Source organism: Phoenix dactylifera, unplaced genomic scaffold, assembly GCF_009389715.1.
Source record: "Phoenix dactylifera cultivar Barhee BC4 unplaced genomic scaffold, palm_55x_up_171113_PBpolish2nd_filt_p 000188F, whole genome shotgun sequence".
NCBI lineage: Eukaryota > Viridiplantae > Streptophyta > Magnoliopsida > Arecales > Arecaceae > Phoenix > Phoenix dactylifera.
In genome coordinates, this window is record NW_024067715.1 from 139,441 (window position 1) to 211,529 (window position 72,089).

Sequence of the window (72,089 nt, forward strand, 5' to 3'; positions counted from 1 at the left end):
TCTTTTCTCATGCGTTGAAGCCAAGAGGAGGACGAAGGGATGTCGCCAAGCTCTTCTTTCCCTTGCACCTTGCTTGCGGTTGAACCAAGGGAGGAGAGGGGAGGGTGGCGGCAGCAAGAGGAGGGCTTCAAGTGCATTAGGGCGCCGGCCCCTTGCCTCCTCTTATATAGCCATCTAGGGCTCCTACAATCTAGGAGCCCTAGAGTTAATTCCACAAGAAGGGGGCGCCGGCCCCTCTCTTCATGCCGCACACAAGGAGAGGAGGAGGGGCGTGATCCCTCCTTCTTGTGATGCCCTAATCCTCCTCTAAGGAGGATTAGGTGTCCCTCTTATGGCTAAGTCCTAATCCTATTAGGCTTTAACCAAATCATGAATCAATTGGGTTCAATCCATGCTAGTCCTAATCCTATTAGAACTTGAATGAACCATGACTCAATTGAACTCTTCAATCCTAATCCAATTAGGAGTCATGTTGATTCATTAGATTAATAATTAATTTAGACTTAAGGAATCCTAATCCAATTAGGATGTATTTAATTTTAGTCCTAATCCAATTAGGACTCTATTTGAATCCGAAGTCCTAATCCAATTAGGATTTCTAGGAATCCTACTCCATGTAGGAATCCAATTTTAATTCAAAATTCCTAATCTCATTAGGGTTGTAGGAATCCTACTCCAAGTAGGAATCCCAGTCCTACTCCAACTAGGATTCCCAGTCCTAATCCAATTAGGACTCTAGGAATCCTACCCGAAGTAGGATTTGTGTTTAAGTCCAATTAATTAATTCCCTTTGTTCCTTCTTCAACCGAATATCAATCGAATTAATTACTCGTGATTCATAATCACTATTCAACCATCGGATCGGTCAATACTTCTAGTGTGTGTGACCCCATAGGTTCTACTCTGACTGGTAGTGAGATATATTATGATCTCTATCACAATATCATTGAAAACTCCTTTCAATGGGTTGGAACGATTCCAACTCAACTCATTAGGGTTTATCGATCATCAAGATAATCCCTATGAGTCCCACCATCCACCAGTGACACCTAGCAGCATGTAGTGGCTACCCAGCAGAATAGAATGATGAACCTCTAGGTGCAGTTAACGTGTGATACAGTCCTACTATCGTGGATCCCTACAGAACGGAGGTCATGGACAACTCGTCAAACCCCATCGTCTGTCATATGTCAAGATTTATTCGACTTGAGTTCGATAGTGGAAAACTCTTTTTCCACTTTATATTACTTCCCTGGCCAAGGTCTTAGAACTCAGTCTAACAAATCACATAGGATCACTCCTCTTCTATCAAGGTCGATAGATTCCTTATAGGTGCATACCCTACTCCTACAGTGAACTTACTGCAGCCAATCTACACTGCATGGACCCATATGGCTAGAGACCATGTATGTGTGCAGTCAAACTACAATAACCTCACTGTGAGTAGCCGAAGCACCGCAGGTCAAAGGACCAGTCACACTACTGCAACATCAAGCAAGTCACTGACGAGTGGATAGACATCCAAGTGACTTCTTGTCTTGGTCACGCTTAGTACCCTTGTTCTCTAACAAGCACCTGCACTATCACTTCAGTGTCCCTACACTGTGGACTCAAGTCTCGTCCATCCAGAAGGAAAGTGATCTGTGTACTGATCGGATCGATCACCGTCCTTGTGATGATCCATTGATCAGGAGCATTTAGAAATTAATCACCAATGATACATGGCTCAAATTCTCAACTCTTGAGAATATGTATCATCATCTTATTAATTCCTTGGACGATTCATAGACACATAAATAATATGAATGAAAAGATGCCTTTTATTTATTCAATAATAAACAGTCAAGTACAAAATTATGTCCCTAGAATCAACAATGTGTCAGCCAAATTGGCTTATAGGGCATACATCTAACAATCTCCCACTTACACTAAAGCCAATTGGTCATATATCTTAGGCCCATCTTCTCAAGGTGGGCTTCAGTCTTTTGCTGACTCAGCTGCTTAGTGAACGGGTCTGCCACGTTATCCGCGGAGTCTACTTTCTGCACCTCTACATATTTCTTCTCAACATAGTCGCGTATGAGATGGAAGTGCCGCTCTATATGCTTAGACTTCTGATGAGACCTTGGCTCCTTAGCAAGGGCTATGGCGCCATTATTATCGCAGTAGAGTGTTATGGCATCTGATGTCATCACGTCCAACTCTGCAATGAATTTCTTGAACCAGAAGCCTTCCTTAGCAACTTCAGAGGTGGCGATGTATTCAGCTTCCATAGTAGAATCAGCAATGATTGGTTGTTTAGAACTTTTCCAATTTACCGTACCACCATTGCACAAGAACACATATCCAGATGTTGACTTTCTGTCATCGACATCAGTCATGAAGTCTGAATTTGTGTACCCTTCTACCTTTAACTCTGATGATCCTCCAAAAACCAAGAATAAATCTTTAGTTCTTCTCAAGTACTTAAGAATATTCTTCACAGCTGTCCAGTGTTCTTCACCTGGATTCGACTGATATCTGCTTGTGACACTCACAGCAAGAGCTATATCAGGTCGTGTACACAGCATGGCATACATGAGGCTTCCTATTGCCGATGCATAGAGAATCTTGCTCATGCGTTGAATCTCTTCAGATGTGTTGGGGCACATCTTCTTGGAGAGATGAATTCCATGCCTAAGGGGTAAGAGACCCCTCTTGGAGTTTTCCATGCTGAACCTCTTCAGCACCTCCTCTATGTACATCTTCTGTGAAAGGCCAAGCATCCTTTTACATCTATCTCTATAGACCTTTATTCCCAAAATATAGGATGCTTCCCCAAGGTCTTTCATAGAGAATTCTTTTGACAACCAGACCTTGACCGAGGTTAGCATGGGAATATCATTCCCTATTAGTAGGATGTCGTCCACGTACAATACGAGAAATACGACAGCGCTCCCACTGTTGCCCAAGGTGACAAGCCAGGAGGGGGGGGGGGTGAATTGGTTTCTTTTAAATTTAACTAACTTAATTAAGTTAAATGAATGATTAGTAAGCTAAAACAAATCACAATACAAACAACACAAAGTATAGTGGTTCGGTGCTCTCCTTAGCACCTACGTCCACTCTCCAAGCGACCCCTTGGAAATTCACTATAATCCCGCGGATTACAGTTGGATTGTTTTCCGGGCTCACAATCCAAAAACCTTTACACTTTGGTTTTCCGGGTTCACCAAAAACCTATGTTGGTTTTACGGGCTCACCAACGAACCTTTCCAATTGGTTTTCCGGATTTACCAATCAACCTATTCCGTTGGTTTTGCGGGCTAACCAACCAACCTTTGCAAGTAGTTTAACAAATAAAGAAGGAAGATTTAAACTCCTAGATGAGCAAATAAAACAATATAATCAACAAAGAAGAGTTTAGAAAGTATTTATCGCTTGTAGTGACTTCTCTCTTCTTTGTCAAGGATGCTTCACTCTTCAAGGGAGGATGGAGCTCTTGATGACTCTTTGAATCTGCTCAACCCCTTTCTTTGATTCTTGAATGAAGCACTTGGATGAAGAAGATTAGGGCACTTTCTCTTTCTTGTGTACTCTTTGATATTCTTTGGAAAGGATGTTCTATCTGATGAATAGTGCCCCTTTAAATAGTTTCCTACCTCCATTGGACAAGCCCCAATGGTTAGAATTCAAAAACTAGCCGTTACTCACTTTTGGAAGGACAAAAAGTACATCTGCAGAACTAGCCGTTATGCTTCTGCCCGTGTTTGGGTTGGCTTAACCTGTCCTTGGGTCGACCTAACTTTCACTTGGGTCGACTCAAACATTCCTTGGGTCGACCCTCTCGAATCCACAGAAACTTGAAATTCAGCCTTCCTTCACTTGGGTCGACCCAACCTTTCTTTGGGTCGACTCAAGGTTCAGTTGGGTCGACTCAACTTCTTCTTGGGTCGACCCTAACAGGGTTTCCAGAGAACTTTTTCTGTCTTCTGTTCTGTCTTGCCTTTGGGTCGACCCTCTCAGGGTTTGGGTCGACTCAAGCTTGGGTCGACTCAACTATATCTTGGGTCGACCCTCTCAGTAAATCCAGAGAACCATTTTCTGTCTTCTGTTTGAGGATCTTAATGTTTGGGTCGACTCATGCTTTCCTTGGGTCGACCCAACTCACTGTTCATTTGTGCCATTTTTGCAGAAGTGTGCCAAATGCTTTCTTGATGTGCCGGGGTCGACCCAATCATCCTTTGGGTCGACTCAATCCACACTTTGCTGCATCTCAAGGTTAGATTCATTCAAATAAACAATAAAATGTATCTATATCAATTTATCCAAATATACTGAGAGTAATAGACTTATAAATGAAGTATCGATTTAACTTATAACATACTCTAGATAATTGCTTGTTAATCATCAAAATAACACTATCATCCTCAATCTCCCCCTTTTTGATGATTACAAAATAAAGAGTATGAAACTTTTGATACTTATTTTAAAATCAGTTTTTGAAAGGGCTTAACTTGCTGAATTTCAGCTTTTCATATATAAGAGTGAAGTCTCCCCCTATATCATTCAAATGTTGACAATTTGACTTTTTGAATTGCTCCCCCTTTCATTTATAATTCATTAAAGATGAAACTCCAAAAATTTGAGATAAAACATGAGTTTCAGGTTATGTATCGAGGTGTGAAAGGTGCGTGCCAAATTCTGAATTTATGTGTGCCAAATTCTGAAATTTGATATTAATTGTTAAGTTGAACATTTTCATTATTGCAAATTGCTCCCCCTTGGATGTATATGCTTTCCTATATGATTTTCAATTTGTTTTACAAATTATTTTACTTTCTTTCTTTACTTTTTCCCTTATTACTCTTTCTTTACTTCTCCCCCCTTTTTGTTACTCTATTTACTTTTATCTTTACTTCTCCCCTATTTACTCTTTCTTTACTTCTCCCCCTTTTTGTTATCATCAAATAGGTACATGGGAAAAGATGCAATGAATAACAACCATTCAAACTTCATTGATCAAAATAGTAACATTTGAGTACATTCATGTCCAAAAACAAAAGCAGATACAATGTTCCTTAATTAAGATTTAAAGATACATGATAAAAGCAAGATACATATGAGAACTAGATATCTAGCCTAGGCTCTAAACAGAAATGCTAATATCAGCCTAGGAAGAATCTAATGGCTGGGATCTAGTCCTCATCCTCCTAGTGTACGTGGCGAGGGGAGGTCGAGTCTGGTGAGACTGTGTCTGGCGTGGAGCACGACGAGCTGGATGACTCTGTGCCGAGATCTCTGACTCAGCAGCCTGTGGCACAGATGGTCCATGGGTCTCTCTCTCTCCGGAGTGCTCCTATCTGCTGCCTCAAATCACTGATCTCAGCAGACATGACGTCCAATCGGACGTCCAATCGGCTCATCAGCCCGTCAGTGATAGTCCTCGCCTGAGCTGACATGAGCTCAGTCATCCTGCTCCAGAACTCATCCGTATCTCTCGGAGGAACGGATGACGATGGTCCAGCCTCTGAAGGTGCAGTAGGATGATCCATATGCTCCTCATCCTCAGCCTCTGGTGCATCTCCCTCTGGTGCCTCACCCTGAATGCCTGCTCCAGTGTTAATCCACTGCCCGTTCACTTTCTCATATCCCATGCGTATAAGTGTCCGTGCAGTGTATGTGTCAGTATGAAGCAGACTCTTGGATGCCTCCCCCTCAACAGATATACCATGCCGCCGAAAAATCAAAGTGAGTATCATACCATAAGGTAGTGATACCCTAGAGTTGCAGATCACTTTCCTCATCTGTCTCAGTATCATGGCCGAAAGATTTAGGGGTATCCCCTGAATCATACACTCCATCACTGCTAGATCTCGCTCTGTGATGAGATCGAATCTCCCGGTCTTTGGAAATAAAATTCTGTTTATTATACTGAGCAGTAATCTCATTTCAGCAGAAAGAGAACTAGCTATTACCTTCTCGGAAAAGTTGAAGTTCTCATTTTCCATGATCAACTGTAGTGCTCTCAGTTTATCTTCTGGCCTTTCCGGAGTGGCTCCTACGCAGGGTAGATGAAGTAGCTCACTCAAGCTCTCCTCGGAAACTCGAACTCGAACCCCTCGAACTTTCGAAACAAGCCCTCCCATACCAGTTTTAAGGAAGGCATAGAACTCTTGAACCAATCCGGGGTAGATCAACACATCTAGGGAGCAAAGATACTCCCAACCTTGCCTTTGGATCCATTCCCTCAACCGAAACCCTTCTTGATCAAAGAACTCGGAATGGATCCTTCTCCCCGTTGTAACCGGTCTCCCCGCAAATCTTGCAAGTATAGCAGAGGGGGAAGGAGGAGGAGGTGGCTCCGCACGTGCCTCACATTGTGGAGACACGGTAGATGGCTCCATAGGTTGCCTTTCCTCACGTTGGATCCGTGTGACTCTTCCGGATCTCTTGGCTACGGCTCTTTTGGGTCCCATTTCTCCAAGATCTTAAGGTAATCTACTGTTTGGAGGAGTTTGGAGGAGTTTGGAGAGTGGGGATTAGAGTATTTAGAAGAGGACAAGGGCAAACAGTGCCCTAACATTGCTCTCGGGTCCCCTTTTAACAGTGGGGTCCCGACGTTGGGTCGACTCAAGAATTTTCTTGGGTCGACTCAACGTTGGGTCGACCCTATTCTGGGTTGGGTCGACCCAAGTGCAGAATTTTTCTTTTCTCTTTCTTTTTGCGTCTAAAAATTCTCCTTGCTTCCAATCCTTATAAATTCTTTCTGAGACAATGATACATGAGTAAGGAATCTATAGTTAACAAGTTTGACTCATGTTTCATGAGTTTTTAGAACTTGGAGGAATGTATCATGAAACTACTAGTTCCCTTTTATATTTCTTCAATAAAAAGGATCACATACGCCTAATTCCCTCCTTAGCATGCAGAATCTATAATCACTCAATGGTTTTGTAAATATGTCGGCTAATTGTTTTTCAGTGCATATATGCTCAATACATATGTTTCCATTTTGCACATGATCCCTAATAAAATGATACCTTATCTCTATATGTTTGGCTTTAGAATGCTGAACTGGATTTTTAGTAAGATTGATGGCACTAGTATTATCACATTTAATAGGAATATTATCTAGCTTAACTCCATAGTCTTCTAGTTGTTGCTTAAGCCATAATACTTGAGCACAACAACTACCAGCAGCTATATATTCAGCTTTAGCTGTGGACAGTGCCACTGAATTCTGCTTTTTGCTAAACCATGATACTAAGTTATTTCCTAAGAATTGACATGTGCCACTTGTGCTCTTCCTATCTAATTTGCATCCGGCAAAATCCGCATCTGAATATGCAAGCAAATCTAGACAGGAGTCTCTTGAGTACCATAATCCTATATTGGTGGTTCCTCTTAAATATCTAAGGATTCTTTTAACAGCACTTAAATGTGACTCCTTAGGATCCGATTGGTATCTAGCACATATTCCTACACTAAATACGATGTCGGGTCTACTAGCAGTAAGGTAGAGCAAGGATCCAATTAGTCCTCTATAGAGCTTAATATCAATACTCTTGCCTTTTTCATCTTTGTCTAGCTTACTAGTAGGATTCATTGGAGTGCCTATTCCTTTATGATTTTCATTCCCAAACTTCTTTAGTATTTCCTTTGTATACTTAGTTTGATGAATGAAAATGCCTTCTTTAGTTTGTTTGATTTGTAATCCTAGAAAGAAGCTTAGCTCTCCCATCAAACTCATTTCAAATTCTCCATGCATTAAATCAGCAAATTCTTTGCAAAGAGTATCATTTGTGGCACCAAAGATTATGTCATCTACATATATTTGTACCACTAATAGATTTTTGTCCTTTCTTTTGAGAAATAGAGTTTTATCTACATTTCCTCTACTAAAGTCATTATTAAGCAGAAATTTGCTTAATCGATCATACCACGCCCTTGGTGCTTGCTTTAATCCATATAAAGCCTTATGTAGTTTAAACACATGATTTGGCAATTCATGATTCTCAAAACCAGGAGGTTGTTCTACATATACTTCTTCCTCAATAAAACCATTTAAGAAAGCACTCTTCACATCCATTTGATATAATTTGAAATCCATGAAACATACAAATGCTAGAAGTAATCTAATAGCCTCTAATCTAGCCACAGGAGCAAATGTTTCATCAAAATCTATTCCTTCTTCTTGATTGTATCCCTTAGCTACAAGTCCAGCCTTATTTCTTATGACTAATCCATTTTCATCTAATTTATTTCTAAATATCCATTTTGTTCCAATTACTGAGCTATGCTTTGGTCTTTCAATTAATATCCATACATTACTTCTTTTAAATTGATTCAATTCTTCTTGCATGGCATTTATCCAATTAGTATCTTTTTCAGCTTCTTCATAAGTCTTAGGTTCTAATTGTGAGACAAAAGCAAGATAATCATTTAAATTTTTAAGAGATGATCGAGTTCTTACCCCTTGAGATGGATCACCAATGATTAAGTCTTTAGGGTGTCCATATGCATACCTCCATTCCTTTGGCAAGTTTTGGGATTGAGGTGGCACGCAATCATCTCCCTTATCTTGATTTGGCACGTCATCAATATTCAACTTTTCAAAGTCGATAATTCCTGTATCATCATCAACAATATTTTCTTTCCTAGCAGACTCACTATCAGACTCATCAAATATAATATTGACTGACTCTTCCACTACTAAAGTTCTTTTATTGAATACTCTGTATGCCCTGCTAGATGTGGAGTATCCTAAGAAGATACCTTCATCTGACTTGGCATCAAATTTACTTAGATCCTCCTTGCCATTGTTTAAGATGAAACATCTACATCCAAAAACTTTAAGATATTTAGCAGTTGGTTTCTTATTCTTCCAAAGTTCATAAGGAGTTTTCTTGGTTATTGGTCGTATTAAAACTCGATTTAGAATATGGCAAGCAGTGCTTATAGCTTCAGCCCAAAAGTACTTTGGAAGATTTGACTCACACAACATTGTGCGTGCCATTTCTGCCAATGTCCTATTTTTTCTTTCAACAACCCCATTTTGTTGAGGCGTTCTAGGTGCTGAAAATTGATGTGAAATACCATTTTTAGTACAAAATTCTTCAAAGTGTTGATTTTCAAATTCAGTACCATGATCACTTCGAATTGCTACTAAGGTGAGTTTCTTTTCATTTATGATATTATTGTATAGTTTCAAGAATTCTGAAAATGCTTCATTCTTATGTGCCAAAAATGAAACCCATGTATATCTTGAAAAATCATCAACAATAACTAGTCCATACTTTTTCCCTCCTAGACTCGCAGTTCTAGTGGGTCCAAATAAATCCATGTGTATAAGTTCAAAAGGCCTAGTTGTTGATACTATATTCTTTGATTTGAAAGATGATCTAGTTTGTTTTCCCAAAGAACATGGTCCACAGATTTTATCCTTTTCAAAAATCAATTTTGGCACATCCTTTATTAATTCCTTCTTGACTAGTTTTGAGATTAATTCCATACTAGCATGTCCTAGTCTACGATGCCAAAGCCAACTTGTTTCATTTTTCTTTTCTTCATTAGTAATTAAGCATAATCCATTTTTCTTGCCTACATCATGAAGATCTACCAAGTAAATATTTCTTTGCCTTTGTCCTACAAGTACAATGCTATTATCTTTAGGATTTGTGATTATGCAAACAGATGCTTCAAATGTGACTTTAAACCCTTTATCACAAAATTGACTTATGCTAAGCAGATTATGCTTCAATCCCTTAACTAATAAGACATTTTCTATAAAAATGGATGGAGTAATGAAAATTTTACCCTTTCCAATGATATGTCCTTTACCATTGTCTCCATAGGTTACTACTCTACCCTTCTTTGATTCCAAGGTGACAAATTGGTCTACATCACCGGTCATGTGTCTTGAACAGCCGCTATCTAGATACCATCGTTTTTCTACTTTATCAGCTGCAAGACACCCCTGCAATCAAGATCAAGAAAGAACTTTAGGTACCCAAGCTATGTTGGGTCCTTTAGGGTTAGTACTTGATGTTCCTTTTGGAATCCAAACTTTCTTGAATTTAATCTTTTGATAAATACTTAATTTGTTTTGACTGGACTTTCTATAGTTACATTCATATGCTTTATGTCCTAATTTGTTGCAGCAATGACAAGTAATATTTTCATTTTTAGCTTTTACAAAAATGTTCTTTAAGAATTTTTGTTTTCTATTTGTTTTATATCCTAATCCAGCCTTATCATATACAGCCTTTTGACTATCAAGAATCATATTTAATTTGGTAGAGCTAAGTGTAAATTTATCTACCAAGGATTTATATTTTTCAGCATCATCTTTTAACTTGATGTTTTCAGCAATTAGAATCTTGGTTTCATTTGTAAGCTTCCTACTTAATGTTTCATAGTTATGAGACAGTTTTAACTTATCTTTGATAAGAGATTGATTTTCTTCTTTTAGAACTTTATTTTTAATGATAAGCTTCTTATGTTCTTCCATGAGTTCTAAGAATGCATTATGTAATTCGTCAACAGTAAAATCACATACAAGTTCAAAATCTACCTCATCGTCATTGGCCATATGATACATTTGGGCCGTCTCTTGATGATCTTCCTCTTCCGAACTTGACTCCTCACTTTCACTCCATTCAGTCATGAAGTTCTTCTTTTTCAGTTTTCTTGCCATCCATTTCAAATCTGGGCAATCTATCTTATAATGCCCAGGTTTGTTACACTCATAGCAAATAGGAGTTTCCTTTTCTTTTTCTTTGTCCTTACCCTTTTCTTTGCTTGAGCTACCTTTGAGGAAGGGTTTCTTTTTATAAACTCTATTCTTACCTCTCATAAATTTTCTGAATTTTCTTCCAAGCACAGCCATCCCTTCTTCATCAAATTCGTCATCATTATCTGAATCTTCTGATTCAGTTTGTTGTTTAGGGGTGGTAGTCTTTAGGGCAATGGGCTTTCTTCTCTTGACCTCTTCTTCCGAATTTTCCCTCATTGTCAACTCATGGGTCATGAGTGTTGGGAACCCGCCCATGCCGCTGATATTTCAAAAATTTTTCAGATGGCAGCGGAATCGGCATGCACGGGTTCGACGTTCATCGCATGAACGTTGTTTCGAGACCTTTCGTAACTAGGTAAGAATTAAAACTTTTAAAACTATTAGGAAGATCAGATCTTCACCTTGCGCGGGTAGATGATCACTGCAAATCTGAATTCGTGGTTTTTGAAAGAGGGTTCGCTTGAAGCCGTTCAAACGTCCGGCCTCTACGGGTATCCACACGAAGCAGGATCCGATCCAAGCTTTCTATCTCACCGGGGTGCTAGCTCCCTTGCAGAGATAACTTTTGATGGCTGATCTCCTCTCTTTCTTTCAACTCATGAATGTACTTGAGAGGAGGAAGAAGAAGGAAGAAGAAGAGGAAGAAGCAAGGCCCCTGCAGCCTACTTTCTTTTCCCTGCGTTGGAAGGAGGAAAGGAGGAAGAGGAGGGCGCCATGGCTTCTTTTTCCCTTCTTCTTGCTGGCGGCTGAACCAAGGGAGGGAGAGGGTGGCCACGTGATGGAGAGGAGGGGGATTCCTATATACATTAGGTCAGCCCCCAAGAGTCCTCCTTTTATAACATCTAGGGCTCCTACAAGTTAGGAGCCCTTGATGTATTACCAAGAGGGGCGCCGGCCCTTCTTGTTGCCGCACCAAGAGATCCAAGGAGGAGGGGCGTGAGCCCCTCCCTCTCATGTTGCCCTAATCCTCATCTAATGAGGATTGGGAGGCCCTAATGTGGTTTAGCCTTAATCCAATTAGGCTTAGCCCAAGGGTGAACCAATTTGGATCCAATCTAGGCTAGTCCTAATCCAATTTGGACTTGAATGAACCATGACTCAATTGAACTCTTCAATCCTAATCCAATTAGGAGTCATGTTGATTCATTAGATTAATAATTAATTTAGACTTAAGGAATCTTAATCCAATTAGGATGTATTTAATTTTAGTTCTAATCCAATTAGGACTCTATTTGAATCCGAAGTCCTAATCCAATTAGGATTTCTAGGAATCCTACTCCAAGTAGGAATCCAATTTTAATTCAAAATTCCTAATCTCATTAGGATTGTAGGAATCCTATTCCAAGTAGGAATCCCAGTCCTACTCCAACTAGGATTCCCAGTCCTAATCCAATTAGGACTCTAGGTATCCTACTCGAAGTAGGACTCTTGTTTCAAGTCCAATTAATTAATTCCCTTTGTTCCTTCTTCAACTTCTTATCAATCAAATTGATTACTTGTGATTCCTAATCACGATTTCAACCATCGGATCGGTCAATACTTCTAGTGTGTGTGACCCCATAGGTTCTATTCTGACTGGTAGTGAGATATATTGTGATCTCTATCTCAATATCATTGAAAACTCCTTTCAATGGGTTGGAACGATTCCAACTCAACTCATTAGGGTTTATCGATCATCAAGATAATCCCTATGAGTCCCACCATCCACCAGTGACACCTAGCAGCATGTAGTGGCTACCCAGCAGAATGGAATGATGAACCTCTAGGTGCAGTTAACGTGTGATACAGTCCTACTATCGTGGATCCCTACAGGGCGGAGGTCATGGACAACTCGTCAAACCCCATCGTCTGTCATATGTCAAGATTTATTCGACTTGAGTTCGCTAATGGAAAACTCTTTTTCCACTTTATATTACTGCCCTGGTCAAGGTCTTAGAACTCAGTCTAACAAATCACATAGGATCACTCCTCTTCTATCAAGGTCGATAGATTCCTTATAGGTGCATACCCTACTCCTACAGTGAACTTACTGCAGCCAATCTACACTGCATGGACCCATATGGCTAGAGACCATGTATGTGTGCAGTCAAACTACAATAACCTCACTGTGAGTAGCCGAAGCACCGCAGGTCAAAGGACCAGTCACACTACTGCAACATCAAGCAAGTCACTGACGAGTGGATAGACATCCAAGTGACTTCTTGTCTTGGTCACGCTCAGTACCCTTGTTCTCTAACAAGCACCTGCACTATCACTTCAGTGTCCCTACACTGTGGACTCAAGTCTCGTCCATCCAGAAGGAAAGTGATCTGTGCACTGATCGGATCAATCACCGTCCTCGTGATGATCCATTGATCAGGAGCATTTAGAAATTAATCACCAATGATACATGCCTTAAATTCTCAACTCTTGAGAATATGTATCATCATCTTATTAATTCCTTGGATGATTCATAGACACATAAATAATATGAATGAAAAGATGCCTTTTATTTATTCAATAATAAATAGTCAAGTACAAAATTATGTCCCTAGAATCAACAATGTGTCAGCCAAATTGGCTTCTAGGGCATACATCTAACAATCTCCCACTTGCACTAAATCCAATTGGTCATATATCTTAGGCCCATCTTCTCAAGGTGGGCTTCAGTCTTTTGCTGACTCAGCTGCTTAGTGAACGGGTCTGCCACGTTATCCGGGGAGTCTACTCTCTGCACCTCTACATCATAGTCGCATATGAAATGGAAGCGCCGCTCTATGTGCTTGGACTTCTGATGAGACCATGGCTCCATAGCTAGTGGTATGGTGCCAATGTTATCGCAGTAAAGTGTTATGGCATCTAATGACATTACACCTAACTCTGCAATTAACTTTTAATCAGAAGGTTTCCACTGCACCCTTAGATACGGCTTAACATTCAGCTTCTAAGGTAGAATCTATAATGATCGGTTGTTTGGAACTCTTCCAATTTACTGAACCACAATTGCACATATTCTGATGTAGACTTTCTATCATCAATATGTGTGCATCCTTCTACCTTCAACTCTGATCTTCTCCTAAAGACCAAGAACATGTCCTTAGTTCTTCTCAAGTACTTAAGACTGTTCTTCACAGCTATCCAGTGCTTCTTGCCTGGATCCGACTGATATCTGCTTGTGACACTCACAGTAAGAGCTATATCAGGTCGTGTACACAGCATGGCATACATGAGGCTTCCTATTGCCGATGCATAGGGAATCTTGCTCATGCGTTGAATCTCTTCAGATGTGTTGGGGCACATCTTCTTGGAGAGATGAATTCCATGTCTTAGGGGTAAGAGACCCCTCTTGGAGTTTTCCATGCTGAACCTCTTCAGCACCTCCTCTATGTACATTTTCTGTGAAAGGCCAAGCATCCTTTTAGATCTATCTCTATAGACCTTTATTCCCAAAATATAGGATGCTTCCCCAAGGTCTTTCATGGAGAATTCTTTTGACAACCAGACCTTGACCGAGGTTAGCATGGGAATATCATTCCCAATCAGGAGAATGTCATCTACGTACAACACGAGAAAAACGACAGAACTCCCACTAACCTTTTTGTAAACACACGGTTCCTCTTCATTTTCGATGAAATCAAACGTTTTGATTGCATCATCGAACCGAGTGTTCCAACTCCGAGATGCTTGTTTTAGTCCGTAGATGGACCTTTGCAGCTTGCAGACCTTGTGATCTCCATCACTGGAAGTGAAACCCAAAGGCTGTTCCATATAGATATCTTCATCAAGATATCCATTCAGAAAAGCAGTTTTCACATCCATCTGCCAGATTTCATAATCATGAAATGCTGCAATGGCAAGCAATGTTCGGATGGATTTTAGCATGGCTACAGGTGAAAAGGTCTCCTGATAGTCAATGCCTTCGCGCTGACTATACCCTTTCGCCACAAGCCTTGCCTTATAGGTCTCTACCTCTCCATCCGAACCTATCTTCCTTTTGTAGATCCATTTGCATCCAATAGGTACAATACCTTCTGGTGGGTCTACTAAGGTCCAGACTTGGTTGGAATGCATGGAGTCTAACTCTGACTTCATAGCTTCCAGACATTTCTCGGAATCGATATCAGATATCGCCTCGTTGTAGGTTTTGGGATCCTGTATGTGATCCCTATCTCCCACTAGAAATATTTCCTCGGTATCCTCTTCTAGTATACCTAGGTATCTATTGGGAGGATGGGAGACCCTACTTGATCTGCGAGGTGGTTGAGGGACATCGTGTACTGGCTCTGTATTAATGGGTTCGATAGGATCCATGACTCGTTGCTTTTCAGAGACTTTCTCTTCAAGCTCAATTTTCCTCCCACTGCCTCTATCAAGGATAAACTGTTTTTCCAAGAAGATGGCATGACGGGTCACAAACACATTGTGATCCTCTGAGACGTAAAAATTGTATCCTAATGACTCTTTAGGATATCATATAAAACGAGCACTTATGATCCTAGCCTCTAGCTTGTCCGCCTGTAGTCTCTTGACGTGGGCCGGACATCCCCAAATCTTGAGATGACCCAGACTTGGTTTCTTACCATGCCATATCTCATACGGTGTGGTAGGAACGGATTTAGAGGAAACTCTATTCAATAAATAAATCGCTGAAAATAGGGCATCTATCTAAAGAGACAAGGGTAAATCAGTGAAGCTCATCATGGATCGGACCATATCCAATAGAGTTCGATTCCTCCTCTCCGACACTCCGTTGAACTGAGGTGTACCAGGAGGAGTCCATTATAAAACTATACCATTCTCCTTGAGATAATCACGGAACTCTCAACTAAGGTATTTACCTCTTCGATCTGATCGAAGAACCTTAGTGAGTTTTTCTATATGTTTTTCTACTTCATATTTAAACTCTTTGAACCTTTCAAAAGTTTCATATTTGTGTCTCATACACATATCCATACCGTGAATAATCATCGGTAAAATGAAGTAAAAAATTACAACCCCTAGCCTGCACATCGAATGGGCCACACACATCAGTGTGTACTAGGGTAAGTATTTCAGTGGACCTCCCTGTGTCCTACAAAGGATAATTTGGCCATCTTTCCTTGAAGGCAGAATTCACAAATCAAATATGACTCGAAAGTCGATGAGCCCAAAAGCTCATGTTTCTCCAATTTGTTTATTCTGTCTTCTCCTATATGGCCAAGCCTGAGGTGCCTTAAATACTTTACATTTATCTCATTTTTGGATCTATTAGATCCTATGGTATTCACTGTTTGCTCAGATATATTCACAGATACATCCATATGTATGTGATAGAGACTGTCAATCTTAAAACCATGTTAAATCAATTTAATTTTTCAAATAAATAAAAATCTTTCTATGCTAAATAAAATACAGAAATCAAATTTCTGCTAGCAATAGGTCACAGTCCCTAAGTATCCTGAGCATATCTGAAAAACCTTCTGAAGGTCTGTCACCCTTCATGTACTTTATGCTTCCCATGTATGTAGGACAGTTCCTCTTCCAATGGCCGTCCATGATGCAATGGAAACACTTTTCCTTGCAATTGGCCTTTTTCTTGGAACTTCCTTACTTGGTGTTTTCTTAGTCTTCTGCTTCTTCGCAGGCTTCTTCTTCTTCCAAATAGACTCTCTCTTGAAAGTAGAAACCAACTTGACAGCGAAAACGATGCCCCTTGAACTTCTTCAAGGTTCCTAAGGTAGTTACCAATTTATTTAACAATTCTATTTTAGTGCATACAACCTTGTTCATATGGTAGTTTACTATAAGCTATTCATATGAAGCTGGAAGAGATTGCGAGATCAAATCCGTTTGCAATTCCTTGTGCATGGTCATGCCAAGCTTCTCAAGCTTCTCTAAGTCCTTTATCATGGTCAAACCATGATCATGGACAGACTGCCCATCGTTCATCTTGGCTTTGAAGAGCCTCTTGGACACTTCAAACCGAACTGCGTGACTCTGATCACCATACAACTTTTGCAGGTGATTTAATATGTCCCTGGCAATCTTTATGTTCTCATGCGGGCATTGTAATGCATTGGACATGGATGCCTTTGTGCAGCACCTAACTTTATTGTTATTGTTCGTCCACTTAACAAGCGTCTTACGCTGATCAGTGATCGGACAGATTGGTAACATGGGGATTCCATGGTCTAGCATATACCCAAATTTCTCACAATTCAAAACTATTTTTGAAATTTGCTGAGCCAATCTTTATAATTGGGTTTGGTCAAACGGTTGTTCTATAGGATATGAGTTAAGAGTCTAGAAGCTGACTTTATAATCCTCAGAGAGTAAAGATTCTAGTTAGACTTTTGTACTTGATCCTAATCTGTTCTAAGGTCTTTTAGAACAAATGTAACTCCCACTATTTTCTCGAATCCCTCACACTCCCCTGGTAGGAAAATGGAAATCCCACACGACTAGGGTTTCTAGTGGGTACTGCGGTCCCACCGATTTACATGCCACCTCACCTAACAGTTATTGGTGACACATAGATGGATGAGTGTACAACTCTTGTACAATGCTTCTCAAGCATGTAGCAGTGTAACTTGGTCTCTAAGCCATGAAAACCTCACCTAACAGTTATTGGTCTCATTTCTTAGTTAAGTCAGACCCACCGTATAACCGTAGGAATAAAGTCGTCATTGGGTCCTCACCTAACAGTTATTAGTGCCCAACCCCACCTTTATCCTACAACATCTCATGTCTATAGAGAGGTCCAGCCCCCCGATGCAACTTGACCACTGTGTCCAGCCGAGACAAATCAACATCAGAAAGGCCTTAGCAGCTCTACTATAGTGGAAGACCTATTGACTTAATATTGGTTAATCAGGTCTTAGTGTTTGCAACTTGAGCCCTTCATAAGAGGTAATCGAACAATTGGCCAGGTAAGCAGGTGGGAGGCTCCCCTTACTCAGAGAGTAAGGTCCTAATTAAGTAACCACCTTTCATGCTTTCCTAGACACCAATTAAATCAATTAATCTAATATGACTTGCTCATGTCGGTTCACTCTCGACTTGATTGAGGAGGTTTTGATTTAGGTCTCAATTGGGTTTGCTACATCATATGTAAACCTATCTACCCGACTTGCATTCACATCACATGTAAATGGCACATCACAGGCAGTTATAATCGCAGCATCAAATTAAAGCTAAACTTTAAATAGGTGATGATCATGGATTCTAATTAGGTCGTATTACAAGCACATGCACATCAATCGATCAAGTGGTCTTCAACTCTTGAATTGGTTCCAAGCCTCCTTGATTCGATCCTTGATCAACTCTTGATCCCATCGCCATCAACCGCTTAGATCACCTTTCATCTCATGCCTTTGCTTCAGCTTGATCGTTGATGTACATCACATCACAGAAATACAACCAGATGTAAAATAAAAATAAAAATAAATTACATCCCCTTTCAGGAGGCACGCAGTCCTCTCAAAACATCAAATAAGATGCATGCAAGCATCTAAAAAATTACATGACATTGCAGATCACATCGCAGGTCATTACATTTGATACCAAAAGGGTTTGAATCCTATGATCATCACCATATGCAACAATTATAATTTTCAGATCTGAAAACTAACTGATTATATCATGACATAGGTTGCTGATCATGCTAATCATGATTCTAAACTTTGTAATCTCATTAACAACGCAATTAGAATCATCATTTTATCACATAAAAATCAGCATGCAAAAATCAGCACCCCTGAAAAATCTGCATGCAGAAATTTTCAGCATGCATGATCATTCAATTTTCAGATCTAATAAGCCTTTAGATATTTAATTCTTACCTTAATCTACGAAGCCTAGGCTCTGATACCACTGTTGGGAACCCGCCCATGCCGCTGATATTTCAAAAATTTTTCAGATGGCAGCGGAATCGGCATGCACGGGTTCGACGTTCATCGCATGAACGTTGTTTCGAGACCTTTCGTAATTAGGTAAGAATTAAAACTTTTAAAACTATTAGGAAGATCAGATCTTCACCTTGCGCGGGTAGATGATCACCGCAAATCTGAATTCGTGGTTTTTGGAAGAGGGTTCGCTTGAAGCCGTTCAAACGTCCGGCCTCTACGGGTATCCACACGAAGCAGGATCCGATCCAAGCTTTCTATCTCACCGGGGTGCTAGCTCCCTTGCAGAGATAACTTTTGATGGCTGATCTCCTCTCTTTCTTTCAACTCATGAATGTACTTGAGAGGAGGAAGAAGAAGGAAGAAGAAGAGGAAGAAGCAAGGCCCCTGCAGCCTACTTTCTTTTCCCTGCGTTGGAAGGAGGAAAGGAGGAAGAGGAGGGCGCCATGGCTTCTTTTTCCCTTCTTCTTGCTGGCGGCTGAACCAAGGGAGGGAGAGGGTGGCCACGTGATGGAGAGGAGGGGGATTCCTATATACATAAGGTCAGCCCCCAAGAGTCCTCCTTTTATAACATCTAGGGCTCCTACAAGTTAGGAGCCCTTGATGTATTACCAAGAGGGGCGCCGGCCCTTCTTGTTGCCGCACCAAGAGATCCAAGGAGGAGGGGCGTGAGCCCCTCCCTCTCATGTTGCCCTAATCCTCATCTAATGAGGATTGGGAGGCCCTAATGTGGTTTAGCCTTAATCCAATTAGGCTTAGCCCAAGGGTGAACCAATTTGGATCCAATCTAGGCTAGTCCTAATCCAATTAGGACTTGAATGAACCATGACTCAATTGAACTCTTCAATCCTAATCCAATTAGGAGTCATGTTGATTCATTAGATTAATAATTAATTTAGACTTAAGGAATCTTAATCCAATTAGGATGTATTTAATTTTAGTCCTAATCCAATTAGGACTCTATTTGAATCCGAAGTCCTAATCCAATTAGGATTTCTAGGAATCCTACTCCAAGTAGGAATCCAATTTTAATTCAAAATTCCTAATCTCATTAGGATTGTAGGAATCCTATTCCAAGTAGGAATCCCAGTCCTACTCCAACTAGGATTCCCAGTCCTAATCCAATTAGGACTCTAGGTATCCTACTCGAAGTAGGACTCTTGTTTCAAGTCCAATTAATTAATTCCCTTTGTTCCTTCTTCAACTTCTTATCAATCAAATTGATTACTTGTGATTCCTAATCACGATTTCAACCATCGGATCGGTCAATACTTCTAGTGTGTGTGACCCCATAGGTTCTATTCTGACTGGTAGTGAGATATATTGTGATCTCTATCTCAATATCATTGAAAACTCCTTTCAATGGGTTGGAACGATTCCAACTCAACTCATTAGGGTTTATCGATCATCAAGATAATCCCTATGAGTCCCACCATCCACCAGTGACACCTAGCAGCATGTAGTGGCTACCCAGCAGAATGGAATGATGAACCTCTAGGTGCAGTTAACGTGTGATACAGTCCTACTATCGTGGATCCCTACAGGGCGGAGGTCATGGATAACTCGTCAAACCCCATCGTCTGTCATATGTCAAGATTTATTCGACTTGAGTTCGCTAATGGAAAACTCTTTTTCCACTTTATATTACTGCCCTGGTCAAGGTCTTAGAACTCAGTCTAACAAATCACATAGGATCACTCCTCTTCTATCAAGGTCGATAGATTCCTTATAGGTGCATACCCTACTCCTACAGTGAACTTACTGCAGCCAATCTACACTGCATGGACCCATATGGCTAGAGACCATGTATGTGTGCAGTCAAACTACAATAACCTCACTGTGAGTAGCCGAAGCACCGCAGGTCAAAGGACCAGTCACACTACTGCAACATCAAGCAAGTCACTGACGAGTGGATAGACATCCAAGTGACTTCTTGTCTTGGTCACGCTCAGTACCCTTGTTCTCTAACAAGCACCTGCACTATCACTTCAGTGTCCCTACACTGTGGACTCAAGTCTCGTCCATCCAGAAGGAAAGTGATCTGTGCACTGATCGGATCGATCACCGTCCTCGTGATGATCCATTGATCAGGAGCATTTAGAAATTAATCACCAATGATACATGCCTTAAATTCTCAACTCTTGAGAATATGTATCATCATCTTATTAATTCCTTGGATGATTCATAGACACATAAATAATATGAATGAAAAGATGCCTTTTATTTATTCAATAATAAATAGTCAAGTACAAAATTATGTCCCTAGAATCAACAATGTGTCAGCCAAATTGGCTTCTAGGGCATACATCTAACAATCTCCCACTTGCACTAAATCCAATTGGTCATATATCTTAGGCCCATCTTCTCAAGGTGGGTTTCAGTCTTTTGCTGACTCAGCTGCTTAGTGAACGGGTCTGCCACGTTATCCGGGGAGTCTACTCTCTGCACCTCTACATCATAGTCGCATATGAAATGGAAGCGCCGCTCTATGTGCTTGGACTTCTGATGAGACCATGGCTCCATAGCTAGTGCTATGGTGCCAATGTTATCGCAGTAAAGTGTTATGGCATCTAATGACATTACACCTAACTCTGCAATTAACTTTTAATCAGAAGGTTTCCACTGCACCCTTAGATACGGCTTAACATTCAGCTTCTAAGGTAGAATCTATAATGATCGGTTGTTTGGAACTCTTCCAATTTACTGAACCACAATTGCACATATTCTGATGTAGACTTTCTATCATCAATATGTGTGCATCCTTCTACCTTCAACTCTGATCTTCTCCTAAAGACCAAGAACATGTCCTTAGTTCTTCTCAAGTACTTAAGACTGTTCTTCACAGCTATCCAGTGCTTCTTGCCTGGATCCGACTGATATCTGCTTGTGACACTCACAGTAAGAGCTATATCAGGTCGTGTACACAGCATGGCATACATGAGGCTTCCTATTGCCGATGCATAGGGAATCTTGCTCATGCGTTGAATCTCTTCAGATGTGTTGGGGCACATCTTCTTGGAGAGATGAATTCCATGTCTTAGGGGTAAGAGACCCATCTTGGAGTTTTCCATGCTGAACCTCTTCAGCACCTCCTCTATGTACATTTTCTGTGAAAGGCCAAGCATCCTTTTAGATCTATCTCTATAGACCTTTATTCCCAAAATATAGGATGCTTCCCCAAGGTCTTTCATGGAGAATTCTTTTGACAACCAGACCTTGACCGAGGTTAGCATGGGAATATCATTCCCAATCAGGAGAATGTCATCTACGTACAACACGAGAAAAACGACAGAACTCCCACTAACCTTTTTGTAAACACACGGTTCCTCTTCGTTTTCGATGAAATCAAACGTTTTGATTGCGTCATCGAACCGAGTGTTCCAACTCCGAGATGCTTGTTTTAGTCCATAGATGGACCTTTGCAGCTTGCAGACCTTGTGATCTCCATCACTGGAAGTGAAACCCAAAGGCTGTTCCATATAGATATCTTCATCAAGATATCCATTCAGAAAAGCAGTTTTCACATCCATCTGCCAGATTTCATAATCATGAAATGCTGCAATGGCAAGCAATGTTCGGATGGATTTTAGCATGGCTACAGGTGAAAAGGTCTCCTGATAGTCAATGCCTTCGCGCTGACTATACCCTTTCGCCACAAGCCTTGCCTTATAGGTCTCTACCTCTCCATCCGAACCTATCTTCCTTTTGTAGATCCATTTGCATCCAATAGGTACAATACCTTCTGGTGGGTCTACTAAGGTCCAGACTTGGTTGGAATGCATGGAGTCTAACTCTGACTTCATAGCTTCCAGACATTTCTCGGAATCGATATCAGATATCGCCTCGTTGTAGGTTTTGGGATCCTGTATGTGATCCCTATCTCCCACTAGAAACATTTCCTCGGTATCCTCTTCTAGTATACCTAGGTATCTATTGGGAGGATGGGAGACCCTACTTGATCTGCGAGGTGGTTGAGGGACATCGTGTACTGGCTCTGTATTAATGGGTTCGATAGGATCCATGACTCGTTGCTTTTCAGAGACTTTCTCTTCAAGCTCAATTTTCCTCCCACTGCCTCTATCAAGGATAAACTGTTTTTCCAAGAAGATGGCATGACGGGTCACAAACACATTGTGATCCTCTGAGACGTAAAAATTGTATCCTAATGACTCTTTAGGATATCATATAAAACGAGCACTTATGATCCTAGCCTCTAGCTTGTCCGCCTGTAGTCTCTTGACGTGGGCCGGACATCCCCAAATCTTGAGATGACCCAGACTTGGTTTCTTACCATGCCATATCTCATACGGTGTGGTAGGAACGGATTTAGAGGAAACTCTATTCAATAAATAAATCGCTGAAAATAGGGCATCTATCTAAAGAGACAAGGGTAAATCAGTGAAGCTCATCATGGATCGGACCATATCCAATAGAGTTCGATTCCTCCTCTCCGACACTCCGTTGAACTGAGGTGTACCAGGAGGAGTCCATTATAAAACTATACCATTCTCCTTGAGATAATCACGGAACTCTCAACTAAGGTATTTACCTCTTCGATCTGATCGAAGAACCTTAGTGAGTTTTTCTATATGTTTTTCTACTTCATATTTAAACTCTTTGAACCTTTCAAAAGTTTCATATTTGTGTCTCATACACATATCCATACCGTGAATAATCATCGGTAAAATGAAGTAAAAAATTACAACCCCTAGCCTGCACATCGAATGGGCCACACACATCAGTGTGTACTAGGGTAAGTATTTCAGTGGACCTCCCTGTGTCCTACAAAGGATAATTTGGCCATCTTTCCTTCAAGGCAGAATTCACAAATCAAATATGACTCGAAAGTCAATGAGCCCAAAAGCTCATGTTTCTCCAATTTGTTTATTCTGTCTTCTCCTATATGGCCAAGCCTGAGGTGCCTTAAATACTTTACATTTATCTCATTTTTGGATCTATTAGATCCTATGGTATTCACTGTTTGCTCAGATATATTCACAGATACATCCATATGTATGTGATAGAGACTGTCAATCTTAAAACCATGTTAAATCAATTTAATTTTTCAAATAAATAAAAATCTTTCTATGCTAAATAAAATACAGAAATCAAATTTCTGCTAGCAATAGGTCACAGTCCCTAAGTATCCTGAGCATATCTGAAAAACCTTCTGAAGGTCTGTCACCCTTCATGTACTTTATGCTTCCCATGTATGTAGGACAGTTCCTCTTCCAATGGCCGTCCATGATGCAATGGAAACACTTTTCCTTGCAATTGGCCTTTTTCTTGGAACTTCCTTACTTGGTGTTTTCTTAGTCTTCTGCTTCTTCGCAGGCTTCTTCTTCTTCCAAATAGACTCTCTCTTGAAAGTAGAAACCAACTTGACAGCGAAAACGATGCCCCTTGAACTTCTTCAAGGTTCCTAAGGTAGTTACCAATTTATTTAACAATTCTATTTTAGTGCATACAACCTTGTTCATATGGTAGTTTACTATAAGCTATTCATATGAAGCTGGAAGAGATTGCGAGATCAAATCCGTTTGCAATTCCTTGTGCATGGTCATGCCAAGCTTCTCAAGCTTCTCTAAGTCCTTTATCATGGTCAAACCATGATCATGGACAGACTGCCCATCGTTCATCTTGGCTTTGAAGAGCCTCTTGGACACTTCAAACCGAGCTGCGTGACTCTGATCACCATACAACTTTTGCAGGTGATTTAATATGTCCCTGCAATCTTTATGTTCTCATGCTGGCATTGTAATGCATTGGACATGGATGCCTTTGTGCAGCACCTAACTTTATTGTTATTGTTCGTCCACTTAACAAGCGTCTTACGCTGATCAGTGATCGGACGGATTGGTAACATGGGGATTCCATGGTCTAGCATATACCCAAATTTCTCACAATTCAAAACTATTTTTGAAATTTGCTGAGCCAATCTTTATAATTGGGTTTGGTCAAACGGTTGTTCTATAGGATATGAGTTAAGAGTCTAGAAGCTGACTTTATAATCCTCAGAGAGTAAAGATTCTAGTTAGACTTTTGTACTTGATCCTAATCTGTTCTAAGGTCTTTTAGAACAAATGTAACTCCCACTATTTTCTCGAATCCCTCACACTCCCCTGGTAGGAAAATGGAAATCCCACACGACTAGGGTTTCTAGTGGGTACTGCGGTCCCACCGATTTACATGCCACCTCACCTAACAGTTATTGGTGACACATAGATGGATGAGTGTACAACTCTTGTACAATGCTTCTCAAGCATGTAGCAGTGTAACTTGGTCTCTAAGCCATGAAAACCTCACCTAACAGTTATTGGTCTCATTTCTTAGTTAAGTCAGACCCACCGTATAACCGTAGGAATAAAGTCGTCATTGGGTCCTCACCTAACAGTTATTAGTGCCCAACCCCACCTTTATCCTACAACATCTCATGTCTATAGAGAGGTCCAGCCCCCCGATGCAACTTGACCACTGTGTCCAGCCGAGACAAATCAACATCAGAAAGGCCTTAGCAGCTCTACTACAGTGGAAGACCTATTGACTTAATATTGGTTAATCAGGTCTTAGTGTTTGCAACTTGAGCCCTTCATAAGAGGTAATCGAACAATTGGCCAGGTAAGCAGGTGGGAGGCTCCCCTTACTCAGAGAGTAAGGTCCTAATTAAGTAACCACCTTTCATGCTTTCCTAGACACCAATTAAATCAATTAATCTAATATGACTTGCTCATGTCGGTTCACTCTCGACTTGATTGAGGAGGTTTTGATTTAGGTCTCAATTGGGTTTGCTACATCATATGTAAACCTATCTACCCGACTTGCATTCACATCACATGTAAACGGCACATCACAGGCAGTTATAATCGCAGCATCAAATTAAAGCTAAACTTTAAATAGGTGATGATCATGGATTCTAATTAGGTCGTATTACAAGCACATGCACATCAATCGATCAAGTGGTCTTCAACTCTTGAATTGGTTCCAAGCCTCCTTGATTCGATCCTTGATCAACTCTTGATCCCATCGCCATCAACCGCTTAGATCACCTTTCATCTCATGCCTTTGCTTCAGCTTGATCGTTGATGTACATCACATCACAGAAATACAACCAGATGTAAAATAAAAATAAAAATAAATTACATCCCCTTTCAGGAGGCACGCAGTCCTCTCAAAACATCAAATAAGATGCATGCAAGCATCTAAAAAATTACATGACATTGCAGATCACATCGCAGGTCATTACATTTGATACCAAAAGGGTTTGAATCCTATGATCATCACCATATGCAACAATTATAATTTTCAGATCTGAAAACTAACTGATTATATCATGACATAGGTTGCTGATCATGCTAATCATGATTCTAAACTTTGTAATCTCATTAACAACGCAATTAGAATCATCATTTTATCACATAAAAATCAGCATGCAAAAATCAGCACCCCTGAAAAATCTGCATGCAGAAATTTTCAGCATGCATGATCATTCAATTTTCAGATCTAATAAGCCTTTAGATATTTAATTCTTACCTTAATCTACGAAGCCTAGGCTCTGATACCACTGTTGGGAACCCGCCCATGCCGCTGATATTTCAAAAATTTTTCAGATGGCAGCGGAATCGGCATGCACGGGTTCGACGTTCATCGCATGAACGTTGTTTCGAGACCTTTCGTAATTAGGTAAGAATTAAAACTTTTAAAACTATTAGGAAGATCAGATCTTCACCTTGCGCGGGTAGATGATCACCGCAAATCTGAATTCGTGGTTTTTGGAAGAGGGTTCGCTTGAAGCCGTTCAAACGTCCGGCCTCTACGGGTATCCGCACGAAGCAGGATCCGATCCAAGCTTTCTATCTCACCGGGGTGCTAGCTCCCTTGCAGAGATAACTTTTGATGGCTGATCTCCTCTCTTTCTTTCAACTCATGAATGTACTTGAGAGGAGGAAGAAGAAGGAAGAAGAAGAGGAAGAAGCAAGGCCCCTGCAGCCTACTTTCTTTTCCCTGCGTTGGAAGGAGGAAAGGAGGAAGAGGAGGGCGCCATGGCTTCTTTTTCCCTTCTTCTTGCTGGCGGCTGAACCAAGGGAGGGAGAGGGTGGCCACGTGATGGAGAGGAGGGGGATTCCTATATACATAAGGTCAGCCCCCAAGAGTCCTCCTTTTATAACATCTAGGGCTCCTACAAGTTAGGAGCCCTTGATGTATTACCAAGAGGGGCGCCGGCCCTTCTTGTTGCCGCACCAAGAGATCCAAGGAGGAGGGGCGTGAGCCCCTCCCTCTCATGTTGCCCTAATCCTCATCTAATGAGGATTGGGAGGCCCTAATGTGGTTTAGCCTTAATCCAATTAGGCTTAGCCCAAGGGTGAACCAATTTGGATCCAATCTAGGCTAGTCCTAATCCAATTAGGACTTGAATGAACCATGACTCAATTGAACTCTTCAATCCTAATCCAATTAGGAGTCATGTTGATTCATTAGATTAATAATTAATTTAGACTTAAGGAATCTTAATCCAATTAGGATGTATTTAATTTTAGTCCTAATCCAATTAGGACTCTATTTGAATCCGAAGTCCTAATCCAATTAGGATTTCTAGGAATCCTACTCCAAGTAGGAATCCAATTTTAATTCAAAATTCCTAATCTCATTAGGATTGTAGGAATCCTATTCCAAGTAGGAATCCCAGTCCTACTCCAACTAGGATTCCCAGTCCTAATCCAATTAGGACTCTAGGTATCCTACTCGAAGTAGGACTCTTGTTTCAAGTCCAATTAATTAATTCCCTTTGTTCCTTCTTCAACTTCTTATCAATCAAATTGATTACTTGTGATTCCTAATCACGATTTTAACCATCGGATCGGTCAATACTTCTAGTGTGTGTGACCCCATAGGTTCTATTCTGACTGGTAGTGAGATATATTGTGATCTCTATCTCAATATCATTGAAAACTCCTTTCAATGGGTTGGAACGATTCCAACTCAACTCATTAGGGTTTATCGATCATCAAGATAATCCCTATGAGTCCCACCATCCACCAGTGACACCTAGCAGCATGTAGTGGCTACCCAGCAGAATGGAATGATGAACCTCTAGGTGCAGTTAACGTGTGATACAGTCCTACTATCGTGGATCCCTACAGGGCGGAGGTCATGGACAACTTGTCAAACCCCATCGTCTGTCATATGTCAAGATTTATTCGACTTGAGTTCGCTAATGGAAAACTCTTTTTCCACTTTATATTACTGCCCTGGCCAAGGTCTTAGAACTCAGTCTAACAAATCACATAGGATCACTCCTCTTCTATCAAGGTCGATAGATTCCTTATAGGTGCATACCCTACTCCTACAGTGAACTTACTGCAGCCAATCTACACTGCATGGACCCATATGGCTAGAGACCATGTATGTGTGCAGTCAAACTACAATAACCTCACTGTGAGTAGCCGAAGCACCGCAGGTCAAAGGACCAGTCACACTACTGCAACATCAAGCAAGTCACTGACGAGTGGATAGACATCCAAGTGACTTCTTGTCTTGGTCACGCTCAGTACCCTTGTTCTCTAACAAGCACCTGCACTATCACTTCAGTGTCCCTACACTGTGGACTCAAGTCTCGTCCATCCAGAAGGAAAGTGATCTGTACACTGATCGGATCGATCACCGTCCTCGTGATGATCCATTGATCAGGAGCATTTAGAAATTAATCACCAATGATACATGCCTTAAATTCTCAACTCTTGAGAATATGTATCATCATCTTATTAATTCCTTGGATGATTCATAGACACATAAATAATATGAATGAAAAGATGCCTTTTATTTATTCAATAATAAATAGTCAAGTACAAAATTATGTCCCTAGAATCAACAATGTGTCAGCCAAATTGGCTTCTAGGGCATACATCTAACAATGAGTGATCCTAGAAGTTCTTCTAATTGCAGTGTGTTGAGGTCCTTAGCTTCCTGAATTGCGGTTACCTTGGCCTCCCAAATTCTTGGTAGAGACCTGAGAATTTTTCGCACCAATTCAGAGTTAGTGTAAGACTTTCCTAAACTCTTAAGCCCATTTATAATTTGAGTAAAACGAGTAAACATATCAGTTATGGACTCAGTAGATTCCATTTTAAATAATTCATACTTGTGTACTAATATGTTTATCTTTGACTCCTTAACTTGATTGGTCCCTTCATGAGTGACCTCAAGTTTGTCCCAAATTTCTTTAGCAGAGATGCAAGTAGATATTCTGTTAAATTCATTTATATCTAAAGAGCAATAAAGTACATTTATAGCTTTTGCATTTAATTGTGCCAATCTTATATCACTTTCATTCCAATCCATTTCTGGTTTGGGTATGATAGTGCCCTCTATATTAAGTGTGGGTGTGTGAGGCCCTCTAGTAATGATGTATCATAATTCATAGTCTAAAGCTTGAATGAATATTCTCATCCTAGCTTTCCAATATGTGTAGTTTGTGCCATTAAATAGAGGTGGTCTATTTGCGGATTGCCCCTCACTCATAATACATCCCACTTGGGTTGTCATGATCTTTAACTCTTGATTGTGAGATCAATAGTACTATTGGAGCACCTTGCTCTGATACCACTTGTTGCCCAAGGTGACAAGCCAAGAGGGGGGGGGGGGGTGAATTGGTTTCTTTTAAATTTAACTAACTTAATTAAGTTAAATGAATGATTAGTAAGCTAAAACAAATAACAATACAAACAACACAAAGTATAGTGGTTCGGTGCTCTCCTTAGCACCTACGTCCACTCCCCAAGCGACCCCTTGGGAATTCACTATAATCCCGCGGATTACAGTTGGATTATTTTCCGGGCTCACAATCCAATAACCTTTACACTTTGGTTTTCCGGGTTCACCAAAAACCTATGTTGGTTTTACGGGCTCACCAACGAACCTTTCCAATTGGTTTTCCGGGTTTACCAATCAACCTATTCCGTTGGTTTTGCGGGCTAACCAACCAACCTTTGCAAGTAGTTTAACAAATAAAGAAGGAAGATTTAAACTCCTAGATGAGCAAATAAAACAATATAATCAACAAAGAAGAGTTTAGAAAGTATTTATCGCTTGTAGTGACTTCTCTCTTCTTTGTCAAGGATGCTTCACTCTTCAAGGGAGGATGGAGCTCTTGATGACTCTTTGAATCTGCTCAACCCCTTTCTTTGATTCTTGAATGAAGCACTTGGATGAAGAAGATTAGGGCACTTTCTCTTTCTTGTGTACTCTTTGATATTCTTTGGAAAGGATGTTCTATCTGATGAATAGTGCCCCTTTAAATAGTTTTCTACCTCCATTGGACAAGCCCCAATGGTTAGAATTCAAAAACTAGCCGTTACTCACTTTTGGAAGGACAAAAAATACATCTGCAGAACTAGCCGTTATGCTTCTGCCCGTGTTTGGGTCGGCTCAACCTGTCCTTGGGTCGACCCAACTTTCACTTGGGTCGACTCAAACATTTCTTGGGTCGACCCTCTCAGAATCCACAGAAACTTGAAATTCAGCCTTCCTTCACTTGGGTCGACCCAACCTTTCTTTGGGTCGACTCAAGGTTCAGTTGGGTCGACTCAACTTCTTCTTGGGTCGACCCTAACAGAGTTTCCAGAGAACCTTTTCTGTCTTCTGTTCTGTCTTGCCTTTGGGTCGACCCTCTCAGGGTTTGGGTCGACTCAAGCTTGGGTCGACTCAACTATATCTTGGGTCGACCCTCTCAGTAAATCCAGAGAACCATTTTCTGTCTTCTGTTTGAGGATCTTAATGTTTGGGTCGACTCATGCTTTCCTTGGGTCGACCCAACTCACTGTTCATTTGTGCCATTTTTGCAGAAGTGTGCCAAATGCTTTCTTGATGTGCCGGGGTCGACCCAATCATCCTTTGGGTCGACTCAATCCACACTTTGCTGCATCTCAAGGTTAGATTCATTCAAATAAACAATGAAATGTATCTATATCAATTTATCCAAATATACTGAGAGTAATAGACTTATAAATGAAGTATCGATTTAACTTATAACATACTCTAGATAATTGCTTGTTAATCATCAAAATAACACTATCATCCTCACCCACTAACCTTTTTGTAAACACACGGTTCCTCTTCGTTTTTGATGAAATCAAATATTTTGATTGCGTCATCAAAACGAGTGTTCCAACTCCGAGATGCTTGCTTTAGTCCATAGATGGACCTTTGCAGCTTGCAGACCTTGTGATCTCCATCACTGGAAGTGAAACCCAGAGGCTGTTCCATATAGATATCTTCATCAAGATATCCATTCAGGAAAGCAGTTTTCACATCCATCTGCCAGATTTCATAATCATGAAATGCTGCAATGGCAAGCAGTGTTCGGATGGATTTCAGCATGGCTACAGGTGAAAAGGTCTCCTGATAGTCAATGCCTTCGCGTTGACTATACCCTTTCGCCACCAGCCTTGTCTTAAAGGTCTCTACCTTTCCATCCGGACCTATTTTTCTTTTGTAGATCCATTTACATCCAATAGGTACAATACCTTCTGGTGGATCTACTAAGGTCCAGACTTGGTTGGAATGCATGGAGTCTAACTCTGACTTCATGGCTTCCAGCCATTTCTCGGAATCGATATCAGATATCGCCTCGTTGTAGGTTTTGGGATCTTGTGTATGATCCCTATCTCCCACTAGGAACATTTTCTCGGTATCCTCTTCTAGTATACCTAAGTATCTATCGGGAGGATGGGAGACCCTACTAGATCTACGAGGTGGTCGAGGGACATCGTGTACTGGCTCTTTATGAATGGGTTCTATAGGATCCATGACTCGTTGCTTTTCAGAGACTTTCTCTTCAAGCTCAATTTTCCTCCCACTGCCTCTATCAAGGATAAACTGGTTTTCCAAGAAGATGGCATGACGGCTCACAAACACATTGTGATCTTCTGAGATGTAAAAATTGTATCCTAATGACTCTTTAGGATATCCTATAAAACGAGCCCTTATGGTCCTAGCCTCTAGTTTGTCCGCCTGTAGTCTCTTGACGTGGGCCGGACATCCCCAAATCTTGAGATGACCCAGACTTGGTTTCTTACCATGCCATATCTCATACGGTGTGGTAGAAACGGATTTAGAGGGAACTCTATTCAATAAATAAATCGCTGTGAGTAAGGCATCTCCCCAAAGGAACATAGGTAAATTAGTGAAGCTCATCATGGACCTGACCATATCCAATAGGGTCCGATTCCTTCTTTCTGACACCCCGTTGAGTTGAGGTGTACCCGGAGGTGTCCACTGTGAGACTATGCCATTTTCTTTGAGATAGTTCCGGAATTCCCCACTAAGGTATTCTCCTCCTCGATCTGATCGAAGAGCTTTAAGAGGTTTTCCAGTTTGTTTTTCTACTTCATTCTTGAACTCTTTGAACTTTTCAAAAGATTCAGACTTGTGTCTCATAAGATACACATACCCATACCGTGAATAATCATCGGTAAAGGTAATGAAGTAAGAATAACGTCTCCTGGCTAGCACATCGAATGGGCCACATACATCTGTATGTACTAGGGTAAGTATTTCAGTGGTCCTCTCCCCATGTCCTACAAAGGGCAGTCTAGCCATTTTTCCTTGAAGACAGGACTCGCAAACTGGATATGACTCGGAAGTCAATGAGCCTAAAAGCCCATCTTTATCCATTTTGTTCATTCTGTCTTCTCCAATATGGCCAAGTCTGAGGTGCCACAAATATCTTTGGTTTATCTCATCTCTGGATCTTTCGGGTCCTTTGGCACTCACTTCTTGCTCGGTAACATTTACAGATACATCCATATGTAAATGATAGAGACTGTCGATCATGAAACCACGTGTGACTATTTTATTTCTTAAATAAATAGAACAGCAGTCTTTGTCAAATGTAAAAACATGACCTTCCTGTGCTAGACATGAAACAGAAATCAAATTTCTGCTAGCAGCAGGTACATAATAGCAGTCTCTAAGTAATAAACTAAATCCAGACGGTAGTCGCAGATGGTAGGTGCCCACAGCCACAGCAGCAACTTTTGTCCCGTTGCCAACCCGAAGGGTTACCGCACCTTCCGCCAGCCTTCTACTTTTCTTTAGACCCTGCATGGTAGTGCACAAATGAGCACTAGAACCAGAATCTATAACCCAACTAGAAGTAGAAGAAACCGTTAGATTAGTTTCAATTATGAACAAGTCTATACCTTCTGAAGGTGTGTCACCTTTCTTGTTCTTCAGGCTCTCGAGGTATGAAGGACAGTTTCTCTTCCAGTGGCCTTCGACATTGCAGTGGAAACATTTTCCTTTGTCGTTAGCCTTTTTCTTTTGAACTTCCTTCTTTGGCTTCTTGTCTTTCTTCTGCTTCTTAGCAGGCTTCTTTTTCTTCCAAGTAGACTTTCTCTTGGAACCAGAAATCAACTCAGCAGCAAGGACATTGCCCCTTGAACCTTTCAAGGCTCCCTCAGCAGTTACCAACATGTTTATGAGTTCAGTCTTAGTGCATTCAATTTTATTCATGTGGTAGTTTACTATAAACTGACCAAATGAATCAGGAAGTGACTGTAGGATCAAATTCACTTGCAATTCCTTGTGCATATTCATTCCGAGCTTCTCAAGCTCCTCTAGGTCCTTGATCATAGTCAGACCATGATCATGGACAGACTGCCCCTCGCGCATCTTTGTCTTGAAGAGCCTCTTGGACACTTCAAAACAAGCTGTGCGACTCTGCTCACCATACAACTCTTGCAGGTGTGCTAGTATGTCCCTAGCAGTCTTCATATTTTCATGCTGGCATTGGAGTTCATTTGACATGGATGCCATCATATAGCATTTTACTCTAATGTCATCATCCAACCACTTTTTATGCATCTCACGCTGAACATCAGTAGGACGTGTTGGTAGTGTGGGGATATCTGAATCGAGTATGTAGCCTATTTTCTCACAGTCCAAAACAATTTTGAGGTTTCTAAGCCAGTCTTTGTAATTGGTTCCGGTCAGTCGGTTGGTCTCAAGAATACGGGTCAAAGGGTTTGAAGCTGACATTGTATCTGCAGAGAGTAAAGATTCTAGTTAGACTTTTGTACTTGATCCTAATCTATTCTAAGGTCTTTTAGAACAAATGTAACTCCCACTATTTTCTCGAATCCCTCACACTCCCCTAGTAGAAAAACGGAAATCCCACACGACTAGTGTTTCTAGTGGGTACTGCGGTCCCATCGATTTACATGCCACCTCACCTAACAGTTATTGGTGACACATAGATGGATGAGTGTACAACTCTTGTACAATGCTTCTCAAGCATGTTGCAGTGTAACTTGGTCTCTAAGCCATGAAAACCTCACCTAACAGTTATTGGTCCCATTTCTTAGTTAAGTCAGACCCACCGTATAACCGTAGGAATAAAGTCGTCATTGGGTCCTCACCTAACAGTTATTGGTGCCCAACCCCACCTTTACCCTACAACATCTCATGTCTATAGAGAGGTCCAGCCCCCCGATGCAACTTGACCACTGTGTCCAGCCGAGACAAATCAACATCAGAAAGGCCTTAGCAGCTCTACTACAGTGGAAGACCTATTGACTTAATATTGGTTAATTAGGTCTTAGTGTTTGCAACTTGAGCCCTTCATAAGAGGTAATCGAACAATTGGCCAGGTAAGCAGGTGGGAGGCTCCCCTTACTCAGAGAGTAAGGTCCTAATTAAGTAACCACCTTTTATGCTTTCCTAGACACCAATTAGATCAATTAATCTAATATGACTTGCTCATATCGGTTCACTCTCGACTTGATTGAGGAGGTTTTGATTTAGGTCTCAATTGGGTTTGCTACATCACATGTAAACCTATCTACCCGACTCGCATTCACATCACATGCAAACGGCACATCACAGGCAGTTATAATCGCAGCATCAAATAAAGCTAAACTTTAAATAGGTGATGATCATGGATTCTAGTTAGGTCGTATTACAAGCACATGCACGTCAATCGATCAACCGGTCTTCAACTCTTGAATTGGTTCCAAGCCTCCTTGATTCGATCCTTGACCAACTCTTGATCCAATCGCCATCAACGGCTTAGACCCCTGCTCATCTCATGCATCATCTTCGACTTGATCGTTGACGTACATCACATCACAGAAATACAACCAGATGTAAAATAAAAATAAAAATAAATTACATCTCCTTTTAGGAGGCACGCAGGCCTCTCAAAACATCAAATAAGATGCATGCAAGCATCTGAAAAATTACATGACATCGCAGATCACATCGCAGGTCATTACATTTGATACCAAAAGGGTTTGAATCCTATGATCATCACCGTATGCAACAATTATAATTTTCAGATCTGAAAACTAACTGATTATATCACGACATAGGTTGCTGATCATGCTTATCATGATTCTAAACTTTGTAATCTCATTAACAACGCAATTAGAATCATCATTTTATTACATAAAAATCAACATGCAAAAATCAGCACCCCTGAAAAATCTGCATGCAGAAATTTTCAGCATGCATGATCATTCAATTTTCAGATCTAATAAGCCTTTAGATATTTAATTCTTACCTTAATCTATGAGGCCTAGGCTCTGATACCACTATTGGGAACCCGCCCATGCCGCTGATATTTCAAAACAAATAATCAGATGGCAGCGGAAAGGGGGCATGTGCGGGATCAACGTTCATCGCATGAACGTTGTTTCGAGACCTTTCGTAATTAGGTAAGAATTAAAGCTTTTAAAACCATTAGGAAGATCAGATCTTCACCTTGCGCGGGTAGATGATCACCGCAAATCTGAATTCGTGGTTTTCGGAAGAGGGTTCGCTTGAAGCCGTTCAAACGTCCGGCCTCTACGGGTATCCACACGAAGTAGAGGACCGATCAAATCTTTCTTGTCTTCCCGGGGTGCTAGCTCCCTTGCAAAGACTTCTTTTGATGGCTGATCTCCTCTCTTTCAATCAACTCTTGATTGCACTTGAGAGGAGGAAGAAGAAGGATGAAGAAGAGGAAGAAGATCAAAGCCCTTCGCAGCCTTCTTCTTTTCTCATGCGTTGAAGCCAAGAGGAGGATGAAGGGATGTCGCCAAGCTCTTCTTTCCCTTGCACCTTGCTTGCGGTTGAACCAAGGGAGGAGAGGGGAGGGTGGCGGCAGCAAGAGGAGGGCTTCAAGTGCATTAGGGCGCCGACCCCTTGCCTCCTCTTATATAGCCATCTAGGGCTCCTACAATCTAGGAGCCCTAGAGTTAATTCCATAAGAAGGGGGCGCCGGCCCCTCTCTTCATGCCGCACACAAGAAGAGGAGGAGGGGCGTGATCCCTCCTTCTTGTGATGCCCTAATGATTAGGTGTCCCTCTTATGGCTAAGTCCTAATCCTATTAGGCTTTAACCAAATCATGAATCAATTGGGTTCAATCCATGCCAGTCCTAATCCTATTAGAACTTGAATGAACCATGACTCAATTGAACTCTTCAATCCTAATCCAATTAGGAGTCATGTTGATTCATTAGATTAATAATTAATTTAGACTTAAGGAATCCTAATCCAATTAGGATGTATTTAATTTTAGTCCTAATCCAATTAGGACTCTATTTGAATCCGAAGTCCTAATCCAATTAGGATTTTTAGGAATCCTACTCCAAGTAGGAATCCAATTTTAATTCAAAATTCCTAATCTCATTAGGGTTGTAGGAATCCTACTCCAAGTAGGAATCCCAGTCCTACTCCAACTAGGATTCTCAGTCCTAATCCAATTAGGACTCTAGGAATCCTACCCGAAGTAGGATTTGTGTTTAAGTCCAATTAATTAATTCTCTTTGTTCCTTCTTCAACCGAATATCAATCGAATTGATTACTCGTGATTCATAATGACTATTCAACCATCGGATCGGTCAATACTTCTAGTGTGTGTGACCCCATAGGTTCTACTCTGACTGGTAGTGAGATATATTATGATCTCTATCACAATATCATTGAAAACTCCTTTCAATGGGTTGGAACGATTCCAACTCAACTCATTAGGATTTATCGATCATCAAGATAATCCCTATGAGTCCCACCATCCACCAGTGACACCTAGCAGCATGTAGTGGCTACCCAGCAGAATAGAATGATGAACCTCTAGGTGCAGTTAACGTGTGATACAGTCCTACTATCGTGGATCCCTACAGAACGGAGGTCATGGACAACTCGTCAAACCCCATCGTCTGTCATATGTCAAGATTTATTCGACTTGAGTTCGATAGTGGAAAACTCTTTTTCCACTTTATATTACTGCCCTGGCCAAGATCTTAGAACACATAGGATCACTCCTCTTCTATCAAGGTCGATAGATTCCTTATAGGTGCATACCCTACTCCTACAGTGAACTTACTGCAGCCAATCTACACTGCATGGACCCATATGGCTAGAGACCATGTATGTGTGCAGTCAAACTACAATAACCTCACTGTGAGTAGCCGAAGCACCGCAGGTCAAAGGACCAGTCACACTACTGCAACATCAAGCAAGTCACTGACGAGTGGATAGACATCCAAGTGACTTCTTGTCTTGGTCACGCTCAGTACCCTTGTTCTCTAACAAGCACCTGCACTATCACTTCAGTGTCCCTACACTGTGGACTCAAGTCTCGTCCATCCAGAAGGAAAGTGATCTGTGCACTGATCGGATCGATCACCGTCCTCGTGATGATCCATTGATCAGGAGCATTTAGAAATTAATCACCAATGATACATGGCTCAAATTCTCAACTCTTGAGAATATGTATCATCATCTTATTAATTCCTTGGACGATTCATAGACACATAAATAATATGAATGAAAAGATGCCTTTTATTTATTCAATAATAAACAGTCAAGTACAAAATTATGTCCCTAGAATCAACAATGTGTCAGCCAAATTAGCTTCTAGGGCATACATCTAACAATAAATTCTCTCTCTCACTATTCGAGAGGAAACGGTGGCCTACAAATAGGCCAACGCTGAGAGGAGTTAAGAGGCATAAATGGTCTAGCGTTATTGAATTCATTCATTATCAAATATGAATGAATTTGATAACGATTGTTTCAAAAACAATCGTGGAATAAAACAGCGATTAATGTCAATTATTGCCGGATTTCAAAAATCAAACTGAAATGGAATGTTGGCGGTTCAAAACCGCACATTCCGGTCCAGTCGACCGTCTGGCCGGAGGCCGGTTGGCCGCGCAATCGCCGGTCCAAAGGGTCACGGACACGTGAAACAGAGCTTCTCTGTTTCATGCGTCCCAGCCTCCCAGGTGAGAGTCGCGGCTCACAAAAAAAGAAAGCTAATGGTCCATGAGGGGAAGCGGTCCACGGGTCCATGAGTACCATTTACGGTTAGTAGCCACTCTAAATGGGAAAAGTCAGCTTGTGATACAAATGGGTTAGCTCATTTGATCATAAGTTAGCCTATTTGGTTCTAAACCAAATTTGCAGCCCATTTGAATGAATTTTTGACCCGAAAAAATTCCACATGAGTCCGACTCATGGGAGATTCAATTGGGTCTAGTTTCGGCTCGATCCAAGTCTGACATAGATCAGAACAAATACGAAATTAAATTCTAATTAAATTATGATCGAGCCCAATTACACTAATTTAGACCCAATCAAATCCAATCTCAACAATTGAGTCCTGATCAAGTTCAATTTCATTAATTGAAACTTGATTGACCCGAAATACAAACTTAATTAGTTGTTCATCCATAAAATTTAGCATGTACCTCATGTTCAGTGCTAGCTGAACATAGACAGAACCAAATTCCAAATGACCTACAATTTAATTCTTAATTAAATTGAGTCAAGACCTTCCTACTTAACTTGACTAATGTGCGTGACTCCGATAGGATCGAACACTATGCCGGTAGTACATGGACTACTCCATGCACTAAACAAGGTGACCATCTAGCAATGATACCCGACGTCCGGATAGGTCGAATATGCAAAACAACATTCAAGAACCTAGGCATATGGTTATTGCATAATTCATCCTTAAGACCATCGATGTGTTAGATGTATGCCCTAGAAGCCAATTTGGCTGACACATTGTTGATTCTAGGGACATAATTTTGTACTTGACTGTTTATTATTGAATAAATAAAAGGCATCTTTTCATTCATATTATTTATGTGTCTATGAATCGTCCAAGGAATTAATAAGATGATGATACATATTTTCAAGAGTTGAGAATTTGAGCCATGTATCATTGGTGATTAATTTCTAAATGCTCCTGATCAAGGGATCATCACGAGGACGGTGATCGATCCGATCAGTGCACAGATCACTTTTCTTCTGGATGGACGAGACTTGAGTCCATAGTGTAGGGACACTGAAGTGATAGTGCAGGTGCTTGTTAGAGAACAAGGGTACTGAGCGTGACCAAGACAAGAAGTCACTTGGATGTCTATCCACTCGTCAGTGACTTGCTTGATGTTGCAGTAGTGTGACTGGTCCTTTGACCTGCGGTGCTTCGGCTACTCACAGTGAGGTTATTGTAGTTTGACTGCACACATACATGGTCTCTAGCCATATGGGTCCATGCAGTGTAGATTGGCTGCAGTAAGTTCACTGTAGGAGTAGGGTATGCACCTATAAGGAATTTATCGACCTTGATAGAAGAGGAGTGATCCTATGTGATTTGTTAGACTGAGTTCTAAGATCTTGGCCAGGGCAGTAATATAAAGTAGAAAAAGAGTTTTCCACTATCAAACTCAAGTCGAATAAATCTTGACATATGACAGACGATGGGGTTTGACGAGTTGTCCATGACCTCCGTTCTGTAGAGATCCACGATAGTAGGACTGTATCACACGTTAACTGCACCTAGAGGTTCATCTTTCTATTCTACTGGGTAGCCACTACATGCTGCTAGGTGTCACTGGTGGATGGTGGGACTCATAGGGATTATCTTGATGATCGATAAACCCTAATGAGTTGAGTTGGAATCGTTCCAACCCATTGAAAGGAGTTTTCAATGATATTGTGATAGAGATCATAATATATCTCACTACCAGTCAGAGTAGAACCTATGGGGTCACACACACTAGAAGTATTGACCGATCCGATGGTTGAAAAGTGATTATGAATCACAAGTAATCAATTTGATTGATAAGAAGTTGAAAAAGGAACAAAGGGAATTAATTAATTGGACTTAAAACAAGAGTCCTACTTCGGGTAGGATTCCTAGAGTCCTAATTGGATTAGGACTGGGAATCCTAGTTGGAGTAGGACTGGGATTCCTACTTGGAATAGGATTCTTGCAATCCTAATGAGATTAGGAGTTTTGAATCAAAATTGGATTCCTACTTGGAGTAGGATTCCTAGAGTCCTAATCGGATTAGGACTTCGGATTCAAATAGAGTCCTAATTGGATTAGGACTAAAATTAAATATGTCCTAATTTGGATTAGGGTTTCTTAAGTCACAATTAATTATTAATCTAATGAATCAATAAGACTCCTAATTGGATTAGGATTGAAGAGTTCAATTGAGTCAAAATTGATTTAAGTTCTAATTGGATTAGGACTTACCTAGATTGGATCCTAATTGGTTCACCCTTGGGCTAAGCCTAATTGGATTAGGGCTTGACCACATTAGGGCATTTCAAACCCTACTTAATGTGGATTAGGGTTAACCATGAGGAGGGGAATATGCCCCTCCCTTTTCCATGTGGAGAAGGGAGAAGAGAAAGGTAATTACTCTAGGGCTCCTAGATTGTAGGAGCCCTAGATGGTTATAAAAAGGGGCAAAGGGGGCCGGCGCCCTAGATGAGCTCTCCCTCTCCTCTTCCAAGCCGTGGCCACCCCTCTCCCTTCCTTGGTTCAGCCGCCATCAGCAAGGGAAAAGAAGAAGAGGCGTGCACCTCTCCTTGGCCTCCTTCCTTGGTTCCAACGCAGGGAAGAAAAGAAGGCTGCGTGGGGATTCTTCTTCTTCCTCTTCTTCATCCTTCTTCTTCCTCCTCTCAAGCACAATCAAGGGTTGATTGAAAGAGAGGAAATCAGCCATCAAAAGAAGTCTTTGCAAGGGAGCTAGCACCCCGGGAAGACTAGAGAGCTTTGATCGGATCACTGCTTCGTGTGGATACCCGTAGAGGCCGGACACTTGAACGGCTTCAAGCGAACCTTCATCCTAGACCACGAATTTCAGTTTGCGGTGATCATCTACCCGCACAAGGTGAAGATCTGATCTTCCTAAAAGTTTAAAAAGTTTTAATTCTTATCTAACTACGAACGGTTCATAAAACAACGTTCATGCGATGAACGTCGATCCCACACATGCCTCTTCTGCTGCCATCTGATTTTTTTTTTTTGAAATATCAATGGCATGGGCGGGTTCCCAACAGTGGCATCAGAGCCTAGGCTTCGTAGATTAAGGTAAGAATTAAATATCTAAAGGCTTATTAGATTTGAAAATTGAATGATCATGCATGCTGAAAAATTCTGCATGCAGATTTTTCAGGGGTGCTGATTTTTGCATGCTGATTTTTATGTGGTAAAAAGATGATTCTAATTACATTGTTAATGGGATTACAAAGTTTAGAATCATGATTAGCATGATCAGCGACCTATGTCATGATATAATCAGTTAGTTTTCAGATCTGAAAATTATAATTGTTGCATACGGTGATGATCATAGGATTCAAACCCTTTTGGTATCAAATGTAATGACCTGCGATGTGATTTGTGATGTCATGTAATTTTTCAGATGCTTGCATGCATCTTATTTGATGTTTTGAGAGGCCTGCGTGCCTCCTAAAAGGAGATGTAATTTATTTTTATTTTTATTTTACATCTGGTTGTATTTCTGTGATGTGATGTACGTCAACGATCAAGTCGAAGATGATGCATGAGATGAACAGGGGTCTAAGCGGTTGATGGCGATTGGATCAAGAGTTGGTCAAGGATCGAATCAAGGAGGCTTGGAACCAATTCAAGAGTTGAAGACCACTTGATCGATTGATGTGCATGTGCTTGTAATACGACCTAATTAGAATCCATGATCATCACCTATTTAAAGTTTAACTTTATTTGATGCTGCGATTATAACTGCCTGTGATGTACCGTTTGCATGTGATGTGAATGCGAGTCGGGTAGATAGGTTTACATGTGATGTAGCAAACCCAATTGAGACCTAAATCAAAACCTCCTCAATCAAGTCGAGAGTGAACCAACATGAGCAAGTCATATTAGATTAATTGATCTAATTGGTGTCTAAGAAAGCATGAAAGGTGGTTACTTAATTAGGACCTTACTCTCTGAGTAAGGGGAGCCTCCCACCTGCTTACCTGGCCAATTGTTCGATTACCTCTTATGAAGGGCTCAAGTTGCAAACACTAAGACCTGATTAACCAATATTAAGTCAATAGGTCTTCCACTGTAGTAAAGCTGCTAAGGCCTTTTTGATGTTGATTTGTCTCGGCTGGACACAGTGGTCAAGTTGCATCGGGGGGCTGGACCTCTCTATAGACATGAGATGTTGTAGGGTAAAGGTGGGGTTGGGCACCAATAACTGTTAGGTGAGGACCCAATGACGACTTTATTCCTACGGTTATACGGTGGGTCTGACTTAACTAAGAAATGGGACCAATAACTGTTAGGTGAGGTTTTCATGGCTTAGAGACCAAGTTACACTGCAACATGCTTGAGAAGCATTGTACAAGAGTTGTACACTCATCCATCTATGTGTCACCAATAACTGTTAGGTGAGGTGGCATGTAAATCGATGGGACCGCAGTACCCACTAGAAACACTAGTCGTGTGGGATTTCCGTTTTTCTACTAGGGGAGTGTGAGGGATTCGAGAAAATAGTGGGAGTTACATTTGTTCTAAAAGACCTTAGAATAGATTAGGATCAAGTACAAAAGTCTAACTAGAATCTTTACTCTCTGCAGATACAATGTCAGCTTCAAACCCTTTGACCCGTATTCTTGAGACCAACCGACTGACCGGAACCAATTACAAAGACTGGCTTAGAAACCTCAAAATTGTTTTGGACTGTGAGAAAATAGGCTACATACTCGATTCAGATATCCCCACACTACCAACACGTCCTACTGATGTTCAGCGTGAGATGCATAAAAAGTGGTTGGATGATGACATTAGAGTAAAATGCTATATGATGGCATCCATGTCAAATGAACTCCAATGCCAGCATGAAAATATGAAGACTGCTAGGGACATACTAGCACACCTGCAAGAGTTGTATGGTGAGCAGAGTCGCACAGCTTGTTTTGAAGTGTCCAAGAGGCTCTTCAAGACAAAGATGCGCGAGGGGCAGTCTGTCCATGATCATGGTCTGACTATGATCAAGGACCTAGAGGAGCTTGAGAAGCTCGGAATGAATATGCACAAGGAATTGCAAGTGAATTTGATCCTACAGTCACTTCCTGATTCATTTGGTCAGTTTATAGTAAACTACCACATGAATAAAATTGAATGCACTAAGACTGAACTCATAAACATGTTGGTAACTGCTGAGGGAGCCTTGAAAGGTTCAAGGGGCAATGTCCTTGCTGCTGAGTTGATTTCTGGTTCCAAGAGAAAGTCTACTTGGAAGAAAAAGAAGCCTGCTAAGAAGCAGAAGAAAGACAAGAAGCCAAAGAAGGAAGTTCAAAAGAAAAAGGCTAACGACAAAGGAAAATGTTTCCACTGCAATGTCGAAGGCCACTGGAAGAGAAACTGTCCTTCATACCTCGAGAGCCTGAAGAACAAGAAAGGTGACACACCTTCAGAAGGTATAGACTTGTTCATAATTGAAACTAATCTAACGGTTTCTTCTACTTCTAGTTGGGTTATAGATTCTGGTTCTAGTGCTCATTTGTGCACTACCATGCAGGGTCTAAAGGAAAGTAGAAGGCTGGCGGAAGGTGCGGTAACCCTTCGGGTTGGCAACGGGGCAAAAGTTGCTGCTGTGGCTGTGGGCACCTACCATCTGCGACTACCGTCTAGATTTAGTTTATTACTTAGAGACTGCTATTATGTACCTGCTGCTAGCAGAAATTTGATTTCTGTTTCATGTCTAGCACAGGAAGGTCATGTTTTTACATTTGACAAAGACTGCTGTTCTATTTATTTGAGAAATAAAATAGTCGCACGTGGTTTCATGATCGACAGTCTCTATCATTTACATATGGATGTATCTGTAAATGTTACCGAGCAAGAAGTGAGTGCCAAAGGACCCAAAAGATCCAGAGATGAGATAAACCAAAGATATTTGTGGCACCTCAGACTTGGCCATATTGGAGAAGACAGAATGAACAAAATGGATAAAGATGGGCTTTTAGGCTCATTGACTTCCGAGTCATATCCAGTTTGCGAGTCCTGTCTTCAAAGAAAAATGGCTAGACTGCCTTTTGTAGGACATGGGGAGAGGACTACTGAAATACTTACCCTAGTACATACAGATGTATGTGGCCCATTCGATGTGCTAGCCAGGGGACGTTATTCTTACTTCATTACCTTTACCGATGATTATTCACGGTATGGATATGTGTATCTTATGAGACACAAGTCTGAATCTTTTGAAAAGTTCAAAAAGTTCAAGAATGAAGTAGAAAAACAAACTGGAAAACCTCTTAAGGCTCTTCGATCAGATCGAGGAGGAGAATACCTTAGTGGGGAATTCCGGGACTATCTCAAGGAAAACGGCATAGTCTCACAATGGACACCTCCGGGTACACCTCAACTCAACGGGGTGTCAGAGAGGAGGAATCGGACCCTATTGGATATGGTCAGGTCCATGATGAGCTTCACTGATTTACCTATGTTTCTTTGGGGAGATGCCTTACTCACAGCGATTTATTTATTGAATAGAGTTCCCTCTAAATCCGTTCCTACCACACCGTATGAGATATGGCATGGTAAGAAACCAAGTCTGGGTCATCTCAAGATTTGGAGATGTCCGGCCCACGTCAAGAGACTACAGACGGACAAGTTAGAGGCTAGGACCATAAGTGCTCGTTTTATAGGATATCCTAAAGAGTCATTAGGATACAATTTTTACGTCTCAGAGGATCACAATGTGTTTGTGAGCCATCATGCCATCTTCTTGGAAAATCAGTTTATCCTTGATAGAGGCAGTGGGAGAAAAATTGAGCTTGAAGAGAAAGTCTCTGAAAAGCAACGAGTCATGGATCCTATCGAACCCATTCATACAGAGCCAGTACACGATGTCCCTCGACCACCTCGTAGATCTAGTAGGGTCTCCCATCCTCCCGATAGATACTTAGGTATACTAGAAGAGGATACCGAGGAAATGTTCCTAGTGGGAGATAGGGATCATACACAAGATCCCAAAACCTACGATGAGGCGATATCTGATATCGATTCCGAGAAATGGCTGGAAGCCATGAAGTTAGAGTTAGACTCCATGCATTCCAACCAAGTCTGGACCTTAGTAGATCCACCAGAAGGTATTGTACCTATTGGATGTAAATGGATCTACAAAAATAAAATAGGTTCGGATGGAAAGGTAGAGACCTTTAAGGCAAGGCTGGTGGCGAAAGGGTATAGTCAACGCGAAGGCATTGACTATCAGGAGACCTTTTCACCTGTAGCCATGCTGAAATCCATCCGAACACTGCTTGCCATTGCAGCATTTCATGATAATGAAATCTGGCAGATGGATGTGAAAACTGCTTTCCTGAATGGATATCTTAATGAAGACATCTATATGGAACAGCCTTTGGGTTTCACTTCCAGTGATGGAGATCACAAGGTCTGCAAGCTGCAAAGGTCCATCTATGGACTAAAGCAAGCATCTCGGAGTTGGAACACTCGTTTCGATGACGCAATCAAAATGTTTGATTTCATCAAAAACGAAGAGGAACCGTGTGTTTACAAAAAGGTTAGTGGGAGTGCTGTCGTTTTTCTCGTACTATACGTAGATGACATTCTCCTGATTGGGAATGATATTCCCATGCTAACCTCGGTCAAGGTCTGGTTGTCAAAAGAATTCTCCATGAAAGACCTTGGGGAAGCATCCTATATTTTGAGAATAAAGGTCTATGGAGATAGATCTAAAAGGATGCTTGGCCTTTCACAGAAAATGTACATAGAGGAGGTGCTGAAGAGGTTCAGCATGGAAAACTCCAAGAGGGGTCTCTTACCCCTTAGGCATGGAATTCATCTCTCCAAGAAGATGTGCCCCAACACATCTGAAGAGATTCAATGCATGAGCAAGATTCCCTATGCATCGGCAATAGGAAGCCTCATGTATGCCATGCTGTGTACACGACCTGATATAGCTCTTGCTGTGAGTGTCACAAGCAGATATCAGTCGAATCCAGGTGAAGAACACTGGACAGCTGTGAAGAATATTCTTAAGTACTTGAGAAGAACTAAAGATTTATTCTTGGTTTTTGGAGGATCATCAGAGTTAAAGGTAGAAGGGTACACAGATTCAGACTTCATGACTGATGTCGATGACAGGAAGTCAACATCTGGATATGTGTTCTTGTGCAATGGTGGTACGGTAAATTGGAAGAGTTCTAAACAACCGATCATTGCTGATTCTACTATGGAAGCTGAATACATCGCCGCCTCTGAAGCTGCTAAGGAAGGCTTCTGGTTCAAGAAATTCATTGCAGAGTTGGACGTGATGACATCAGATGCCATAACACTCTACTGCGATAATAATGGCGCCATAGCCCTTGCTAAGGAGCCAAGGTCTCATCAGAAGTCTAAGCATATAGAGCGGCGTTTCCATCTCATACGCGACTATGTTGAGAAGAAATATATAAAGGTGCAGAGAGTAGACTCCGCGGATAACGTGGCGGACCCGTTCACTAAGCAGCTGAGTCAGCAAAAGACTGAAGCCCACCTTGAGAAGATGGGCCTAAGATATATGACCAATTGGCTTTAGTGCAAGTGGGAGATTGTTAGATGTATGCCCTAGAAGCCAATTTGGCTGACACATTGTTGATTCTAGGGACATAATTTTGTACTTGACTGTTTATTATTGAATAAATAAAAGGCATCTTTTCATTCATATTATTTATGTGTCTATGAATCGTCCAAGGAATTAATAAGATGATGATACATATTTTCAAGAGTTGAGAATTTGAGCCATGTATCATTGGTGATTAATTTCTAAATGCTCCTGATCAATGGATCATCACGAGGACGGTGATCGATCCGATCAGTGCACAGATCACTTTTCTTCTGGATGGATGAGACTTGAGTCCACAGTGTAGGGATACTGAAGTGATAGTGCAGGTGCTTGTTAGAGAACAAGGGTACTGAGCGTGTCCAAGACAAGAAGTCACTTGGATGTCTATCCATTCGTCAGTGACTTGCTTGATGTTGCAGTAGTGTGACTGGTCCTTTGACCTGCGGTGCTTCGGCTACTCACAGTGAGGTTATTGTAGTTTGACTGCACACATACATGGTATCTAGCCATATGGGTCCATGCAGTGTAGATTGGCTGCAGTAAGTTCACTGTAGGAGTAGGGTATGCACCTATAAGGAATTTATCGACCTTGATAGAAGAGGAGTGATCCTATGTGATTTGTTAGACTGAGTTCTAAGACCTTGGCCAGGGCAGTAATATGAAGTGGAAAAAGAGTTTTCCACTATCAAACTCAAGTCGAATAAATCTTGACATATGACAGACGATGGGGTTTGACGAGTTGTCCATGACCTCCGTTCTGTAGGGATCCACGATAGTAGGACTGTATCACACGTTAACTGCACCTAGAGGTTCATCTTTCTATTCTACTGGGTAGCCACTACATGCTGCTAGGTGTCACTGGTGGATGGTGGGACTCATAGGGATTATCTTGATGATCGATAAACCCTAATGAGTTGAGTTGGAATCGTTCCAACCCATTGAAAGGAGTTTTCAATGATATTGTGATAGAGATCATAATATATCTCACTACCAGTCAGAGTAGAACCTATGGGGTCACACACATTAGAAGTATTGACCGATCCGATGGTTGAAAAGTGATTATGAATCACAAGTAATCAATTTGATTGATAAGAAGTTGAAGAAGGAACAAAGGGAATTAATTAATTGGACTTAAAACAAGAGTTCTACTTCGGGTAGGATTCCTAGAGTCCTAATTGGATTAGGACTGGGAATCCTAGTTGGAGTAGGACTGGGATTCCTACTTGGAATAGGATTCCTGCAATCCTAATGAGATTAGGAGTTTTGAATCAAAATTGGATTCCTACTTGGAGTAGGATTCCTAGAGTCCTAATCGGATTAGGACTTCGGATTCAAATAGAGTCCTAATTGGATTAGGACTAAAATTAAATATGTCCTAATTTGGATTAGGGTTTCTTAAGTCACAATTAATTATTAATCTAATGAATCAATAAGACTCCTAATTGGATTAGGATTGAAGAGTTCAATTGAGTCAAAATTGATTTAAGTTCTAATTAGATTAGGACTTACCTAGATTGGATCCTAATTGGTTCACCCTTGGGCTAAGCCTAATTGGATTAGGGCTTGACCACATTAGGGCATTTCAAACCCTACTTAATGTGGATTAGGGTTAACCATGAGGAGGAGAATATGCCCCTCCCTTTTCCATGTGGAGAAGGGAGAAGAGAAAGGTAATTACTCTAGGGCTCCTAGATTGTAGGAGCCCTAGATGGTTATAAAAAGGGGCAAAGGGGGCCGGCGCCCTAGATGAGCTCTCCCTCTCCTCTTCCAAGCCGTGGCCACCCCTCTCCCTTCCTTAGTTCAGCCGCCATCAGCAAGGGAAAAGAAGAAGAGGCGTGCACCTCTCCTTGGCCTCCTTCCTTGGTTCCAACGCAGGAAAGAAAAGAAGGCTGCGTGGGGATTCTTCTTCTTCCTCTTCTTCATCCTTCTTCTTCCTCCTCTCAAGCACAATCAAGGGTTGATTGAAAGAGAGGAAATCAGCCATCAAAAGAAGTCTTTGCAAGGGAGCTAGCACCCCGGGAAGACTAGAGAGCTTTGATCGGATCACTGCTTCGTGTGGATACCCGTAGAGGCCGGACACTTGAACGGCTTCAAGCGAACCTTCATCCTATACCACGAATTTCAGTTTGCGGTGATCATCTACCCGCACAAGGTGAAGATCTGATCTTCCTAAAAGTTTAAAAAGTTTTAATTCTTATCTAACTACGAACGGTTCATAAAACAACGTTCATGCGATGAACGTCGATCCCGCACATGCCTCTTCCGCTGCCATCTGATTTTTTTTTTTTTGAAATATCAGCGGCATGGGCGGGTTTCCAACACGATGCTCAAGATGACTTCAGAGTGGACTATCGAACTCTGGGTCCGGTCATCCATAGTGTATTTCAAATAATCAAATCAAGTGACCTATCACTTGGTTTACCCTGGCCAAGGTTTTATTGAATTGAAATACAGTGAGACATCAACTCCTAAAATCTGGAGCGGTCAATCCCATCTTGACTCATACACAGACTTCGCGAGTACTTGACTGTACCGAGCATCCTTTCGATTCCTAAATTAGAAATTCAGGTCATCCAGTGCCTAAGTACAGTGAGTTGCTTGCAAGTCACCGTGACAGTCTCAGGTCTAAGGGGTACTTATGCCCATACGCTTTGCGAGCTAACTCCCGATAGTGGAGTGCTACGTAGGTGAGTCACTGTTCAGTGATGATGCACTCCTACATCTCACCTGTATGCCATACAGTGTCTCCACACTCCTTGGTTTAAGAGGACAACCAACTAAATGACACACAACGACCTATACTTGATATAGTTATCGTCCAATTGACAGCTCATCATTTGGTCGCGAACTGGTTTAAGAACTAAATGATAAAACCTCTTTTATCCACTAAATTTGTCCTAAGGACTTCATCACAATACACAGGAGTTCAATTTGAAGATGTAACACTTGTGATGAATAGAAAATTGCTAGAATAAATTTTTATTCATTTTAATAAAATATATACATAATTCAATTTCTTACAATTAAAAATTGACTTTGGGACACAATTTCCAACAACTCCCACTTGGACTAAAGCCAATTTGTACAGTATCTTATACCCATCTTCGATTTGTGATAATCGAACTCCTTTACAGAAAGGGCTTTAGTGAATGGGTCAGCTAGGTTCTCCTTTCCATCGATCTTCTGAAGATTGACGTCACCTCGCTCCACGATCTCTCGTACAAGGTGGTAGCGACGCAGAATGTGCTTGGTTCTATGGTGAGACTTTGGCTCCTTTGCTTGTGCAATGGCTCCAGTATTGTCACAATACAAAAGAACTGGACCATTGATTGAGGGAGCAACACCAAGTTGATTTACAAACTTCTTGATCCAAACAGCTTCCTTTGCCGCATCTGATGCAGCAACATACTCTGCTTCGCATACGGAATCAGCTACTGAATGCTGCTTGGAACTTTTTCAGCAGACTGCTCCTCCATTCAGGGTAAACACAAATCTTGACATACTCTTACTGTCATCATGGTCTGACTGAAAACTAGAGTCTGTAAATTCCACAAGTTTTAAGTCAGATTCTCCATAGATTAACCATTGGGCCTTAGTATTTCTCAAATACTTAAGTATGGTTTTCACCACCTTCCAATGGTTCTCACCCGGATCAGACTGATACCTACTCTCTACTGCTAATGAGTAAGCAACATCTGGTCTCGTACATGTCACAGCGTACATGATAGATCCCACTGCAGAAGCATATGGGATTCTACTCATACGCTCTCTCTCCTCGGAAGTTGTCGGACAATCTTTCTTAGAGAGAGAAATTCCTTGGCCTATCGGAAGATAGCCCTTCTTGAAATTCTCCATGTTGAACCGCTTCAACATAGTGTCGATGTACGTGGATTGGGATAATCCAAGCAACCTCTTAGATCTATCTCTATAGATCTTAATTCCTAAGATGTAGGATGCTTCTCCCAAATCCTTCATGGAGAACTGTGATGAAAATCAGAGTTTCACATTCTATAATGCAGGAATGTCATTCCCAATTAAGAGAATGTCATCCACATACAGGACAAAAAATGTGATCACTGAACCGTTAGCCCACTTGTAGACATAAGGTTCTTCTTCGTTCTTAACGAAGCCATACGTTTTGATAGTTTTATCGAAACGTATGTTCCAACTTCGAGAAGCTTGCTTAAGTCTATAAATGGACTTTTGTAGCTTGCATACTTTGGACTCGTCTGTGGATGTGAAACCCTCAGGTTGTATCATATACACCTCTTCTTCCAGCTCTCCATTTAGAAAAGCTGTTTTCACATCCATTTGCTAGATTTCATAATCCATATATGCTGCTATAGCAAGCATGATCCGAATAGATTTTAGCATTGCCACAGGGAAAAAAGTCTCGTCATAGTCGATACCATAACGTTGACGATACCTCTTGGCAACCAGACGGGCTTTATAGGTCTCCACCTTTCCGTCTGCGCCTCTCTTTCTTTTAAAGATTCATTTGTACCCTATGGGTTTTATCCCTTCCGGTGGATCAACTAGTGTCCATACACTATTGATTTCCATAGATTCCATTTCGGATCTCATGGCATTAAGCCATAACTCAGAGTCGGACCTCTGCATAGCATCCATATAGGTAATCGGATCCTTATTGTTCTCATCAAGCTCAATGGGATCTGTGTCTTGGACCAAGAAACCGTAGTATCTGTCTACTTGACGCGGTACTCTACCGGATCGCCTTAATGGTGCTTCTACATTGGGCTCCGGATTTGATCTAATTGAATCCGGTTCTGTGGGTTCAGTAGATTGTGTTAAATCTTCCACTTGCTGAACTTCACTAAGTTCAACCTTAGAGGCAACAATTCCTTCACTAAGGAATTCTCTTTCCAAAAAGGTTGCCTTAAGTCCTACGAACACCTTTTGTTCATTAGGAAGGTAGAAGTAATAACCCCTAGTTTTCTTGGGGTACCCTACAAAATAACACTTATCGGACCTAGGACCAAGTTTGTCAGTTTGAGAACGTTTAACATAAGCCGGACATCCCCAAACCCTAAGGTATGAAAGTGTCGGCTTACGCTCAGTCCATATCTCATATGGAGTCTTCTCAACAGACTTACTTGGAACCTTATTTAGTATTATACACGCAGACTCTAAAGCATAACCCCAAAAAGATACAGGCAGACTAGTAAACTCCATCATGGATCGAACCATGTCTAACAGAGTTCGATTCCTCCTTTCGGATATACCATTGTGCTGAGGTGTTCCTGGAGGGGTCCATTGTGAGAGAATCTCATTCTCCTTTAGATAAGTCAAGAAATCACCGGAAAGGTATTCACCTCCTCGGTCTGACCGAAGGATCTTAACACTCTTTCCAGTCTGTGTTTTCTACTTCAGTACGAAATTGTTTGAACATTTCAAATGATTCCGACTTATGCTTCATCAGATAGACATACCCATACCTGGATAGATCATCTGTGAAGGTTATGAAGTAGGCATAACCACCTTTGGCACTTACGTTCATAGATCCACATACATCAGTATGTATGAGGCCAAGAACATCGCTAGCTCGTTCACCCTTTCCAGAAAAAGGTGACTTGGTCATTTTACCCAGAAGATAGGATTCACAAGTTGGCAATGATTCACAATCATTGATTTCTAAAATGCCCTGTTGGGCTAACCTGTTTATCCTGTTTTTAGTTATGTGACCTAGCCGGCAATGCCACAAATAGGCTTCATTGACATTATCTAACTTAGGGCGTTTATTAGAGGTGTACATTACATTCACAGGCAGTGATAGAGTATAAATGCCATATTTTAATTGTCCACAAAAAATTTTAATACCATTCAAAATGATATTACAAAAATTTTCTTTTATTGATAAACAATAACTATTTTTGGCCAAAAGGCCTACAGAGATGACATTCATCAAAAATGCTGGACAATAATGACAATCATCTAATATGACTACTCTAGATTCAAAAACAAGCTGAATGACTCCTAAAGCTAGGATTGGAACTGATCTTTCATCTCCAACGTTCAGGAATCTCTCGTTATTCTTGAATCTTCTACTAACTTGAAGTCCCTGCAATGAATTGCAAATATTAATTGGACTTTCGGTAACCAATACCCAAGTGGTAGAATCATAAATTGAAAAATTACAAGGTGTTATCATATAATTACCTTGTGCAGCAACTGTTTGCTGCTTTTTCTTCTTAGGCCTATTTGGATCAAGGGATGCTATGTAAGCCGGACAGTTCCGCTTCCAATGACCCATCTTCTTACAGAAGAAGCACTCTGCCTTGCTCTTATCGGCTTTACGCTTCTTAGTCTGGCTGGGCTTAGAGACCCCAGCACGAGCTTTCTGCACCTTCTTCTTCTTTCCTTTCTTAAAGGAAGAAAGTCTTGCAGAAGTCCCACCTACCACATTCACCGACTCCTTTTTGAGTTGGTGATCCTTCTCATAGGTCTGCAGTAAACCTAGCAAACCATGATAGGATACTTCAGGTTTAGTCATTCTATAATGACTAAGGAAGGTCAGGTAGGACTTGGGAAGTGAGTTCAAAATGGCGTCCTTGCCCAATTGCTCGTGCAAAGGAAAGCCAAGTTTACTTAGGCGATCGATTTGTTCGACCATGTACAATACATGATCGGTGACCGATACCCCTTCCCTCATGCGGGCATTGAATATAGCGCAGGAGGTCTTATGTCGTTCAACATCATCAGGTGTGCCGAAAGACTCCTTCAACATTTGAAGGATTTCCACTGGCTGCGCTTCCTCGAATTTACGACTAAACTTGTCATTCATTGAGGCCCTCATGATGCAACGCAGTGTAGTGCGATCGTTGAGCCACTTCTGATAAGCGTCTCTGATTGCACGTGGTGCATTGGCTGCAGGTTCCTCAGGTGCAGGATCTGATATCACATACAGGATCCGCTCATGCTCTAATACTATTTTCATCTTTCGATACCAGCTATCGAAGTTAGGTTCATTAAGCTTATCATTGTCTAATAGTGTTCGGAGGGACAATGAGTTAGCCATATCTGAAAAATAAAAGAAAAACCCAACTAATCAGTATATGATTTATTTAATCCTAAAGACTTGGACTTTAGTCTAAAGTTTTCTCCCACTATTTTAATCGAATTAATAGCCTCTACCTTTAATTCGAGGAATTACTTTAATTCCCTAGTGGGTACTAGAATCCGCATAAACTGCATACGGGCCCGAGGAAGGCTCGACCAACCCATGTGCATCTAAGGGTAGGTACATTACCAATTATTTCTCTAAACAATTTCTAGCAATCAATTTTGCCCCAAGTGGTAATCAGTAGGCGGAGGCCTCCACTGAAAATCCTGGTTAGGTCCAACCATTAATGAACTAACTTGATGACACTACCTAATGTATGATCAGGCCCGAGGAAGTCTCAGCCAACCTAATCATAATTAGATAGCTCAAAAAGCTATCATATAACGAAGGATAATTCTAGTATTCAGAGGAACACCAGACGGAAACGTCCTGCATGTTCAACTGTAATATTGGACCTATTATCATTCACCTTAATGGGAGGCTATGATCTAGTTATCTATATAACTTTATCATTTTAAGGACCTAATAATTTAGAGGATTTTAATTGATATGTGACACTGACTGATAATACTAAATCCTTCCACTGACTTCACCAAATCATATAGAGGACTAGCTCTTATTGGTCTATTAGACACCTAAATCAGTCACACTGATTTTCCTTAATGGCATGGGTGAGTGCCAAGTCTCAAGGTACCTTAATCAAAACTTGATCGACCAAATTGGCCAGGTAAGAGAGATCATGGGAGGGTTACGCCATTAGCCTCTTTCCTAGACACCAACTATGTTGGCCAGGTAAGAGGTAGCCCCAATTAAAAACCATGATCAAATGCCGACTTACCTTAGACACCAATTGGTTTATCAAGTTGATTTAGGTTATCCTTGGAAACTCGGGCTCGACCACTGAGCCACAATTAGATCCAATTGAAATGTTTGGATATGATAAACTACAACTATTGAGTTTGATCATTTTATAAACCTTGATTTAGTCTAGTTCAACTATTGATTAGATTAAATCATGTTTCTTAAGTTAGTCCATTTCAATTTGATTTCATGATTAGGTCTAACCTAGTCAACTAATCTGATTGTGCTAAGCCATGCCCCAAATCTCATGTTCAAATTTAAATTTTAATTCGAATTTCAAATTTTTGAATTTTAAATCTTTATTTGAAATTCAAATTTTAAATTTTAAATTCAACATTTAATTCTTTATTAAATGTATTATGATCATGGATTCAAGGTGTCAATTTATTCCAAATATAAACAATTTATATTTAAACTTTGTGGTCATAATAAATTTAAAACTAAAATTTCATAAACATCAATTATGCATAATTTCACAAAAATAAACTATTTATTTTATGATACAAATTAATCTCAATTTTGTGCTAGGACAACCTATTCACTATAAGGGGTTAACCTTATAGCAGGACAACCTTATAATTCAACACAAGATTGATATTTTATCAATAAATCTAGATCTAATCTAAATTTAAAAATTAAATCATGCATAATTCTAGATATTATAGGCCAATTCCATCGGCCAACCTGGCTCTGATACCAGTTGAAGGAAAAAAAAATTCCGAGTTGTCCGATAAAATCGAACGCCAGGCATGAAAATTAGTTTTAAATTTTTTTTATTTTATTTATAACAATTATAAATATTAAATTTAACTTTTATGTAAAATTACCTCAAGCCCGCAGCGGAAGTTGGTCGAGGTAATCTGGATCTGAATCTGGATCTAGATCCCTGAAGGTAGCTCTGCTAGGCCTGGATTTGCAAGCCCTCTACTTCGCACGCAAAACAATCTTTTGCAAAAGGACCCTTGGAAGAAAGAAAATCCAGAAAAAGGACTTTTCCTTTTCTGTTTCTTTCTTTCTTCTCTTTCTTTCTTTCTTCGGTTTCTTTTCTCCCGTTTCTTCACAGCACGCCAAGGCCGAACAGACACCCGTCTCTTGATCCTGATCACAGAGGGAATGGAAGGGAGGAGAAGACACCGGACCTGGGCCGAACTCCAAACCACCAGAGAGAGAGGACTCCTTCCTCACTCTTCTTCTTCTTCACAGAATCAACCTATCTCTCTGTCTCACGTTTTCTTCCCAATAAAAATTCTCTCTCTCACTATTCGAGAGGAAACGGTGGCCTACAAATAGGCCAACGCTGAGAGGAGTTAAGAGGCATAAATGGTCTAGCGTTATTGAATTCATTCATTATCAAATATGAATGAATTTGATAACGATTGTTTCAAAAACAATCGTGGAATAAAACAGTGATTAATGTCAATTATTGCCGGATTTCAAAAATCAAATTGAAATGGAATGTTGGCGGTTCAAAACCGCACATTCCGGTCCAGTCAGCTGTCTGGCCGGAGGCCGGTTGGCCGCGCAATCGCCGGTCCAAAGGGTCACGGACGCGTGAAACAGAGCTTCTCTGTTTCATGCATCCCAGCCTCCCAGGTGAGAGTCGCGGCTCACAAAAAAGAAAGCTAATGGTCCATGAGGGGAAGCGGTCCACGGGTCCATGAGTACCATTTACGGTCAGTAGCCACTCTAAATGGGAAAAGTCAGCTTGTGATACAAATGGGTTAGCTCATTTGATCATAAGTTAGCCTATTTGGTTCTAAACCAAATTTGCAGCCCATTTGAATGAATTTTTGACCCGAAAAAATTCCACATGAGTCCGACTCATGGAAGATTCAATTGGGTCTAGTTTCGGCTCGATCCAAGTCCGACATAGATCAGAACAAATACGAAATTAAATCTCAATTAAATTGTGATCGAGCCCAATTACACTAATTTAGACCCAATCAAATCCAATCTCAACAATTGAGTCCTGATCAAGTTCAATTTCATTAATTGAAACTTGATTGACCCGAAATACAGACTTAATTAGTTGTTCATCCATAAAATTTAGCATGTACCTCATGTTCAGTGCTAGCTGAACATAGACAGAACCAAATTCCAAATGACCTACAATTTAATTCTTAATTAAATTGAGTCAAGACTTTCCTACTTAACTTGACTAATGTGCGTGACTCCGATAGGTTCGAACACTAAGCCGGTAGTACATGGACTACTCCATGCACTAATCAAGGTGACCATCTAGCAATGATACCCGACGTCCGGATAGGTCGAATATGCAAAGCAACATTCAAGAACCTAGGCATATGGTTATTGCATAATTCATCCCTATGACCATCGATGCTCAAGATGACTTCAGAGTGGACTGTCGAACTCTGAGTCCGGTCATCCATAGTGTATTTCAAATAATCAAATCAAGTGATCTATCACTTGGTTTACCCTGGCCAAGGTTTTACTGAATTGAAATACAGTGAGACATCAACTCCTAAAATCTGGAGCGGTCAATCCCATCTTGACTCATACACAGACTTCGCGAGTACTTGACTGTACCCAGCATCCTTCCGATTCCTGAATTAGAAATTCAGATCATCCAGTGCCTAAGTACAGTGAGTTGCTTGCAAGTCACCGTGACAGTCTCAGATCTAAGGGGTACTTATGCCTATACGCTTTGCGAGCTAACTCCCGATAGTGGAGTGCTACGCAGGTGAGTCACTGTTCAGTGATGATGCACTCCTACATCTCACTTGTATGCCATACAGTGTCTCCACACTTCTTGGTTTAAGAGGACAATCAACTAAATGACACACAACGACCTATACTTGATATAGCTATCGTCCAATTGACAGCTCATCATTTGGTCGCGAACTGGTTTAAGGACTAAATGATAAAATCTCTTTTATCCACTAAATTTATCCTAAGGACTTCATCACAATACACAGGAGTTCAATTTGAAGATGTAACATTTGTGATGAATAGAAAATTGCCAGAATAAATTTTTATTCATTTTAATAAAATATATACATAATTCAATTTCTTACAATTAAAAATTGGCTTTGGGACACAATTCCTAACAACAGCATCCGATGCTACCAAGAAAGCTATATGGATGCGAAAGTTCATTACCGAGCTTAGAGTGGCACCCTCCATTGATGGTCCAGTTTTACTATTCTATGATAGCACTGGCGCCATTGCTCAAGCAAAGGAGCCAAAAGCACATCAGCGGACCAAGCACATTCTGCAGCGATATCATCTTGTTCGAAAGATAGTAGAATGAGGTGATATAGATCTTCAGAAAATCGATGGAAAAAAAATCTGGCCAACCCATTTATAAAGTTCTTGGCATCAAAGAGTTCAACGATTACAAGTCGAAGATGGGTATATGATACTGTACCGATTGGCTTTAGTCCAAGTGGGAGTTGCTAGGAATTAGGTTCTAAAAGTTAATCATCAGCCTGTTGATGATTGAATTATATATGAATTAATGAATTAATAAAAAGTTATTTGGCATTATTCATTGCATATATTTTGTACATCTTCTTGAACTCTAGTAATGTGATGAAGTCCTTAGGACTCTTTTAAAAGATAAAGAAGGATTTGTCTATGAGTCCTTAAACCTGTTCGCGACCAAACGATATGCTATTACTAGGACAATAGCATTATCAAGAATAGGTCGTTATGTGCCATATCGTTGGTTGTCCTCTTAACCAAGGAATGTAGAGACACTGATATGCCACACAGGTGAAGTGTGGGAGTACATTTTACTGAATATGTCCAGTTCTGGAATGCTCTGCTATCAAGAGATGTTCCGAGTGGATATGGATATATATGTTCCTCCGACCTGAGATCACCACGGTGACTAGCAAGCAACTCACTGTACTTTGGTACCAGACTATCTGAGTTTCTAATTCAGTGACGGAAGATTACTGGGTGCAGTCAAGTACTTGCGAAGTCGGTGTGTAAATCAAGATAGAATTGATCCCTCTTAGTGACAAGAGATAATGCCCTTGTGTTTAATTTAGCAAAACCTTGGTTAGGATAATTCTTGTAAGGAGTCATAGGATTTGTAAAGTTGAAACACATATTGGATGAACTGATTAAAGAGTTGACAGTGAACTCTGAAGTCATCCTAGGCATTTGGAGTCATAGGGATGAATTATACGGTAACCATAGTCCAAGGGTTCATGAATGTTGCCTTGCAATCATTCGGCCTATCCGGACATCGGATACCATTGCTAGATGGTCATTTTGATTAGTACAGAAAGTTGTTCTAGTACTACCGGCTTAGGTTTGAACCTATGGGGTCACACGCATAGAAGTTTCTAGGTTGATCAAATGGCTGATTGATGATTAAGAATCATTCAAGGGTAATTTGGTCAATTTGATTGACAAATTACCCTAAGCAAAAGTTGTTGCAAAATAATTATTGAATTATTGAAGGATTAATTAGCAATTAGATTACTAATGAACACAATTTGATTGAGTAATTGGGCTTAGGTTGAGCCAAGTTGAATTAGATTCAATTTGGGCTACATCAGGGTTTGACCTAATTGGATTGGGTTCGACCCAAGTAAATTGAGCTTGACCTAATTGATGAAACTTGACCCAATTGGATTGGGCTTGACCCAAGTTCATTAGAAGTCCTTATTTGATAAGGATTATGAGTCCAAAAATTTAAAATTAAATAAGGAGAAGAATCCCCAAATTTTAGGAGTCTAGCTTTATCTCTTGGAGAAAATTGAGAAGGATTATTCTCCTCTTAGCTGCCGTATTTTTCAAAAATTTTGAGGATTTTATCGGCCAAATAAGTTGGCAAAAATAGAGGTGTGGCGTGGGGGGGTCCAAGGCTATAAAAGGATCTCCACGCCTAGGGTTCATGATATGCTTCTTTGGATTTTCAAAAGGGTTCTGAAAATTTTGAGATTAGGTCATCCTCCTCTTCTCCTTCCTCTCCTTCATCTCCATTCTTCATCTTCTCGAAGAAAAATCAAAGGTTGAGTGCTTTGAAAGAAAAAGATTCAACCATTGCAGCACCTCTGCGCAAGCTAGCACTCCTGCAGTCGTCGATCTTTTTGGAGCTTCGCGTGGATGATCCATAGAGGCCGGATGCGTGTATGGCTACAGAGCATGATCAAGAAGTCATCAAAGACCTCCAACGAATCAGGTATGAGATTTGATCTCATTAGAAATTAAGATTAGATCTTAAACATGGTTGCTAAAATTTCAGGATTGTATGTTAGATATACAATCATAGTTTCGTGCATTACATAAATATTTAAATCTTGATATTTATTTTTATGGTAGAGATCAGATCTCAAGCATGCATGAAAATTAAAGAATTTAATTTTTAATTGCTTCCGCTAATTTCTAGAAAATTTTTAAAATCATGCATGTAGCCCGCAAGGGTTCCTTTCAAACAGTTATGAGGCCGAACCAATAGCCACAACTGCCTAGAGCCCTATTCTGAATGATGCCGAGCTATCCTTGCATGCACTATCTGGAGTTCAACGACCTTCTACCATGCGGATGATAGCTTGGATCGGTAAACAGGTGTCCCTACTCGTCGATAATGGTTCATCACACAACTTCATTAGCCTGGGGACCCTTCAACGAGTTGGACTCAAGTGTGCAACCATTGAACCATTCGACGTCAAGGTTGCAAGTGGCGAACAACTCAAGTGCCAAGAAGTTGTCAAGGATGTCTGACTCAATATTCAAGGAGTCCGGATCTCAACCGATCTTCATGTTTTACAACTTGTAGGAATTCAAGATTGGGGGAAGGAAGAAGAAATGGATAGCCATCAGTAACAAGGAAGTTCGGCCTTGCGAGGCCAATATGCTTGAGTGCCTATGCCATGGAGGAGCACTTTGCTTTGCCGTAGTGTTGTCCAACCGAGGGAAGGCTAACAAAAGGCCTCAACTGCAGCCAGATGAGGATTTGCAAGGCCTGCCCTTGTAGGTCCGACAGCTTCTAGAAGTGCACCGAGGTGTCTTGGAGTCGCCAACTACCCTTCCACCCCGACGCACCCTCGATCACCCCATCAGATTGAAAGAGGAAAGCAAGCCCGTCAATCTGCCTCCTTATAGGTATGCTCATTTTCAAAAGGGTGAAATTGAAAGACAAGTAGATGATATGCTGAAGCAGGGGCTAATCCGGCCAAGTACTAGTGCCTTTTCCTTACCAGTTCTCTTGGTGAGAAAGAAGGATGGATTTTGGAGCTTCTGTATGGACTATCGGGCCTTGAACGATGCCACTATAAAGGATCGATTTCCTATTTCAACCGTGAATGAGATGCTTGATGAACTCCATGGTGCTAAATACTTCACAAGACTTGATCTACGAACCGATTACCATCAGATCCGGATGTAGGAAGAAGATGTCCATAAGACTGCCTTCCACATCCACTTGGGGCACTATGAGTATCTTGTCATGCCGTTCAGCCTATGCAACGCCTCTTCCACATTTTAGGCCGCCATGAAGGAGTTACTCCATTTGCACCTACGCAAGTTTGTCATCGTCTTCTTTGATAATATACTTGTCTATTCTAAATTAATGGACGAGCACTTGCAAGACTTGGATCTTGTTCTACGTATCCTGAAGGAGCACCACTTCTACATCAAGCCTTCTAAGTGCGCCTTTGTCTAATAAGAGCTCGAGCATCTTGGGCACATAGTCTCCAGAGATGGTGTGCTCGTAGACTCATGCAAGATTGAGGCCATGACTGACTGGCCATTGCCCAAGGATGTCACGACCTTGAGAGGATTCTTAGGGCTTACCAGCTACTATAGGCGATTTGTGAGAGACTATGGTCTCATCGTAAAATCGCTCACATCGATGCTGAAGAAGGATGGGTTTGAGTGGACCGACGTAGCACGACAAGCCTTTCACAATCTAAAGCATGCTGTGACTCAAACTCTAGTGCTTCCCTTACCCAACTTCAGCAAGCCGTTTCAAGTCTATACGGATGCGAGCAACGATGGCATAGGAGCTATCCTAGCACAAGAAAGGTGACCCCTTGTATGGAGTGATTGGTTATACCCCTATTTGATTTTGATGAGCTCAAAGCATTTGAGTATATTTCATGTTGTACTACTGAATTCAATCTAGTGTTTCAGGCAAATATATGTGAATTTATCTTTAAGAACATCGAGCTTTTGTTCCAAGTCATTTGGCTAAGTGTTGAACTAAATTAAGCCAAAGTCTGAAGCTCGAGTCGACTCCGGTACACTACGAGTCGACTCCGACTGAGAATAGACAGCAGGACAGAAAGAGGAATTTCAGACCCTGTAACCGAGTCGACTCCAGAAGGATTCGAGTCGACTCCGATGCTTGCCGAGTCGACTCCCAACAGTTTTGAGTCGACTCCAAGGAGTAACAGACAGAAAGATAGAGAAGTATTTTCTGGACCCTGTTACCGAGTCGACTCCAGAAGAATTCGAGTCGACTCCAACGTTTGGCAAGTCGACTCCTAAACAAGCAAGAGTCGACTCTTAGAGGAAAGCAGACTGAAAGGCAGAAAACCAAACTAAGTGACTCTGTGAATGAGTCGACTCCAAGAATACGAGAGTCGACCCCAAGTCAGCCGAGTCGATCCCAAGATAATCCGAGTCGACTCAGAGACAGTTCAACTCAAAAGACAGAGGATCAGTTTTTCGGGCTCTGAGAGCCGAGTCGACTCCAAGATGATCCGAGTCGACTCGAGAGAGAAATGCAGAAACATAGATCTCTGAAAACCTGAGAACAAGCCATCTCCAAAAGTGCCGAGTCATCTCCGGTTATTGGCGAGTCGACTCCAGGTTTGGCCCGAGTCGACTCCAGGACGGGACAGCATTTTAATTCAAATCCTGAACAGTGGGCGAGTCGTCTCCAGTAAAGCATGAGTCGACTCCAGCAACAGCCGAGTTGACTCCAGATCGAGCGAGTCGACTCCGACCCCAACAGATACATTGCTAGGAGGTGCAGACTGTGCAGAATGGCCACAAATCAGTGTCTAATGGCTATTTTTCAAGTGGGACTGTTTAAATAGCTAGATTGAACAGTAGTAGACATCAAGAGAGTTACTCCATCTGAGCATTAAGTGTTTTCCAACTTTCAAGAGTCCATTAAAAAGAAAAGTCAAGCAAAAGAAGGAAGAACCGCATTCAATACATTTCTAGAAGTCTTCCCTTCGCATTCAAGGCTCTTCCTCTGACATCAGATCTTCAGCGCACTCAAAGAGGAGACTCAGAGTTCGAGAAGCCCCTTCATCCTACTCTAACTCTACTCTATTCATATTGATTAATATTTGCTTATATAGAAGCTTTTCTTGTAACTTTTCCCAAACTGTTTTCTTACATGATTCAATCAGGGGATTGAATCAAGAGTTGTAAGGTTTGTTGGTGAGCCGAAGTTAAAACCAAGGGTGTAAGGGTTCGATTGTGATCTCGGAAAAACAATCGGGTGGTTCTAGTCGGTGAGCCTGTGAAAACCGACCGAGTTCGTTGTGATCTCGCGAAAATAACAAGTTGGGTTGTGAACTTGTAAAACAGCCGGTTATAATCCAAGGGATTATAGTAAACTCCCAAGTAAAGCTTGGGAAGTAGACGTAGGAGCAAGGGTTAGCTCCGAACCACTATAAATTGGTTTGTGTTTGTATTGGCTGCTGTTCTCTCTCTCTCTCTTCATTCACTTCATCTAGTAACTTAACTAGTTTGCTTGCAATAGATTTAGTTAATTACTAATCATAGTTTTTAATTGGTCGAGAATTAATCCAAACCCAATTCACCCCCCCTCTTGGGTTGTCTTCTTAGGCAACAAGTGGTATCAGAGCAGGTGTTCTTACATTTAAAAGAGTAAAAGATTAAAAATGACAACCCCTTTTGGATCTTCTCTTAGTGAGGGGCAATCCACCAATAGGCCTCCATTCTTTAATGGAACCAACTACACCTATTAGAAGGCTAGAATGAGGATATTGATCCAAGCCCAAGACTATGATGTTTGGAACATCATAGTTAATGGACCATACATTTCTTCTATTTATGTAGACAACATTGCTATACCCAAGCTTGAAAAAGATTGGGATGACAATGATAGAAGGAAGGCACAACTAAATGCCAAAGCAATGAATGTACTTTATTGTGCCTTAGACCATAATGAATTCAATAGAATCTTTACTTGCAATTCTGCAAAAGAGATATGGGACAGACTTGAAGTGACTCACGAGGGCACGAATCAAGTCAAGGAATCCAAAATAAACATGCTAGTTCATAAGTATGAACTATTTAAAATGGAATCTAATGAAACTATCACGTGCATGTTTACTAGATTTACTGATATTTGTCAATGGCCTAAAAAGTCTTGGCAAAAGTTATACTAACAGTGACCTTGTCAGAAAAGTTTTTCAATCTTTACCAAGGTCATGGGAAGCCAAAGTAATGGCGATCCAAGAAGCCAAATACTTGAACAAGCTGGCACTCGAGGAGCTCCTTGGATCCTTGATGACACATGAGCTCACAATGAAGCAACACAGTCAAGAAGAGTCCTCCCACAAGAAAAAGGTAATTGTCCTTAAGTCTACTTCTTCTAACAAGGATCCCTCTTGCAGTAGCTGCAGTGAAGAAGAAGACAATGAGGAAGATGAAGATGAGGCTCTTCTCGTGTGAAAGTTCAGAAAATTCATCAACCGGAAGAAGTCCTTTCATCAGAGGAGAGGTTCCTCAAGTTCCTACAACAAGGACAAAGGTAAGGAAAGAGAAAGTGAGGGAATCGGTTGCTATGAATGCAAGAAGCCGGGACATTTCAGAATCGACTGTCCCTTGCTGAAGAAGGGCAGCAAATACAAGAAGAAGAAAGCTCTTGTCTCCACCTTGACAGACTCCGATCAATCATCATCATCATCGGATGAGGAACAAGAGAAAAAAGCAATTTTTTGCTTCATGGCAAATGATAATGAGGCAATATCTGAAACACATTTAGATTTTACCTTTGATGAATTGTATGATGCTTTTAATGAACTAATGGATGAATATAAGACAATAAACCTTAAAAATAAAGAATTGAAACTAACTAATCAATCTCACACTCATAAATACGATAAATTAATTAAGGACAAGGATTCTATCATCAAAGAAAACTTAGAACTTAAAACAAGCAACCAATTGCTAACTCAAAAAACTAATACCTTAATTAAAGATAATGAAAGACTAACTAAGAAAGTTTCAGAACTTAAAAACAGTAACCAAATTATAAAAGATAATCTTACAAAAGACATAAACTTACTAAAAACAGAAAAACTGAAGTTAACAAAAGAACTTGAAAAATACAAACCTATTGTAGAAAAGTTTACATATAGTTCTGAAAAATTAGAGATGATCCTTAATAATCAACAAGCTGTGTTTAATAGAGCTGGTTTAGGGTATAAGCCTAAGAATAAGCAAAAGTTTCTTAAAAATTTTTTTGTAAAAGCTGGAGAAAGTAAAACTAAAAATATTACCTGTTTTTGCTGTGGAAAAGTAGGACATAAAGCTAATGTGTGTGACCATAAGAAAATAGAAGCTAAAAGAAAAATTAAAAAGGTTTGGGTTCCAAAAGGAACCAACATTACTAACCTTGAAGGATCCAAGAAAACTTGGGTACCTAAAATTGTATGATTTTCTTGTGTAGGAGTGTCTTGCAGCCAAGGTCGACAAAAACTGTTGGTACTTGGATAGTGGCTGCTCAAGACACATGACGGGTGACAAGGAGCAATTCTTCATCCTAGAGCCTAAAAAGGGAGGTGCTGTGACTTTTGGAGGCGATAACCAAGGTCACATCGTTGGCATAGGTAAAGTACAAATCATCTCTTCAACCTTCGTTAATAATGTACGATTTGTAGATGGTCTTAAGCATAACTTACTTAGCGTTAGTCAATTATGTGATAGAGGTTTTGATGTTCTGTTTAAGCCATCTCTATGCATCATAACCAACTCAATTGACAATAGCTTAGTATTCAAAGAAATGAGACGTGGCAATGTTTATGTAGTAGATCTTGAAGATCTCGCCAATAATAGCCGTTGCCTAGTAGCTAGTGATTCTAAAGTCAATGATGCAAGTTGGTTATGGCACCGTAAATTAGATCATACAAGTATGGATACAATATCAAAATTAGTTAAAAGAGATTCTGTGATTGGTTTGCCAAAACTAAAATTTGAGAAAAATAAAATTTGTGAAGCATGTCAATATGGCAAACAATCTAGAAGTTCTTTTAAATCCATAAATTGTGTCTCTACTGCTAGACCCCTTGAACTACTTCACATGGATCTTTTTGGACCAACTAGAACCACAAGCCTTGGTGGAAACAAGTATGGTCTTGTCATTGTAGATGATTTTTCTAGATACACAGGATCAAGCGCTACCATTACACCAAAACCGACCGGTGTTAGTGAAGGCGCAACTCTATTTCCTTAAACTCCACCAAAGGCAGCGCCACGAGTCGACTCCGACTAGGCCTCGCCCACCCCGAACTCCGACCTGGCCTCGCCATGGGTTCAGGGACCCTCGGGTATAACTCACCTACTAACCAAGCCATCGCCCTTGGCAGGCGGCAGGACATGCTGACAGTGACCCTCCCTGTGCTGCTCAGGGACCCCACAAGGTATGGCCCGCACAGCGGCAGAATATGTCCAACATTTCCCCCCCAATGCGATGCCTGGGTTTCAAACTCGAGACCTCTGGCTATGATACCAGTTGTCAGGATCAAGCGCTACCATTACACCAAAACCGACCGGTGTTAGTGAAGGCGCAACTCTATTTCCTTAAATCCCACCAAAGGCAGCGCCACGAGTCGACTCCGACCAGGCCTCGCCCACCTCAGACTCCGACCTGGCCTCGCCATGGGTTCATGGACCTTCGGGTATAACTCACCTACTAACCAAGCCATCGTCGTTGGCAGGCGGCAGGACATGCTGACAGTGACCCTCCCTGTGCTGCTCAGGGACCCCACAAGGTATGGCCCGCACAGCGGCAGAATATATCCAACACCTTGGCTTATATGTGCAAAGCCTTAGGGCCGCAAAAGAAAGATTGAAGCACGTATGCCCGAGAATTGCTCGCAGTGGTGTATGCAGTCAAAGTTTGAAGACCATACTTGCTTAGGAGGCGCTTCACCATAGTGACCGACCAACAAGCTCTACGACATCTACTCCAACAAAAGATCGTGACTCCGAAGCAGCAAAAATTCTTGATAAAACTCCTTGGTTTTGAATATGGTACTGTCTATCAACCAGAAAAGAAAACATAGTGGCAGATGCCTTATCTCGGAAGGAGGGGAGCTCGGTTCTCGACCTCACCCTTGAGGACAAAGGACTTCTCCAAGAAGGGGGCAATGATGAGAGCCCCCGCCCGCCAAGCCATATCCATGATGGCTCGACCGAGGACAACCTCGGCCAAGGCCAGGGCTTGGGCCAACTCCACTACTTGGAGGCTTGCCAGCCCCCAACCAAACTCCGCAGTAGTAGGCCCAACCCTGCGCAGGCCATGCACAACGCCAGCATAAGGTTTGGGATCGTCACCACAGGCCAGCGTGCGGTGCCCAGCCCAACGACCAAATGCCTGGCCATCGTACGCAGCAGACCAAGAGGCCAGCATCTTGGCCACAAGCTACGTGCAGCGCTCCTCGACCGCAGGGAAACAGCCTATGTGAGGTGCTCAACAACGTGCCCGTGCGCTAGGCCACTAACAACAGGCTAGCCACAGGCCCGCGCAGGGCGCCCAACAGTGCGGCCGTGCACAGGGCCCTTAGCTACAGCAGTAACAGTGCGCAGCCAACCACGCACTTGTATGGCAGCCAAGCTAGCCAGCACCCAAGCACCAAGCCGACCCGACGCACCGCGCACCAACGCCTGTGCACGTCTAGCACCTCATGACCGAGCATGCCTCGGTCTCCACAGACAAGGCTGGCCACCCTCAACAACAGCCGACCGTGCGAGGGCAACACTTAGCATCGCCCACGCACGGCCAACCTCAGATGGACAGCTGCACACCTGTGCGCCCTTCGGCAAGCACATGCGCAACCTCGCCAAAGCCTAGAGGGGCCGACGCTTAGCCTGGCTGCCAGCCAGTGCCAATGCTTGGCACGCGCCCAACAACCGCAGGGCGCAGCATGCACGCCTTGGGCTGGCACAACCGTGACGGGCGACGACCAGGGGCATCAAACCATGCGCGTGCACAAGAGCATGCACGCACAGAAGAAAGGCTGCACTGTGCCCAAAAGCACAACACAGTGAGCATGCATGCGCAGCACCGCACCAATGTCCAAGAGCACAATGCACCCGGTCAAGTGGACCAAGGTCGATGCTCGACCAGACTGGCGCTCGATTGCATATAGCCCAGCATGTGCTTGCACCCAGCAGCATGCGACCGCGCTTAGCAGAGCAAAACTAGGCTAGCCAAGTCATAAAGGAGCACTCGGGCTAAGCCTATTCACATCAGATCGTAACAGGCTAAGCCCGCTCACATTAGCGCGTGCCTAGAAGAGCCTGATCAAAGGGCCGCGCACCAGCAAGTGTAACCAAGAACCCATGTGCGCCCGCCTGGCTCACTTAGCAGCTCTCGGCCAGCACAACAGAGGACCAAGTCAACAGCAAGCTGAGCCAAGTGGCAGCTAGCCGAGGGCCACAAGCATGGGGGCAAAGTAAGTAAGGCCCTCATTGGGGGAAAGCACTCAAGCATAATCCATGGAGGAGTCCAAGGGCTCTTCCACAGAGAGCGATCAGGAAGAAACAGTAGCCTAGATGCATCAGGCTGAGAGTTCAATGGATCCGCAAAGGACAAATCAGCAATCCGCAGGAGTGCTAACAGTGATCTGCATCATGGCCAACCAGAATTTGCATTCCGACCAGCCAGGAGAGCACGCTTATCAAGTTTGAAACCAACATAACAAGTGGCAGCGGCCGAACGGGACACATGTCTAGGCACAAGCTCGAGTCGACTCCGGAACTCTTCGAGTCGACTCCGACTGAGAACAGACAGAAAGATAGAATGATGAATTTTGGACCCTATTAACGAGTCGACTCCAAAAGGTTGCGAGTCGACTCCGTTGCTTGGCGAGTCGACTCCAGATGGTCCCGAGTCGACTCCATGGCAAAGCTGACAAAAAGACAGAACGTTAGTTTTTGAGACCTTGTCAGCGAGCCGACTCGCGAAGACTTCGAGTCGTCTTCCACATCAGCCGAGTCGACTCCCAGTTTGTCTGAGTCGACTCCCAGAGGAAAGTAGTCTGAAAGGCAGAGATTCAGTTTCGGAGACCCTGTGAACAAATCGACTCCAAGTGTTTCAGAGTCGACCCCCAAGTTAGCCGAGTCGACTCCAACAAGGCCCAAGTCGACTCCGAGGCAGATCAGTTCAAAAAATAGAGAATCAATTTTTCGGTCCCTGAGAACGAGATGTCTTCCGAAGATCTCGAGTCGTCTCTCAAGACAGCTGAGTCGACTCCAAGTAAACCCGAGTCGACTCGAGGAAGAAAAACAGAAAGTTGGATTTCTGGAACTCTGAGAACGAGCCGACCCCTAAGTGCCTGAGTCGTCTCCAGCTGTTGGCGAGTCGACTCCATTTTGGTCCGAGTCGACCCTAGGACGAGGCATGCACTTTAATTCAAATCTGAAATAGTGGGGGAGTCGTCTCCAGTAAAGTGCGAGTCGACTCCGGTAACAGACGAGTCGACTCCAGATCGCGTGAGTCGACTCCGATCCCAACGGATACATTGTCAGATTTTGCAGACGGGTCAAAACGGCTCTAAATCACTCTCTAACGGCTATTTTTTGAAGAAAATCACTTAAATAGCTAGAGTGAACAGTAGTAGACAAGAAGAGAGTTATTCTATTTGAGCATTAAAGGTTTCCAACCACCAAGAGCTTCCGAAGAGTGAATCCAAGCAAAAGAAGGAAAAAGTGCATTCAACTCAAAAGGGATTCCTTCACATTCAAAGCTCTACCTACTGTCTTACATCCTTCGGCTCATTCAAGAGGAGACTCAGAAATCGAGGAGCCCCCACTTCCTCATCTCAAATCTGTTTGAGGGCTTCTAACTCAATCTCGTTTATATTGTTTCATATTTGCTTTTTAGAAGCTTTCCTTGTGAACTTTAAACTCTTGCTTTTGTACTTGATTCAATCAGAGGATTGAATCAAGGGTTGTAAGGTTTGTTGGTGAGCCAAAGATAAAACCAACAGTGTGAGATTGTGGTTAGTGAACTGGAAAAAACCAACTGGGTTTGATTGTGAATCCGGAAAAACAATTGAGTGGTTCTGGTCGGTGAGCCTGTCAAAACCGACCGAATTCGTTGTGACCTCGTGAAAACAACAAGTTAGATTGTGAGCTTGCAAAACCGGCTGTAATCCTAGAGATTATAGTGAACTCCCAAGTTGCGGCTTTGGGAGTGGACGTAGGAGCAAGAGTTGGCTCCGAACTACTATAAATCTTTCTGTGTTTGTATTGGACCTTGTCTCTTTCTCTCTCTTCACTCATTGCATCTAGTGATCTAACTAATTTACTTGCAATAGATTTAGTTAATCACTCACCTTATTTTTAATTGGTCAATAATTAATTAAAACCCAATTCACCTCCTCCTCTTGGGTTGTCTCCTTGGGCAACATAGATCATCGGGCACTCACCTTCGTTGAGGTCCACATGAGGGCAATCTAAGAGGTAACGCACTAATCTATCTCTTTTGGAAATTTATTTTCAGATTTGAACATTTTATGTATATTTTTGTGAGATCTAAAATTTGGATTCAGATCTGAAAAAAAAGAAAGAGAAGGGACCCACCCGTGTGTGGACGTGAGCATCACCGATGCCGCTGGCCCTTGTGCAGGTGGCCCGGCCGTGGGCAGCTCGGCCATGGCCTCTGCCGGCATCGTGTGGAGCGGCTGTGGGCGTCCTGGGTGCCGCTGGACTCGGCTCAGCTGTGGGTGTCCTGCAGGCGCCGCCGGCCTCAGTCGGCCCCTCCTGTGCAATTCTACAGGGATCTTCCCCCTTCCTTGGGTTAGCAGAAGGAGAAGAGGAAATGAGAACAACAAAAAGGAAAAGAAGAAGAGAAGAAGAAAAGAAGAAGAAGGGGAGAAGAAGAAAAGAAGAGGAAGGAGGAGAAGAAGAGAGGAGAAAATAGGGGGATCGGGAATAGAGAAGGAGAAGAGAATAGAAAAGGGGAAGAAAAAGAAAAGAAAAGGAAGGAAAGGAAGGAAAATAATGGAAAAAGAAAAGAAAAGGAAGGAAAGGAAGGAAAATAATGGAAAAAGAAAAGAAAAGGAAGGAAAAAGAAAAGAAAAGAGAAAGAAAAGAAAAAAACAAATAAAAATAGAAAATAATGAGTGGGTGGTAAATAATCTGTGCTCTATGATGTTGATAGGTACAGTGAAATCGCCATCTGATCTAGAAATTTGTAAGCGAACCGAAGTAAGTGATCCTGACACAATCTTATTGTTTTAAAATACATGAAATTATTTGGATATGAAAATGCATATTATGTAAATTTCTCAAAAAATTAGGATCAAGCATATGTTAGCAAATATTGCATGATTTTGTAGAAATAGCATCCATCATGATTATTATTATATTATGTACACATGATTTGTGATGATGTAGAAAGATGCATAAAAAATGAAGTTTATAGCATGATCATGCATTTTTGCATATTATAATGTCATTATTCAATTTTCTAATATATATATGAAGTAAAGTTTATGAAAAGCATGATATATTTTATGAACTCTCAAATATCTATATATGTCCCTGCCAGTAAGTTATAGTACCTTGGCATATAACCTCCACCACTGGATAATAGTAACTCGGCATATGACCCCTGCCAGTGGGTAATAGTAACTCGGTATACGACCTCCGCTAGTGGATAATAGTAACTTGGTATAGACCCCGCCAATGGAGAATAATGGTTGGTTATGACCTCCTCCAGTGGGTAATTGATAGTCCCTAGACTCTACCACAAGTGCATGGGTCGTGATAAGTAGAACAGGGTAAAAAGAGTATCGTTTCCACAAAGAGGTGATTCAAGTACCAATTTAAAAATTTTCTATATTATTTAGACGACCCCAAATTGATGTGACCGACTGCAATTTCTTAACCTGAAAAATCAAATATGAAAGGTTCCTAGGGCTTGGATTTCATCAATTGAATTCCGTCAATGAATATAAATCTGACTGTTAATATTCTGCTAATTACAATGACCGAATCTTCTTTTTTTATGTGATATCCTCTTTCAAGGCATAACACCTATACCTATATTAATCCTATGTCTACTTTCGTGATCATAGAAATTAATATAAATTCATTATGATTTGTGAAATTCTTAAATGTAGGTCACAAGGGTGTGCATTTATTTTTAAACTACACCGCCAATATTTGATAAATTCACCAACTAATATTGAACTTCAACTTTCTTTACTTCATTCAACATCTTAAGCATGCAATTCATGGCCAGTAAATTACAAGAATGAAAATCGAAATCATCAAATTGCAATTAACAAAGGATATTCAATATAACCATACTCAATTCATATAAAAAATTCAATGACTACGTCTTAGCCCTAGAATAAAAAAACTAGCAAATCATAACTAATAAATCAATCCAATTATTTCTCAAACATAAATTCGCATT